This window comes from Benincasa hispida, chromosome 1 (genome assembly GCF_027475165.1).
Source record: "Benincasa hispida cultivar pf3 chromosome 1, pf3_genome.v1.1, whole genome shotgun sequence".
NCBI classification, from domain to species: Eukaryota; Viridiplantae; Streptophyta; class Magnoliopsida; order Cucurbitales; family Cucurbitaceae; genus Benincasa; species Benincasa hispida.
This window is the reverse complement of record NC_143478.1, coordinates 93,068,005-93,140,093: the sequence shown is the minus strand read 5'-3', so window position 1 is coordinate 93,140,093 and position 72,089 is coordinate 93,068,005. Positions and strand designations below refer to the sequence as shown.

At 32.0% G+C, this 72,089-nt stretch overlaps 2 protein-coding genes and 1 long non-coding RNA gene across 3 annotated transcripts; 2 read left to right on the top strand and 1 right to left on the bottom strand.

Moving 5' to 3' along the window:
* Positions 1 to 11,406: 11,406 nt before the first annotated feature.
* Positions 11,407 to 13,108, top strand: LOC150038858 (uncharacterized). The gene is made up of 2 exons (XR_016529218.1): positions 11,407 to 11,774; positions 12,621 to 13,108. It is a non-coding gene; the product is annotated as an uncharacterized LOC150038858 (long non-coding RNA).
* A 25,848-nt stretch (positions 13,109 to 38,956) lies between these two features.
* On the top strand, positions 38,957 to 42,460 carry LOC120083995 (plastidic ATP/ADP-transporter-like). The gene is made up of 5 exons (XM_039039903.2): positions 38,957 to 40,180; positions 40,745 to 40,999; positions 41,199 to 41,342; positions 41,428 to 41,775; positions 41,870 to 42,460. Exons 1-5 carry the CDS (start codon positions 39,410 to 39,412, stop codon positions 42,233 to 42,235), a joined length of 1,884 nt encoding a protein of 627 aa, XP_038895831.2. The 5' UTR covers positions 38,957 to 39,409; the 3' UTR covers positions 42,236 to 42,460.
* Positions 42,461 to 43,433: 973 nt separating this feature from the next.
* LOC120072678 (trichohyalin) lies at positions 43,434 to 47,146 on the bottom strand. Its single transcript, XM_039025225.2, has 7 exons — positions 46,849 to 47,146; positions 46,152 to 46,267; positions 45,949 to 46,067; positions 45,706 to 45,868; positions 45,378 to 45,604; positions 44,926 to 45,247; positions 43,434 to 44,818 (listed from the first exon to the last, which is right to left on the bottom strand). Exons 1-7 carry the CDS (start codon positions 47,005 to 47,007, stop codon positions 43,759 to 43,761), a joined length of 2,166 nt encoding a protein of 721 aa, XP_038881153.2. The 5' UTR covers positions 47,008 to 47,146; the 3' UTR covers positions 43,434 to 43,758.
* Positions 47,147 to 72,089: the final 24,943 nt, after the last annotated feature.

The window sequence follows — 72,089 nt, the reverse complement described above, 5'->3', positions numbered from 1 at the left end:
TCATCACATAGACAAGAATTAGAGGCTTATGTGTTGGCCCTATAGACACCTCTACACATACATTGCATGTGTTCTAGATTAGAAGCTGTAGCATTCGCACTGAGAGGTGGTTTACTATTGTATGAGTGTTGCATGATCACATTAGTTTGTATTAACTAGGGTTGCCCTTGTAGTCACTCTCAAGTATTGCAATGAATTCATCTCCACATTTTATCTATTTTCCCATATATTTATTCCATGTCAAGGTTTGTCGCATCTCTACCTTTCATGCATATTCTCAATACCAGAATTTAGCATTTTGACTAATTTACATGTACCTCTTTATTAGTCTTAACTTTAGTCAATTCCCTCTTTAGATCTAAAATAACTGGCATGAGTCTAGCATTATCAACAATCAATGATTCAATTCTAGTCTTTTGAAATTCCAACGACTTATTGTTTTTATGTCATTATTTATAAAGATCATGATAGGCTGATGCTACAGATGAATCAGGGATTTCATTTTCATCACCAAAATTTGAAAAATCATATTCTTGGAGTTTTTCTTTTGTGTTATCAGAGGAAATGCAACTAACAAAAACTCTGACATCTCCATCAGATTCGCAATCCTCATCAGACAGGATCAATATATACCCTTCGTTTTGTCGCTTTAAGAAGGTCGTACATTCAGCTTGGAAGTGGCTAAAACCTTCACACTTTCACATCGAACAGATTTTCTTTAGCAAAGAATCCTCTTTTATCAACATCCTTCTTTGTCCTCTGAACCTTCTGAGAACCGAACCCTGAATCACCTCATGACTTGGTATTCCAATGAGGGAAAGAGCTTGGTCTTCTATCCAATTTTTTTAACACACGAGAGAATCTTTTGGATAGGAGAGAAATTGTGTCAATAAGATTTTCATCTGATTCTTACCTTGTTCTTTATCTTCTACAGCAAATTGCAAGGCAATGTTATGACTTTTTTTTATCAGACTTGTCATCTAGAGACATTTCAAATGTGAGAAGAGAACCAAAAAGATCATTAACTCTCATAGAAGAAATATCTTGAGCTTTTTCAACCGCAATCACTTTCGTGTCACACTTCTTAGGAAGAGACTTGAGAATCTTTCTCACAAGTTTCTTCTATGAGATTTTCTCTCAAAGAGCAAAGGATTCGTTTGCAAGATCAAGAAAACTCACATTGAACTCAGCTATGGTTTCATCTTCTTGCATCTTAAGATTTTCAAACTTTGTGGCTAATAGCTGAAGTCTTGACATTTTAACTTTTGATATCCCTTCATGAGCAACAACAAGAACATTCCAGGATTCCTTTGTAGAGACACAGATGTTTATTAGCCTGAAGATATTTTTGTGAACACCATTGAAAATGGCATTTAATGCTCTAGAGTTACCTAGAAAGGCTTCATCCCCAACCTCAGACCACTCTATTTCTGGTTTGAGTTTCTTCTCATCTGTTGCATTAGTGATTTCAAGAGTGAGTCCAACCAACAAGGATAGACTTCCAATAACTATTTTCAACAAACTTAAAAAAGGTTGTCATCCTTGTCTTCTAATACGCATAGTTTGTTCGATCCAAGACTGATGGACGTGAGGTAGAGCCACCTTCTTTGATTTCTTCCATACAGATACACCAGGATCTAGAGATGTTCAATTTCCCCATGGGGATGGGGCCCCATGGGGTCCTGTCCCGAATGGGGCAGGGATTCCCTGATTAGGTGGGGAATGGGATTCCCCAGCCCCGCCCCGTTCCCCGTCCCCGCCCTGATTTGCTTTTACATATTTATTTAGTATAGTTATCTAATGTTATGTTATTATTATTATTATATAAATATTACATTTAAATTTCAAATTTGATTATTTATTAGGAAAGATAATGAATATGTTTAAATTGAATGTTTAAATTTGAATTATACATGTGAATAATTTGATTTACATTTATTTCTTTCTACTAAAAAAATTAATTAGCTTTTTTAGACCAAAATTTGAGTAATTTATCTTTAAATTCAAATTGTCATATAAAACTAACTATAATAAACAATTTAGTGATAAATTTAATTATTTAATTAAAATTTGCTCACATTAGTAATTTAGACTAATTGACATTTTACAAGACAAAAAAAGTAACATGAAAAAATTCCCCGCGGGGAATCCCTGCCCCGATCCTCGTGGAGAATTTCACGGGGATAGGGAATGAAATGAGGAGCGGGGACGGGGATGGGAAATGGCATCCCCGGCCCCGCCCCGCCCATGGACATCTCTACCAGGATCACAACACCAAAGATAATAGTGACCTGCTCTGGTACCAATTGAAAATAATATAGAAGTGTCTACTCCACAATAAAGGGTGTTACGAACTATATCACGACAATTCATAAACAATTAACAAATACAAATATGAAAAAGAAAATAATACCATAGATTTTAAACCTAGTTCAGTGATTAACACCTACATCTGTGGGGTAGTGTGCCCATGGAAAGATAACTTCACCAATATAAATGTTAAGCAATTACTTGAAAACTCTAATACAATGACCTCTATAAAGCTCAACTACTCAACCATATAACTAGGCTCTCCCTAGATGAAAAACTCTCCCTCTCAGATACTTAGACTTCCCTTAAGTAATAATATTAATGACAAACGTCTCAGGCTCCCTCTAAGACAGAGACTCCCTCTCAACAAAACTTAAGATCCTTTTATGTCAACTCCCTCTCACTTGCAGCTTATCTTTTCCCTTCAAGTAAAGATCACTTCACTTGATTAGCTTAGGCTCTCCCTAAGCTTGAGAATCCCTTCTCAAGAAAACTATTGATGAAACACATAAACGGCTTAGAGTAGATCTCCAACCTCACAGCAACATAATCTTCATGGCTCAAGAAGATTGACAGAGAACATACTTGTAATAAGAGTTTCATAAGACAAACGACACTTAAAATCTTTTGTTAGAATGACCAACACTCAAACAAAGACTAAGCGTCTTTATATACACACAATGGATGCAAATAAGACCACCACTAACTTCCAAAAAGAACTTGCGCACGGAAAAGAAAAATATCTACAAAAATACTGTAGATAGAATATTCCACATAAGGAAAGTATTTTACAAAGACAACATTTCCATAAGACAACCTTAAACTAATAAGATCAAATGTAGAGACAATCTTAATGACATTAGCTGAGCTTAAATAAATATTGTCAATACACAAAATGTAACAAAATTGAAATTTTGTTGCAATAAACTTTGCGTGCTAGTAAAATCTACTTTTTATGCAATGTATTTATTCAACTAAATTTATGGAAAATGTAATTTTGATCCATGAAGTTTTTGTTTAATAACATTTAATGTTTTTTTTTATTGAATCCAAAAAGAAAAATTTGGAACAATGAATTCAATAAAAACATAATTGTATTTCATATTTTCTATAGATTTGTTTGGTAACAATTTTTTTTAACATTTTTTTTTTATGTTTTTGATAATATATTTATAAATCATAAAATTAGTTGTAGTTAACTACTAAATGTTAGGTTGAATATAGGAAAATTGTAATGGGTAACAATTTAAGAATAGTATTTTATAACCATGTTTTTTACCTTTGAGATTTTGCAAATATGTCACCCAACTAGAACACCTACCAAAATTGACCAAAATCCGCAACTAACTTGTAGCGACACTCTAAACGGCGGCAGAATAGCGACAGCGATGGTCGGTCATGCGACAAAGCAAGGAGAGGCTGAATGGGATGCAATGACTGTGGGCGAAGGCAGTGACGTCTAAAGACAGATCAACCATCAAATCTACGTGTGGATGATTATGAGACAACGACTTGCGATATGCGGCATGATCTGTGGAGCTGCTGCCTTTGTCATATCACTGCTCGTCCATCGATTGCTAGCGATGTCGCTCACTGATCGCCGGTTGTCATTGCTAGTAAGCTTCCTTTGTGAGTTTCTATCTCTCCTCTCTATGCGACAACCCCTCCTCTTTTCAACTTAAGGTGATACATCATTTAATTACAAAATTCCCACAAGCCTTTATTTACTTAAATTCCCTTGAATTTAAAATACTTAAATAACTAATCATTTTTAACTGTATATGAATGGTATATTAAGTGTATCAAGTATCTATCAGTAGTGTATAAAGTGTGTATTAGTAATATATAAAGTGTATCAAGTGTATATTGGTAGTGTGTGCATAGAGCATATCAAGTGTATTATTGCTATATCAGTAAAAGGTAAAATGTGACTTGGGCTAGTTTATTTCCATTTTTGCAAAAGTAATGGTCTATGGGCCTAATTTTTTAAGTTTAGTTTGTCAAATCTGCCCGAAGTCCATTAAATATATATTATTATTAATTCATTTATGAACATGTCATATGTTTAAATTTTTTTTAATTATTGTTCCGCAATATCATATATGTAATTTATAATACATTATATAATACATATTTTAATTTTAAAAATTAATTGATTTTATAATCTGAAATACTATACTCCTATTTATTTATATATTTTCTTTAACGTAATTCTACATTTTAAATTTCAAAATTTCAAAATCTGGATATATTGAAAATAGAAAAATGTTTTTCTTCCAGAATTTATTCTATTCAGAATACAAAATCTGGAAAATAATTTTTTAAAAACAAAAATCAAATTACCTTCTAAAATATATTTATTGAACTCAGTAAATTTGAAAACATTAAAAAAAAGAAAAATAGAATTGCCAACCAAAGAGATCTATCAAGTTTCCAAGTTTTCGAATTTAATATTTTAATTTATGAGGTTTGAAATAATGGTTTATTTGGTCTTTGTTGTCATTTTTATGTTAATTAGCAAATAGAAAGTTGAACATGGCAAACTATTTTTGTTAAAAATATATAATTTTTCTTTTTTTTCTTTTTTTTTTTTTTTTTTTTTAAGTTCTTTGGTCTCCTTTTCCCTACACTGCCACTCACCTTTCTCCCTGGATATCTAAACAAAAAAAGCTCCACATTTCGGGAAAAGGAGGAGGGCAAAGTGGAGTGTCAGAAAAATCAAAAAGGATAAAAAGAAGAGAGAAATAACAAAAAATATATATATATAACGTGTAAAAAATTATCACATCGAACCAAAGTGAACTTGACTTAGTGATATTAGCATGACTTCTGTTCTAAAGGTTGAAGTTTCAATCTCTTATCCTATAATTATTGTACTAAAGAAAAGTGTCACGTCAACTTTTGTTAGCTACGAAAAATTAAAAGACGTAGTCTAAATACACTCTTTCTAAACCTTAAAAGTTAAAATGTTGAGTTTAAAAATGTAGACACTAATTAATACTTTATTTAAAAAAACCAATCCTATATGTATATAGAAAAGAAAAATAGATCACATGAAGAAGGCATTTTTGTTTTTAGAAAGGGCGGCGGCTGTTTGACTTAAAGGGTCCAAAACGAGCCGTATTTGACAACCTAACGTTCAAGTTTGATTGAAATTTCAATTCTCAAAACCCCACGAAACTTCAACCACTTTTAATTTGACCAACCGACATTGGAATCTCATTTTCACAGAATCTTTAATTCCAAAAAATTCCCACCACCATACCACCAAATCACATCCGTATTTTTTTTCAAAATAATTATAAAAAACAATAAAGCTGTTTATTTAATAATAAAGTATTAGAAAGAAATGATAATTAGATGAACCTTGATTATTAATATACCTTACCATCTACACTACTACACATATATTAGTGATCATAAGGTATGTGATTTAGGGATGTACATAATTCGAGTTGAGTCGGGTTAGAAGATTTTTGTGAACCAACCCAAAAATTCTGGTTGGTTAATAATGAACTTCTTTTTTGAAGGGTCAACTCAACCCAACCCAACCTAACCCAAAATTTTCGGGTTGGGTCAGGTTGGGTCACCGGTTCTTTTTTTTTTTAATTTGACTATTTTTTCCGTTACTTATATATATTCGGGTCGGGTCGAGTAGTCCGGGTTGGTCGGGTTACGGGTTTTTTGAACACCCCTAATGTGATTCGAATTTTTCCACCCCTATAAATACTTTTTAAAAGAAATTTTATCTTATTTATCTTTTTTTCTTTAAATTTATTTTTATGGATGCTATATATTTTAAAATAATTACAATTATTATAAATTTTTAATTTTTATTTATATTAATATTATACAAATTCAAAGTTATTAATTAACAGCCAAGATGAGGATAACATAACCAATATAAAGTTTGTATTATTGACTTTGAAAAAAAAGAAAAAGAAAAAAAAAAAGAAATCATTTCAATAATGCCAAAGATGGAGCCAAAGTTTTTCACAGGAAGAAATATAAATTTTAGGGTAAATTGAAAAACCATCTCTCTACCTTTAAAGTATGGTGGTAGTTGCGATTATACCTTTAAATTTTTCATTATAAAAATCGAGCCCTGAAATTATATAAGTGTTAAAATTGGATCCTCAAGCTAACATAATTGTAAAAAAAAAAAAAAAATGTAACAATTGTATAAGTTTAAGAGTTCAATTTTTATTATTTGAAAGTCGAATTCTTCAATTATTGTAAGTTTGAGGTCCAATTTTAATACATGTAAAAGTTTAAGGGTCCAATTTTACAATTAAGAGTTACAGTGTGTAATTACCGTCACCACCATATTTTAGGGATAATTTTTATTGTTTGCTCTAAATTTAACATTTGAACTCATGTAATTTATATTCCATTCATTGTAGAAATTTATATGACAAAATAAAAATGTTAAATGTTAAATTTTTTATTCTATTTTATACCCACGGACCCGTAAGCCCTCAAAGTAAGGCGAAAAGGAAGAGATGCTCTGAATTTTTTTCGAGATTGATGTCCTAAATGTCTTTTCAAACTGTTTTTTCATATAAATTAAAGGAGAAAATTAATCAATTTAAAAAGAAAAAGAGGCAATTATTCCTCATCCTTCCTCTGTTACTTGGTAAGGTATGATATTTTCAATCATCTACTTTTAAAATGGTAATTAATGTCTTAATTTTTAAGTTAAATTTGAGTCGATAGAATTAAAAAGGTTAAAATTATGTAATTTTAGGAATTGAAAATGAAGATAATCGTGATGAAAAAGTGTCAAAGTTGGTTAGTGAATAATGAGGAAAGGGAAAAAAAAAAAAAAAAAAAAAAAAAAAAAGTAGTTGGAGATTGAGAGATTGAGCAATGGGATTGCGTTCAAATGTGGTGAGCGAGTGGGGTCGCTTTAGCTTGCAAGCACGAGAAACAAGTTTCCCAAAAGCAATTTCTCTTCCAAATTTTATTTGTTTTCTTCCCAAAATTCATGACTTTTAATATAACAAAAAATAAATAATAAACAAATTATAATTATAAATAATAGAAAAAACTCTTTTTTTTGGGGGGGTGGTGGGGGGATTTGTCTTGCACAGTTTCCGTGCCTTTGATTTCTTTCTTACACGGATGAATTATATTATCTCAAAATTTGTTTCCCTTTCCAATGAAAATTATTATTTATCTTATCTTTAAAATTTATTATTGTAATATGTAGTATCTTATTTTATTAAATAAAATATGGACATTGATATTTGTGTTCTTTTTTCTTTTGGTATAGAAATTAGAATGTCTCGAGATGAATAGTGTTCTAGAAAGACTAGAATAATGTGATAAATTATTATTACTTTAAAATTTATACATGTTATAGGTAGTTTTGGACTTAAAAGGTGGCAAATTTGAGATTGAACCAATCTAAAGGCCACCCAATTAAAAAATAGATGAAATTTGAGCTTGAATTGTTGGGTTTTGACAAGAATATTAGAAGTGTAGTTGTCCCATATTTGAAAGTTTAAGAAAGTGATGAGCTTCAAATATTATAAAAGGAATCTATGTCTTTGGTTTCAAATCATCCAAATTTGAAACACTTTAAGCTTGGTATACTAGCTAAGTTGTGCAAGTGGTATAATACTTTGAGAGAGATCTTGTAACTGGGCTAGGGAAGATGTTTCTGTGTAATTGTAATAATTGTTATAGTTCATAGTTTTTTTTATCCTATTTGGTGTTTTTCCACATTAATTTATGTGTTCTTTGTTTTATTGATTTCTTTTAATTTCTCCATTATTTTTCTACTTATTCTTGTAATAGGACTGAAAGGTTTTTCCTGACATGAACTACACTCCCTAATCCAACCAAACCTACAAGAAAGAGGCCTAAATATTTGGCCTTGGCCTCAACCTCAACCAAAGTTGAGGTTAAGGCCAGTCTTAGGCTAAATGGAGTATGTCATACCATTTGCCCAAAGATAGCTTTGGGAGGGGAAGGTTTGGGCCAAAGGCCCTCGAGGCCATCCCGATGGTAGTTGGAGCATGCAATATAGATTCTCATAGTCTAAAGAATCTCAGAATTTAATTCGACTCTCTAACCTAGATTCGAGAAGAAACAAGAATCTTAATTAAGTTGATCTCTAGTAAATACATCATTATAGGTCCATTGGAGGTAAGTCTATTCTAAACAAAGAAAAGAAAACTTATAGCTAACTACATTTTGAATCTCTTTAACTTAAGCATCAGAGTGTTTGATAAGTACCACATTAGTGTATAGTTTCTCTCTTGATTTGCAGATCATCTATTCCCCCAAAAATTACAAATCTTCTTGTTGAAGCATGTGCATATTGATTGTGTTACTTTAAATTTTGTCTATGGTAACTATGGTTGGTTGAATACCTTAATTCTAGGGCTTTTGTTGTAGTTATGGATCATTGTTGAATTAATTGCTTAAATTTGATTAGTGTCAATTACATCTTTGGTATTTTTGTTCTTATTGTTGTTGAGCTCTTGATCATCGTTTAATTGATTTAGATTTATTGCCTTGCTTAAGAGATAGAACTTTCAACTAGATCTTCCATTCAAATCTATTATTTGATTATGCACAAGAGTTATAGAAGAACAATAGAGATTGTGATGAAGAGTTTTAGTGTCATGCTTAGTTGGCTAATTACAAAGAAATTTAAATTAGTAATTGAGTGTGAGAAAAGGTGTTGAGCTCGAGAGAGGAGACATAGACATTAGACTTCTGGATCTAGATAATTGGTGCTAATCAGTTTAAGGGTTAATCAATTGAGTTTATGAGTCCATTAACGAAGTAAATACTCTAGAATGTCTCTTTGATTTAATTTCTCCCTATTTGATTGATTTACTCGTTTTTCTCATTTTAGTATTAGTTCCAAAATCATCACGTGTGGTTCTCTTAATAAAATTGGCTAAATTTTCACGATAGTTAAAAGAGTTAACTACTCGATTTTTAGAGGGCAATATTCAGTCTCAAACTGTTTCATATATTATAATTTAATATGTGTGCTAGCACATGGAAAAAACAAACACTATTACCGAATTATTCTAAGATATTTGTAAAAATATTCCTACAAATCAAACATGGTTATCTAAAGATCTTCGATATCTGTAATTCTAAGCATCTATCATTTTGGGTATATGAAGATTCTTATTATCTTAATTTCTAAAAAAAACAACTATTGGTAATAGTTTAGATCATATTTGGTAACCGTTTAATTAGTTTTTGGTTTTAGTGTTTTGAAAATTAAGCACATTTCCTCTCAATTTTTTATAATGGTTTGCATATTTTTTAAGTAAAAGAGTAGAAATCTTAGCCAAATTCCAAAAGAAAAGAAAAAAAAAATTCTTTTAGTTTTCAAACTTGGCTTTATTTTTAAAAATATTAGTAAAAAGTAAATAATAAACCAAGAAGTTTAAAAGTAAAACGGGTGTTTACAAGCTTAATTTCTAAAAACTAAAAAAAAAAATGTTACTAAACGAAGCATTAGAGATCTATTAGATATTTCCAAGTGCAAGGTCTGTTGGGGAAATGATATATAAACTGATACACTAGTAAATTAATTACACATCAACTAAATATAGTACACAAACTGTATATAATAATAAAGTTCAAACTAAGTAAGCCAAATAATATAACAAGGCTTATGATTGATATAACTAAGTACCTCAAGATATTGTGGAGACATCAATAGTTAGCCAAGATACGCTTCTGATAAACGCAGTCTTGAAGACAATTATTTGTTGGGTCTTATGTCCTAAAACTCGTGGTTAGTAAACAATAGAATTTATTCTGAAAATTCAATAAAGTTGTTATTGAATATATTGTTTTTTTAGAGATCCAATAAACCTAAGTCTCTTGACTATTATATGAGTACTTGCACTTTATGTGGAGACATACAAGTTGATCAGATTCGAGTAAATAGTCAAAATGATCTATACTATATGAATAAGGTTGGGTGTCTTATTCTGGTAACATTATTGGATGCAGTCTACTATATAGTTGTTACAAAGAGTTGTAAAGTGCTACATACGAAGTGATCCTAATTCGTGCATGTTGGGACATGAGGAGTGGGGGTGTCTTATGCAAAAGAGTTTTGTGCAAGATTGGACCACGAAACCAGTCACTCTTACTTTATAACATTGTTTATTGTTTAAGATTGACTATTTAACGATGACTTAGGTAACTTGACCTTAATCTTGAGCTAACTATGAACTCCTGTTTGTTCGAAATTATCCATTGATCTGCAAACAGTGAGAGTAGACCAACTGCCTTTACTCAATAAACTTGCCATTTTGGGGATAAGATCATATGAATAGATGGGGACATAAGGTAAAAGATGGAATCCACTCCTACCCGATTAGGGTTAGTAGATAGGTTGTTCCCTTCAAGTGTTGATTCTGGAGCTTGAACAAAATGCCTCATCCTCTCATTGGCTCGAGAGGGATTCGATTTGTTGATTGGATCACAAATCAATTGTTCATTAGGGAATCAGTGGGACTTATGGAACAAGAGGTAATTTCGGGGGTAAAACAGAGATTCGACCCAACCGTTATTATGAGCAACCTATGAAGGCTTAACTTACTAATCATGGTTATATCGAGTGGATATAATATATCTACAGTGAGGAGAGTTCAACTATGGGTTTTAATAGAATCACTTATTAGTTAACAAATGGGGGTTAGATTGGTCTAATGAGTTTAATCGATTAATCTCAGATATCGATTAATCTCAGATCGTTGGAGCACATGATCAGTAGGTCCGCGAAGTCCCCCTACTAGCTCGTAAATGGATTAGCTCTAGAATAGCATGATAAATTAATTTGAAGTGTTCTTCGAATTAAATGAATATGGATAAATAATATTTAAATATGATTTAAATATTTGAAGATGGAATTATGTAAAAAATTAATTAATATTTGACATTAAATTAATTAGAATTATTTAAATAATTATTTATTAATTTTATTTAGAAAATTAATTTATGAAATTAATTTTTTAAAATTAATAATATTTTCAATTTTATTAAATAGAAATCAATTTTGATAAAATTGAAAAAGAAGAAAGAAAACACAAAATGGAAATCAAACATTTTCCATTGTCTTCTTCCAAGTAGCTCACCAACAACCCACTTCAAGCTTCATTAAACTCCAAGCATGAGTTACATCTTATGCAGCAAATCTCTTTGCATGAAAGTCTGCAATATATTGAAGAGATTAGAGTGTTTTGAAGTGAAGGCAACTGATCAATTTTTCTGAAAAATTCATGAGAGAAGAAGTTGTTCTTCTGCTGGGTTACTGCTGTGAGTATTCTACAAATTCCCTTAATTCAAGCTTATTTTGAGTCTCACTACTTAATCTAGAGCATCAAGAGGATAATAGGGAAGATCTTGGGGTGGTCTACGACAAGATTCAGAGGAGATTTGCAACTGAATTCGAGCTTAGAGGAAGTTCTTCAAAAGTATGTCATGAAACTCATTTATTTCTGTTGAAGCATGTTTTCTTTTCTGCAAAAATTAATGAATTAGAGTACTTATGGATGATGGTTTCTTTCGCTGTGTATTGGTACCTTCCAACATTATTCATTTTGCATAGGCTGCAAAGTGACTACAACGGTCGTCTTGGCAAGTTATAATAACTAACTCAGGGAGAATTGCAACCTCGAACTACTCAGATATGACAAAATTCTTGGATACTTGCTTTCAACTAAACTCAAGATGAAAAGAAAGAAAGAAAGAAGAGAATTGGTCAATTTGGAACGAGATGCTACAAATGAAGAAACAAGTTGCTATTATAAGCCAAGAACTTAGGGTGTATTTAGAATACATATTCAAGTGTTTAATTTAAAAAATAAGTTATTCTAGAAGAAATTGGAGTGTTTGACGATACTACTTTTAATAGATTTTCAAGTGTATTTTAATGAGTTTTATTAAAAGTATTTAAATAAAAATGAGTTTTTTGAAAAACATTTTTTTTCTCAAGTAAATCTAAATGGACTCTCAGTAACTCTAAAAAATACAAATAAAATCAAATAAATACAAAAATCGAAACATTTGTCAAATTTAATGCAATTGAGTTGTTACTAGACCAAAATCAAAATAACCAATCAATTGAAGAAATTACAAATTTAACTTTCATACATGTTTGTAGAAAATAACAAGGTATTTAAGTGAGTTTTATTAGGTTTTTGGTGAATTTAAAAGCCTAATGGCATTCTTGTAATTATAAGCAGTGGCAATTTTGTAATTATCCCTTTCTTTTCCATTTAAGGCCAAAACCGTGTGTTTTTTGTTTTGCTGAAAAATAGGGACAACCGTTGAAGCCAAAATTGTGACCCTTGGAAGAAGACTGAAGCAGCCACTTGGGAGAGAGGGAAAAGCTGAAGAACTTCACGGTGTGGCCATGGGTTATCTCCATCCGGCGAGGTCGACAAGCAGCGGTTCGGTCTGGGAAGTTCGCGGCATGGGCGTGGTTTTTCGTCAACACCAGTTCTTGCGTGGAGGAGCAGCGGCAGATTCTTGCACAGGCGGCGATTCGGTTTCGCCGTGGAGGTTGCTTCCGGCAGCAGTGAGAGAGACGCGCGGGTCTGTGCGTGGTTCACTGGTCAGAGGCATGTAGCACACTATTTTAGGCTGTTTTGCAGCGCATTGTTCTCAGTTTTCAGAGGCGACGGTGTGTGCGGATCTCTCGGTATCAATGGATCTTAGAATTATAGATTGGTGAATTTGTTGATTATCTGTAATTTGTAAATTCCTTTATTGCTCATTAATAAAATAATTCAAGTTGGTTCTCAAAGTAGATGTAGACCAAACTGGTCGAACCACTATATATCTTGGTATTCTTTAATGTTTTTGATTTATTTATGCTGATTGTTTGCGTTCTATTTGGTCATCTAAGTTAGGTTCAAAAACTCTCACAAGTGGTATCAAAGCTCTAGTTGATCCAAGAAGGGTGTGTGGTAGTGTGTGCTGGCATATTGTTTGTTCAGGATATTTTGTTGGAATTAATTTGACAGATGGCTTCGATGTCTACACGGTTCGAAGTTGTTAAATTTTATGAGAAAGGTGATTTCGGGTTATGGGGGAAAAAGATTAGGGCTATTCTGGCACAACAAAAAGTAGCCAAAATCTTAGACGAAAATAACCTTTCACCAATAATTACAGAAGCTGAAAAAAGGTTATGGATGAGATGGCCTATTCAACGATAATTCTATATCTGTCAGATGGAGTGTTTAGGCTAGTAGATGAGGCTACTACTACAGCGGAGTTATGGAAGAAATTGGAAAGTATTTATTTGACTACCTTGCCAAATAAATTATATCTAAAAGAGAAATTCTTTGGATATAAGATGGACTCAAGTAAAGGCTTGGAAGAGAACCCAGATGAATTCTAGAAGCTTATAGTTGATCCCAATAACATCGATGTGAAGATGCCGGATGAAAATCAAGCAATTATTCTTCTGAATTCTTTGTCAGAATCGTATCGAGAAGTTAAGGCAGCTATTAAATATGGACGGGATTCACTGTCCATGGATATAGTGTTGGATGCCTTGAGAACGAGAAATCTCGAGATTAAAAAGGAAATGGAGAGTTACTCATGGCAAGAGGCAGAAGTGAGAAAAATAACGGAAAAGGAAAAGAGTCGAGATCCAAGTCGAAATCAAAGGGAAAAGCCAAAAAGTGTTTCCTATGTCATAAAGAAAAAAAAATCTGAGAATGGACACTTTAGAAAAAATTGCTCTTTGAATAAGAGCAAGAAAGCATCAAGTAGTAAGCATGCAGGGGATTCTAGTGCGGCAAATGTTACTGATGGGTATGATTCAGTAGAGGTTTTGATGGTGTCCAGCAGGGACATTCAGAATGCTTGGATCATGGATTTAGGGTGCACGTTTCACATGACTCTTAATCGAGATTTATTGATTGACTTTCAGGAAAATGATAGGAGAACAGTTTTGCTTGGTGATAATGGTGCTTGTGATGTAAAAGGAATCGGGTCAGTTCTCATTGCAACACATGATGATATGATCATAATTCTTACAAATATAAGGTATGTTCCAGAACTCAAACGAAATCTAGTTTTTCTGGGCGAATTAGATAGAGTAGGTTATTCCTATAAATCTGAGAATAGAGTTCTGAAGGTTATCAAGGGTTCTTTGGTTAAACTGAAGGGGACCTTGAGGAATGGTCTTTATGTGTTGGAGGGTACTGCAGTTTCAAGTAATGCTGCTGTTGCATCTGGAGAAGAAACATATAAGTCTATGTTATGGTATAACAGAACATATAAGTCTATGTTATGGTATAACAGAACATATAAGTCTATGTTATGGTATAACAGAACATATAAGTCTATGTTATGGTATAACAGACTAGCTCATGTGAGTGAAAGAGGTCTTCAAACTCTTTCAGAACAAGGTTTGCTTGGAGAAGTTAAAGACATTGAACTCCCATTTTGTAAACATTGCATAATGGGAAAGTCTACGAGAGTGAAGTTTGGGAAAAGGAAAGCATTCTACCAAAGGAATTTTGGATTATATTCATTAAGATTTGTGGGGTTCTACAAAGGTACCTTCTATGTGAGGTTCAAGATACTTTATGTCAATCATTGATGACTTTTCAAGAAAGGTGTGGATGTATCCACTAAAACAGAAAGATGAAGCTTTTGGGAAATTTCTTGAATGGAAAAAGCAGGTTGAGAACCAGACAGGCAGAAAGGTAAAGTATCTGAGGACAGACAATGGTTTGGAATTTGTGAATCACAAATTTGATAAATTTTGCAAATCTGAGGGAATTACGAGCCATTTCACTGTTACGTGCACTCCACAACAGAATGGTTTAGCTGAGAGGTTCAACAAAACAATTATGGAGCGTACAAGATATCTCTTGACAAATGCTTCATTACCCTTGAAATTTTAAGGGGAAGCTGCCCAAACAGCCTGTTATCTTATTAATAGGAGTCCATCTTCCGCTTTAGACCTAAAGACTCCTCAGGAGATATGGACAGGAAAAGCTCCAAGCTTGGATCATCTCAGAGTGTTTGGATATTCAGCTTATGCTTATGTTAAGGAAGGAAAGCTGAATAAGAGGGCACTGAAATGTATGTTTATTGGCTATCCTCAGAGTGTTAAAGGATATAAAGTTTGGTGCTTGGAAGAGGGCAGAAATAAATGCATTATCAGCAGAGTTGTGACCTTTAATGAAACAGAGATGCCATTTCATGTCAAAGAGTAGCAGAAACAGCAGACAGTTGATCAGGTTGAGGCAGAGGTTAGAATTGATTCTAAAGCATGACCATCAGTTAGTTCAGGTGATTCCAATGATTAGTCATCCAGTTCTGATGGTAGACAACCTCAACTATAAAGGACTTTGATTGATGAGGGAGCTTTTGGTGAAGAAAGTTCAAGTAGCAGTGACTTACAGAACTATCAGCTTACTCGTGACAGGCCTCAACGGGTGAGGCAGGCTCCTACGAGGTATGATTATGCTGATTTAGTTGCTTATGCTCTTACTTGTGCAGTTGACAGTATTGAAGCAGAGCCTCTTACTTTTGAGGAGACTATTGTATCTAATTTGAAGAAACAATGGAAGGATGCTATGGAGGCAGAGTTGTTCTCGTTGCAGAAGAATCAGACATGGTCACTGGTTCCAAAGCCTCCTAATCATAAAGACATTCAATCAAAGTGGATTTATAAAAACAAGCTAGGTACAGGTGGTGACAACAAGCCTAGGTATAAGGCTAGACTAGTAACCAAGGGCTACACTCAAAAGAAGGGAGTTGACTTTCATGAGATTTTCTCTCCAATGGTGAGGCATTCGTCCATTCGGTTAATTTTATCTATTGTTGTTCACTTTGATATGTTTGTTGAACAGATGGACGTCACCACAGCTTTCCTTCATGGAGAATTGGAGGAAGTGATCTACATGGCTCAACCTAAGGGTTATGAGGTAAAAGGAAAGGAAGACATGGGTTGTCGTCTTCACAGGTCCATCTATGGACTGAAGCAATTGCCGAGACAATGGTATATCAGGTTTGACACCTTTATTCTTAAGCAGAGGTTTCGTAGGACCTCATATGATGCCTGCGTGTACTGGAAACTATCTCAGAAAGGTACATATACTTATCTACTTCTGTATGTAGATGATATGATTCTGGTGTCTAAGGATTATTATGAAATATGTGATCTCAAGAAACAATTGAGTAGTGAATTTGAGATGAAAGATTTAGGTAAACTGAAAAGGATCCTAGGCATGGATGTGAAAAGAGATAGGGAGAAAGGTTTGTTAACCATTTCGCAGTAGAGTTATGTGCATAAACTGCTTGAGAAGTATAATATGTTTGGTTGTAAGCATTTCATTTTAGGCTTTCTTCGTCTCAGTGTCTTGTTACTGAACAAGAAAGGTAAGAGATGGCTAATATTCCCTATTGTAATGTTGTTGGAAGTATTATGTATTTGATGATTTGTACTAGGCCTGACTTGGGATATGCTATGAGTATGATAAGTATGTTTATGTCAAATCCTGGAAAGGAGTATTGGAATGCAATTAAATAGGTGTTTCGATATTTGAAAGGTAGTGCCAGTGTATCATTGTGTTTTAGCAGGGATTGGGATAAATCAGCACTGTTGGAAGGCTTCACAGATGTAGATTATGCTGCAGACCTTGACAAAAGAATGTCTCTATCAGGTCACATTTTTCGTTTGTTTGGTAATGTGGTTAGTTTTAAGGTTACTCTACAGTCAATTGTTGCCTTGTCTACTAGTGAGTCAGAGTATATTTCAGTGGGTGAAGCTGTGAAAGAGGCTGTGTGGTTGAAAAGGATAGTTGGTGAGTTGTTGTCGCAGGAGTTCATTCTTATCGTCCGTTGTGATAGCCAAGAGTGTTATTCATCTTGTGAAGAATCCATTTCATCACGAACGGTCTAAGCATATCGAAATCAAATTTCATTTTATCAGAGAAGTTGTGGCCCAGAAAGATGTTGAACTGGTCAAGGTTCATACAGTCGAGAATTTTTGGAGAATCAGCTTGACACTTAAATATTCTTGTTATGAGGGAGATTTATAGAAAATAACAAGATATTTAAGTGGGTTTTATTGGGTTTTTGGTGAATTTAAAAGCCCAATGACATTCTTGTAATTATGAGTAGTGACAATTTTGTAATTATCCCTTTCTTCTCCACTTAGGGCCAAAATCGTATGTTTTTTGTTTTGCTGAAAACTGAAGCCGAAATTGTGACCCTTGGAAGAAGACTGAAGCAGCCGCCTGGGAGAGAGGGAAAAGCCGAAGAACTTCGCGGCGTGGGCGTGGGTTTTCTCCGTCCGTCGAGGTTGACAGGCGGCGGTTTGGTCTGGGAAGTTCGCGGCGTGGGCGTGGTTTTCTGTCAGCGCCGGTTCTTGCATGGAGCAGCAGCGACCGATTTTCTGTGTGGAAAGAGCGCGGCCGGTTCTTGTGCAGGCGGCGATTTGGTTTCACCGTGGAGGCTGCTTCTGGCAGCGGTAAGAGAGACGCGCGGGTCTGCGCGTGGTTCGCCGGTCAAAGGCGGGTAGCACACTGTTTTGGGCTGTTTTGCAGCGGGTTATTCTCAGTTTTCAGAAGCGACGGTGTGTGGGGATCTCTCGGTATCAGTGGATCTTAGAATTACAGATTGGTGAATTCATTGATTATCTGTAATTTGTAAATTCCTTTATTGATCATTAATAAAATAATTCTCAAAGTAGATGTAGACCAAACTGGTCGAACCACTATATATCTTGGTGTTCTTTACTGCTTTCGATTTATTTTTGCTAGTTGTTTGCGTTCTGTTTGGCCATCTAAGTTAGGTTCAAAAACTATGTTAAATTTATAAATATGTACATGATACATCATCTTAATTTGATGGTTTCATTCTAATTTGAAGTTTCTAACGATGAATTTAATCTATACAACTAAATCATTTTTATGTTTCAAATATTTACAGAAGTTTCATTTTCTTTTACTATAAATATCCAATAGGCACATGAATAAAAGATTAGATCCCATTTAGTAACAATTTAGTTTTTGAAAATTGATTATAAAATTTCTTTCTTTTGTTTTCTATTTCATATCAATATTTTAAAAAATTGAGTCAATTTTCGAAAATTAAAAAAAAATCATGTTTTTAAAATTTGCTAAGTTTTTTATTTATTTATTTTTTTTTATTACATGTTAGAACAACTCTGTCTAGCTCTCTTGTTTTTCCTTACCTCTTTCAATTTTTCGTCCATAAATAAATTTCACACTCTTACCCACAAAAATCTTTATTTCCATGCGAACAATCTTTTATCATGGACAATAATTTCAATTATTTCCGAAACATATAATTCATAAAATAAACAGAAAAAAACAACTTTGGATCTAATTTTTATTATTTAAAAATAACTCCAAAAACAGTTCGAGAATGATGAAAGAGATAAGATCTTAAAAAATAGATTTTTTTTAATACGTCATCCAATAAAAATAGAATATAAAATATTAAAATACATAATGTCTATCCACTGACCAGTGATCATTACATTATTTTTATCTCTTTAAGTAGCTATCGGAAAGTGAAGAAATATTAAAATTTAATTCATCAATAAAAAAAAAGGTGAAATGATTAAAATAATGGACGGAAGGGAATGGAAAGGGGAGCCACTTGTCTTGACTTTCAATGTGACTGTATGCTGACGTGTACTCATTAAGCTTAATTAATTAATCGATTAAAGAAAAATAAAGTTTTGCTGTCTGTGCAAAACCACGGCCGGGTACAACGTAAGCACTCTGTGGACCCCACTGCTGACCTGGATCCAAATCGTGGAATTAGTCGTCCTACTCCGACCCAATAGCGGGGTGGGTGGCCCTTTTTTATTTCTTTTATTTCTATTTTATTATTATCATTATTTTTTCTAAATTATTATTATTATAAAGATGATAATAATTCCACAGACAATTTTTTGATTTAAGAAAAAAATTATGCATGTTATAAAATAGAGAGAGGGGAAGAAGCAACCTAAGAACACGAGAAATATAATGGAGAAAGAAAAAAAGAGAGAACATATGTATTATATCTATTGTGATATATCTTCGAATGATCTATACAACCTGTATTTATAGGATTGTAAGAACCGTGGTTAAAAAAATGTTACATAAAGAGGGGACAAGATAATTATGAGGATTAATTGGAGAGGTTAATGGATAAATTTTAACCTATGGAGGTTAGCATGGACATTTACATAATTATCATATTTATAATACTCTCTCTTAGATATCTATAGTATATAAAATATATGTCTCGTTAAAACTTTATTAAGAAAAACTCAATGGGATAAAAACCTAGTGAAGAAAAAAGAATACATCATTGATATATTTTAATAACTACCTCATTAAAAACCTTGTTAAGAAAACTCAGTGAGACAAAATCATAGTAAGGGGAAAAGAGTGCAACATATTTACTTCCCCTCGTGAAAACATCACTTGATACTCTTGGTTGTCACATACAAGTGTTGTGTATGTTTAACTTTTCAAATGTTGTTGTAGGTAACACCTTCGTCAATAAGTCTCTTAAGTCGTCTTTTAAAAAAATTCGTTGAATGGTGATGTTGGTACTTTATGCTTTATCATCTTCATATAAGAACACTATTGACTATCCTCGTACATCATTAAGATTTTAACATGATTTAAAGTAGTTGTTATGATCTGCTTCGTAAGTTGCTATGATATAAAAAAAAAAAAAATTCTTTATGTACTAAGTAACCTATTAAAAATAGTTCTTAAACAAGTTAGGTAAACCTGTTAAGATCTAGTTTTAACAAGTTAGGTAAGTAACTTGCATCTTCATAATCAACTAGATCACAATTAGATTTATGAAAATAAAGTAAATCCATATAAACTAATTTTCAATAAAAACATAACATATGTTTAACTCTACTCCAATATCTTTCTTTGGAGGAATATTATATTTATGCTACAATAGCTAGCGTATAAACTAGTAAAAATATAAGTGTACTTATTTCTCAAAATTATTTAGGACCTAAAATTCTTTATGATCTTTCTGATATTAGATGATATAATTTTTCTCACAATAAGTGAATGAACCACCATGGTAATGTAACTAGTCCATATAAGATTTTTTATGTATAAATTGATGTAATTTCATTTACTTTATGTTTTATTTGCAAGTCAAGGAAAAAACTTATCATCTCAATTTATTTATTAAGAAACTCTATTGGCTTTGAAATCTCTTCAGGAGTTTTTGCTCAAATCATTAAAATATATGTATATGTGTGTGTGTATATATATATATATTATATAATGTATAGTAAATATCATCATCAAATATGGACAAATAGGGTTTTTCTTTATAAAAGCATATGGACAAATAGGGTTATTTTTATACCCTCACATCATCAAATATTTGATAAGATGATTACTTTACATTCACCAAGAATGTTTTATAAAAATCTCTATGATATATATATATATCATTCTCAAATATTTTACTTATATGATTTTGATACCTTTAATCCTTTAAGGATATATTATTAAGAGATTCATATAAATATACGATAATTACATCCATAAGATGCATGTTAAGCTTTTCACGTACAGTTAGATAAATTAAATATTTCATGATATTGTATTTATCATAGGATAATGTCTTCTCATAACCAATACTAGTTCTTTGCGAGAATTATTGTGGAACTTGTCTTCCTTTATATATTGCGACCCCATTTTGTTTGTTTTTCTTCAAATACTCACTTGTATCTCACATATTTGATATTCTCTAATGCCTGAACTACTAATTTTCACGATTTGGAAAATGAATTTTTTTGTATTGGATTGTTTCTTTCCATATAAGTCAATCCTTTCTATGTTGTGACATTTTTTTTAATATATTTGAGTATATCATACTCATTTTCATAAATAATATCATGAGCAACATTGTATGCAAAAATGTTTCCAAGATTCACTACTACAAAAACAATGTTTTTTGATGTTTTTTAAATGTCAAGAATCACTTTTCTTGACGTTCTAAAAAACATCAAAGAAACTAATATCAAGAATGTCGATTTCTTGACGTTTTTAGTGACACTTGACATTTAAAAAAGTCAAGAAACACTGACACTTAACATGTTTGAAATGTAAAAAATATGAACGTTCTTGACAAGGAAAAAATGTCAAGAATATCTATAATCTTGACAAGGAAAAAATGTCAAGAAATTTCCTTGTGATGTTTTTTTAAAAAAACTATAATGTTGATTTTTTTTACCTATAATTGCTTCTGTATTTTGATCCAACAACCACATTTGGTAAATATATAACATACATTCACCAATCAAATAAACAATACACGCATTTTCAATCTTATATATCAACCAAAATTTCCACCAATCTCTTTTTATAAAAACTTAACTTCTTTAACATTGTCAATATTACAACCTCATAAAGTATTTCGAAGTTAAAAGAATAAGAAAACCCCATATGAATAATTCCAACAATATAATCAACCCCATATGAACAATTTCAAAAGTATAACAACTATCAACCCTCATATGAGCACATTTCCTATTGTACAATCAACAACCCCATCCCCTCTAAGAACAATTAAAAAAAATTATACCTATCAATCCTGTATGAAGTAATCCTAACCAAATCTAGCTCACTATGCTCTTGCCTCCATAAGAATAACATAGTCCACCTTGAACTCGTCGCTTTGAGCTCCTACATCAATGAAATAATATATAAAAAACTACAACATATAGATTGAAACTTTACAACTCCATGAAGGATTTTGTAAGTTAATTAGAAGAATATGGACATACCCATATGGGCACTTCTAAAATAATATAAGGAACATAATTCTTACAGTCAACCAAATATGAATAGTTTAAAAATATACATTTCCAAACCTTCTATCAAAACTATCCATCTACCCACATAACAACTACCATATGTACCGATCCAAAATTACCTTTGACATTGTATTATGGTACCTAATTTTAGATCATACGTACCTCTTGAAGGAAAAGCAATTAGACATAATAAAATAAAGCCCAATAGCTCAAACGTCTATAAATTACTTTTTACAAAGCTAGAACTTTTCTCATAGCAGCACCTTGACGTCAATAAAGAATCACTTCATATAAAATATCCTACAAATGATACAAACACAAAGTTTCAAACAAATATCCACAATTTTACTCAACACATCAAGATCAATGTAAAATATCCTATAAAAGGGAAAGTACAAATGACTTCAAATAAAGCAAGAAAGATGCATTCAAACTAAAGTGGCATTTAAATCAAGGAGGTAAATCAACTTTTGAAATGGTAATCAAGCCACATTTAAATGTGTGACTTTCTAGACAAAATGTATGCAACATACCAATAGCAACGTCAATAACTTTGAAAGTTATAATATAACATATAGATCAAGAATATACATGAGAGATTAATCCCTAACTTTGAAAGTTCAAGCCTCAAACCAAGAAAATCAAGCCTTAACTTTGAAAGTTCATGCCTCAAACGAAGAAAATCAAGAATTAAACCTAATCTAAACTAAATCCACTTACCTCAATGAAGAATCTCTCGAAGATTGATGGAATAAAATCAAGGCCTAACTTTGAAAGTCCATGCCTCAAATCAAGAAAATAAAAAATTAAACCTAATCTAAACTAAATCTACTTACCTCAATGAAGAATCTCTTCAAGATTGATGGAATGACAAAGATGCATCAAAAGGAAGTGGAAAATCAAGAAGAATTGCAGAAATTTTGCGAGGAGAAGAAAGAAAAACGAGCAGTTCGGTTGAAAATTTTCTTTTAAATCTATCTTATAGCATTGCAATGCTATTGAGAGCGTCGCAACGCTGTTTGCGAGGCGCGCTAATTTTTCGTCAAAACTCGTAGCGTTGCAACGCTATTGAGAGCGTTGCAACACTATTTGCATGAGGCGCACACGTTTTTCATTTTTTCGTCAAAATTCGTAGCGTTACAACGCTACTTTTTAGTGTTGCAATGCTGCCTTGTATATTCTAGTATTCTTGACGTTTTAAAAATGTCAAGAAACCATTAATTAAACTTGGCATTTTTAAAACATCAAGTACAATATTTTTCGAAAACCTCCGCTTTTTTACAACAATTCTTGACTTTTTTTCTTTAAAATCACCTATTTTTTAACATTTTTTTTTCATAAAATATCAAGTATTTAAAATTGCAAACGTCAAGAAAGGTGGTTTTTCTTGTAGTGATTATTTAACTATAGTTCTATCTTTTTCTTGTCATGATATATAATTTATCGAAATCTCTTTATTATCCTTATTTGCTTCAAGATTCTTATGAGTGCTCATATTTAGGATTTCTTTGAGAATATTCATATTCTCAATTGAGTCATTGATTAACTACTTCTTGTCCGAGGATCTTTATCTTTGGAACTCATCTGTCTATCACGCTTCAGACGTGTTGCAGACTCATTATTGTTGACAACTTGTTGCATCAGATATAACTTGGTCACTTTCTTGCAATTGTAAATGTTATGTAAATGCATCTAGCATTGATTTACAATATTTTATAAATTAATTATCTTTTAAACTTCTGGTTCAAAGTGGTATGATGATGAAAATGAGACAATGCTTATGTATTTTATTCAATTTATTTTTCCAACTTTTCCTTAATTCTTCTCCTAATGTTGAAATTTTTTTCACATTAATAACAATTAAATTGTGTAGTAAATAATCCATCCATTAGAGGGTTCAAAGTAATTAATTGATGTAAAATCAATTTCAACATAGCTTTTAATTGCTCTTGCATCTTAATTGTTGTTGTGGAACAATAACAACATTTACTACCTATCTTAATAAAATATATTTGGCTTCTAGTGATAAGCTCATTAATCATTGGTCGAGCATACACAATAACATGATCTTACAGAGATCTAAAAGTTTTGCTATTTGAACATAAGTTACAGGATGTTCAACCCTTATCCCAATCAATTACCAAATGTTTGGGATGCAAACTCGCTGGCATTATCAAAATAAAATAAGTATATATGTGACCATCAACTGGATACACAAAAAAAAAAAAAAAAAAAAAAAAAAATCATAAAACCATAAATATGTTCAAAAGTAGGAGATGTTCAATTTCAATTTTAGCTAGTGAGAGTTTGATAATTAATCTCTTGAGAACACGACACCATGCTAATTTATTAGATGGAAAATTTTTCTAGTTCTTCAATGGATGCCAATGTATATTTTCAATAACTATTTTCACTATTGACCCAAAATGACTCGTCATGTCAAAGAAAAACATATTTGGATCAATGAATTTCAGGTTCATCGTTGCTTATATTTTAACTACACAAATATGTGTCAATATAATTTAAAAGGAAAATCATTACTTTTCTATATGCACTTCCTATAGAAAACAATAAATATAGTATATAAATACCATATATTATTCTTATTATCAATCTTTCTAGATGATATCTATTACAACGTATACCTTCTAAATTTATTAAACTTCTATTTGATTTACAAGAGAATAAAGTATATCAGTTGTCAATTTTGCTCATCTGGCAAAATATTATTTTCTTTTCCAAAATCTTTAATCAAGTCTACAGGATTTAATATCATATTTGATTTTTCGCTTCAAGCATTTGAATTTTGGAAAACATAAGTATAATATGCAGAGATGTACTTTATGCAAAACATAAATATTATTTATTCTTAGTCTCGGAGATTTAAAAGAAATTCAAATATCTCATATACAAGTAGGTCAAAAACAATAATCATCTCTTTAAGAGATTCTAAGAAACTTGTAACATTCAAATAATATCATATTTAGGGGTTAAAAAGATAAGTTATAATCTCTCCAAGAGATTCAAATAAATTCTCAAAGTTTTTTTTTTCCGTACAATGTTTTTTTCTTTTTCTATTAATAAGAATTTTAATTTTTCAAAAAGACTCCTATTATACAACAAGACAAGATTATTGTTTCTTTTGCATCACATCTGAAAAATGAATTTTTCCTTCAAAACATAATATATGTGTTTGGTTCTAATAGAATAATTATCTCTTCCTCTATTAACATGATTTCGATCTCAATGATTAAATATTGGAGCATTCAGGGAATGATAATATATTATTTAACTGAAATTCATTATTTCTCATAGAAATGTTTGCTCATATGTTTTATTCAACCTCAAAAGATATTAGATAATCACAATGTTTCAAACTTTCTTTCTCAAACTGCTAATACAAGACAACTACAGGTGCATGGCAAAAACAATGAACATTAATTGATTTATGCAGCTTCAGGTGTATAGATCAAAATTAGCTTTAGGAAGAGTAATGAGTTATTATGCATAACTTTCAAACTCTACCATAAACTTTGTGACAACTTTCAAACACACACACAATTTAAATATTCAACAATCAAATAAATTTCAATTCAGTTTAAATATTTGTTGGGAATGCGACCAAAGTCCCACATTGGTTAGATAAGAGGAGGATCATGGATATATAAGTAAGAATGACTATCTCCATAGGTATGAGGCCTTTTGGAGTGAAACCAAAAGCAAAGCCATGAGGGTTTATGCCCAAAGTGGGTCAGCTTATTTAATAGATTAATGAATCTAAGTGCATTTTTAATCTTATTAAAACATATTCGCTTTAAGAAATAGTCTTTAATATCTTTGCAAATAAAACATATAAAGTGTGTGAATTTTGAGAGAGTGGGGTTTGGAGTCCAACAAGGAATTAGCCAACAAATGATGTAAACCCAAATTCAGATGGATATTTAACTTTCTCAATGTTCTAGTGAACCAACTCCAACCTCTACAAACATTTCAATTATAGAAACTCGTGATGATAATGTGTTATAAAATAGAGAAAGGAGAAGAACGAACATAAGAACACAAGAAAAAGACAATGGAGGAAGAAAGAAAGAGAGAACATATGTATTATGTATATTGTGACATATCTCCAAATAATCTCTATAACCTCTATTTATAGGATGGTGAGAATGATAGTAATAAAGATAAAATATATAGAGAGGACAAGATAACTATAGAATTTAATTAGAGAGATTAATGGATGAGTTTTAAACTATTGAAATTATACGTAGACATCAATATAATTATCATATCTATAATAATGCACTTCTACGTTTGATTGATTTTTGAAAATTGTGATTCACGGTAAACGACTTCTAATTCCATTTTTCAAGGAGTCTAACATATTAAGGGTTATTATTATTTTTTTATTTTAAATAAAAACAACGGCCTATTATCTCTCTCTAAAGGATAAAATCTATTTCGAATTAAAAAAAAAAAACAACGCGGCTAGAAAAAGTGGATTATAACTTTTAAGTATTTTTTATACTGTATGATATTTTTAGATGTTAAATTGAAAATTTATATATCTATCAAACATTTTTAAGAGGTTTATTAGAATTAAAACTGAAGATTTAGATATTTATTAATTTTATATATATATATATATATGACATGATGTGAGAGGGACATCTACCCGGTCCTAACCTTTTCATGCAGCGGGGGATCCAAAAAGGAAGGAAAATTTTAAAAAATAAATGTAAAGAGTGAGGCTCTTTTAGTACAAAATTGGGGTGGAGAGTTTTGAACCAAACTTTTTGTTCTTCGACATATATAGATGTCAATTGAGCTAAATTCTTATTGGCTATTAAATGTATATATTTAATATAAAATTTATATCTAAAAAAATGTATGAATAATTATTTAGACTATATTCCCTTCTTTTGGTCTGCGAGCGGACAAAGACGTGAAATATAATTCATCATGAAAGATGTTTAATCGTATTTTAGAAGATAAAATTACTTATTAAGTCATCATACTTGGTTGTTATGCTATTGCATCACTAAATACACTTAAAGCATGCCTTGTCAGCCCTTGATTTGGGATAGTTTTTATATGATTTTAGTGGATTTGATGTTATTTGCTAGTAATTTTAGGGTTATATTTGGGATAGAGATTCAATGTCAAAATGGGTAAAAAAGAACCTACATAAGTCCAAGGAAGTGAAATCCGACCTAAGCATCGAAAGGAGGAAAGAAAAGTGAAAAAAAATACCAAAGTTTGCCAAAAATAGGGTAGCACCGCGACACATTTTTCAGAAGCGAAGTATTACAATGAGCAGTGTAGTACTGGGACACTAGGTGAAAAGTGTTGCGATGCTAGGCAAAGCGTTACGCGACACTGTGATTGAGGATACGAGCGCCACGAGACTATTTTAAAGTGCCATGACACGAGTGCTACAGAAAAGGGAAACATGTCATTTTTGGAAAGTTTCTTCTATATATTCTCCTAAGGTTTTAGTTGCTGAGGGGATTCCACCACATCACAAAATTCTGAGTCTTGAAGAGAGTTTTTAGTCAAGAGAAAGTGAGAAAAATTAGAGGTTCGTTTCGAGGCCATTCGTGCTCCCAAGTTTCGAATCGATGTGAGATTGTCGGGCTTCAACATAAAAAATTACTTCGAGAGTAGTTTTTCTTCATATCCTTTACTTATTCTCTACTATTTATGATAATACAATATATGAGAATGCGGTTGTATGATCGATGTGTGGCTAAACGTTCTAGTTCTAGGATATTGATGAACTTAATTATATATACATGCTGATGCAATAGTATTTTCTATAGATATTTTCCCTTGAATGCTTTCTAATATTATTATGCTTTATCACATCACAAACGTATATTAGATTGAATATTAATTAGAAAAGATTGCATGTTTAACCAGATCTATTGTATTGAATCATTGCTAAACCTTTCATGCAAATAGTTAGGTTGTTATCAAAAGTTGATCATGACTATCCTTTATGCCATGCTTCTTAATTCGGTTTCAAATAATTAGTTATCAATATGTTTGCATGAGAATAGATTGCCATTAAGAGGTAATAGTTTTGAAAATAGTTTATAGATTTAAACATATCATTGACATAATAATTCATAGGATCATTTTGCATTACTTAATGAAATAATTAAGGAATTCAATACCCTGGAACATCTTTGTCTCTTGAGTTTCAACTTTATCTTTATTTGCTTTGTTTCAGTTAAAAACTCAAAATCATCATCACAAAATCAATCCTTAAATAAAATCAACACAATTCTTAAATAGCTAAGCATAATGCGCCAACTCGATTCTCTGAGGATGATACTCGATCTCTTGATCGTTTTATTTTACTATAACTTGACCATGTGTGCTTGGATGCATCACATCAACAAATTATTAGGATAATTTCCGTATGTATTCCAAAAAGAAAATGTTCTCTATGGCTATTATTTTTTAATTTTAGTCATTTGAATTTTATGAGAAATTGAGCATACCAATAAAGAAATGCAAAATACATTATTTTGGATTTGTCTTTTTAATAAATACACCTAAATTAATGTAATAAAAAGGAGAAAAAATCAATTTATACCCAAAACTTTGGGAGTTGCATTTATTTAATCTATGAACTAATAATTATATCAATTTAAACCTTAAAATTTTGTAAGTGTATCAATTTACATTCTCAACCTCGTGTGAAACTTATAATTGTATCACTTAAACCAATAAAATTTTCATAAATGAATTAACTTTATATTCTTTAGACAATTTTTTCTTTAAAAATTATCAATGTATTTATTTTAATACTATTAGAAAAAGCACATTTCTTGATGTTTGCAATTTTACCTACTTGACATTTTTATGAAAAGATGTCAAGTAATAGGTAATTTTAAAGAAAAGCGTCAACAAAATGACAAAAAAAACGGAGGTTGGTAGAAATTTCTGGACTTTTCGCTATCAAGTAACTTGACAATTTTAAAACGTCAAGAAATTTCCTAATTTATTTGACACTTAATGAGCGTCAAGATAGAGTTTTTTAGGGTTTCATTATTATATATAGAAAATAAAGGAAAAATTGGGAAAGTGCTTTACCCCAGATACGCGTGCGTCCATCCAAGGTTCACACAGCTTCTCACATGGTCGCACCTCCAATCAACTGTGCCTCCAACGGTCGTGCCTCTGATCAACCATGCCTCTGTCGGTCTCTCACGTAGGTCATATCACACGTCTCTCATGCCAGTCACTCACGCCATCACATGGCTCTCTCTCTCTTTTTAGCTATCACTCCATTCAAACGTCGCACATCCAGACTCACCCTAGTTCCGTCATGTCGGTCATCAACCTCTGGCACTACCACTCATTAACCTCTTCCATACCTTTTATGCCGTCCCAAGTCACATGTCGATCTCTCATTTTGGTTATCTAGTGTCTTTTTTAGTGTTTTGGTGATGTACTTTTAATAAATCTTGATTAATCAATTTAACTAAATCTTCTAGTCAACGCCTTTCTATTCCGATCCATATTGGAGTTTCCTCCGATGAGCTTGTTTAGACCGCAGTGAGTTTTTGGATTTAGATCATTAGTGTGATTTTAGTTTGGATAGGCATGTAGGGTTGTTGTTGAGATTTGGATCTTATATTTGATTTACATTTATTGGAGTTTTGAATTGATTATGATGTATTTGCTGAATGTTTGTGATTATGTGTGAGTTTTTTTTTTTTTGCTTTGTCTTTAATAGGGTTTGAATTTGTTTTTACTCATGTAAAAAAGTTTTATCATTGTACCTCTTCAATGAAATAGTTTTTGCTTCTAGCAATAAAATATCGTTAAATTGTTACATATTAGTTGAGCTATCCATGGCCTACCAACTCTTTTGTGATATGTTCACAAACATGAGTTGATGAAAATTGTGGTACAAGGGGATTGTTAAACGAGAAACAAACATATTTGATGGACACTATTTTTTACTCTTTATCAAAGTTATTAATAAATATTTTTTATTCATTAAGATTAAATTTTCTCTCTAAAATTTCTCTCATGAGTGTATATCATAATTTGATGTATTTTTTTGTAATTGAAACTTTAAAGTGACAAAAAAGGTCGTAAAGGCCATTTTCAACGGTAACAAAGGTGCTTCGCTTCTTACTTTTTTATATTTTAGAAGCATCTATTGTATGCTAATTAGTTGAGCTATGATGGTATTATTTTCATATTTATGAGGTCACTTCATCACTATACATGGTTAAGCTCCGCAAGGCTGAAGGAGATACATTAGTTATTCGAATTGTGGAAATGTCTAAGTTTACTTTTTTATATTGCTAATTTATTTGCTATTTAATTGAATTGTGCTTTGTTGTTGTTGTAATTCATTATTTAATACTTCTGTTTTGTGTTTTTGATGCTTCAGGCCACGAAGTTGTATTGTTTGTCCATAAGGTTCCCGTATGTAGTGAATGCATTTATTTCCTAGAACACTGAATATGCGTGGTATGCTTATGCATAGATTTTTGGAGTTTCTTTCGATTCAATGACATGGATATAGATTTTTAACTATCGAACTATTGTTCCTTCAATTGTTCTTCAATACTCTGTCATATCTACTAGAAACTGACCGAAAACTGACAATTAGATTCAATAGTGGTTATCATTTAGTTGTAATAACACTAAGCTCTTGATCTTACAAGGGAGAATTGATTATGTCATTTTTGGGTTGATGTTGGATAATTTTGTTATTGACATTAGCAATGGTAATAGCTCAAAAAGGAAAATTCAACCATTTTGTTTCTCCAAGTTTCTTCCTTACTACATATTCTTCCAATTTCTTGGTTATTTGGTGTGATATTGGATTATTTGATACCGATTTTTTTTTATTTGTGCATTTCCCTAATTATTAGTGTATTATTAACTTTTAATATTAATGGCCTGTAAGTTAAGTTTAGTAGTTTGTTGATTAGTTTAGTTTAATGTGTTAGCTCGTTAGTTTTCAAAAGTTAATTTAGTTTAATCATGCTCTAAACTCTCTTTTATGTTTGTTGCTTTCATTAATTACCACTGGTGTAGTCAAGAATTGATTCTTTTTTCTTTCCATTTTCCGGTGATTAGGAGCAATAGTGTGGTTTTGGTTGAAGCATTTGAACATGTAAGGATGTTGAAGTGGCGGTGAATTTGTTAGTATTTTATTTAATTCTTGCTAGTTTGGAATTGTTAATTTTCATGGAATTGTTCATATGGGATTGTCCATTTTCTTGTAACTTAGAAATAATGCATTGTTTGATCTTCAATCATGTTTCATGTTTTATGTTTCCTTTTTTTCTCGTATGTAAAGATATTTGTGAAGCGTTGAAACTTGACTCAAGGTGAGAGTTTGTTTGGATGTAAGTAATATATTCTCCTTGATATTTTGTTGTTTGGAATAGGGGTTTAATCCATATTCTCCTTGAACTTGACATAGTGAGCTTGAATGTGAACTCCCCACCCAAAAAAAAAAATGAAGTTTGATTTGGTGCTTGTTGTGTGATTAAAGTATGCTTTTTAAGCATTTCTTTTGTGTTCAAAGGATGTTTGGAGCTTATTTGTGTGATTGAAGTTTGATTTGGAGTTTAGTGTGATTAAAATATACTTTTAAACTTTTGTTCATTTGGAGTTTTTGATAGATTTTGAGTAATTTAAAGTAGTGTATCAAGACTTCTTCTTAATGCTTATGATTTCACTTCAAATCGTACAGATTGGGTACTGAAGCTTGGTTTGGGAGTTGTAAGATGATTTGAGGATCACTAGATTTCCCTTGTTGTTTGGATGAATGGTTGGAAGGCATTGGATACTGTTGGATTGGTGATTCACTTTGTCAAATCCATGACCAACTTGATAGGGTAATCAAAGACCATCAAGTCTTCGATACTAGTTTTAATATATTTTTTTTCTGGGGTAGTGTTTAAACATTACTCTTTGAAATCATCATTCATCAAATTTCATATGGTGGAGAAGAACTTGATTTTCTTTGTTGTTGAATTTGGGTTGTATGTTCTAAAACTCGTAATTTATAAACAGTAAACATATATATAAAGTTTATTCAAACAAATGTTGTTGAATGAAAATGAATTGATAACTCTAAATCTAATAAACTACGAACCCTTGACTATTGTAATGAATACTTGGACTTTATGTGGAGACATAAACTGGATCAAGTTCAAATAAAATAGCCTAAATAGTCTCTAATACTTGGATTAGGTTGAGTACCTATTTCTGGAGATACTATTGAATATGGCCCGCTTTATGATTGTTACAAATGTTGTAAAGTGTTATAAATGATGTGATCAGTTCGTTCATGTAGAGACATGTGAGCGGGGGTGTTCTATACGATGAGATTGTGTAAGACTAATCAAGAAATAATCATTGTTACATATTAACACCGTTCACTGTTAACACTGATTAATTTCACTTATTGATGACCTAGATAACTTGATCTGAATCCTAAGCTGTCTATGAACTCCTGTTTATTCGGGATTGTATCTTGATCTACATAGGTAAGGGTAAGCTCAACAGCGGTGCTCAATATGCCTCCCATTTCAGGGATAAAACTGGATATATAGCTAGAGACATAGAATTTGCAAGATAGAATTTACTCCTACTCATTTTAGGGATAGTAGAAAGGTTGTTCCCTTAAGAGCTGATCCCGAATCTTGAACAAGGGGCCCCATTCTCTCGTTGGCCTCAAAAGGAATGGATTTAGTGATTAAGATCCTAAATCAATTGTTCATTAGAGGGACATTGGTACTTAAGAAGAAAAGATATAACTTAGGGATATTTCGGTATTTAACCTAGCTGAGGTTACGAAAAACTTGTGAATGATCAACTTATTGATGATAGTTATATCAAATGAGCACATAATATATCTATAGTGAGGGGAGTGCAACTATAAGCTATAGTGGGCAGTCTTGTTAGTTAACAAATATTGATTAACTAGGTTAAAGAGTTTGATCGGTTAGTCTCGGATTGTTGGATCCCATGATTTGTAGGTCCATTGGGTCTCCTTGCTAGCTCACTACAGACAAAATTGAAGAACTAAGTGAAGTGAGAATTTGAAATGTTCAAATTCGGTCTTTAGGGAAAATTGCATTTTATATAAAATATAATTTATAATTAGTTAATTATTTTTGGAGAGTTTGTTTTAAATAAAATATTAGCATGAAAGTGTTTAAAAATTGATTAATGTGATTAATCAAAAGCTAGGTGTCAAAGACAATTTAATATGTGATATTAAATTTAATTAATTGATTAATTAAAATTATTTTAATTAAATAACTTCTAAACTATGAAAATAGTTTCATATTTTTGTCAAAAATTGTTTTATTATAAAATTTATTTTAATAAAAAAATTAGTTAGTGGAAAAATCCAATTGTTGGATTTTTCCCCTAAGTGGTTTTTGAAGTGGCTCTTTCAAAGTTTGACACCTAAAAATTTCATGCTATGGAGTTTGAGGTGAAGGACATGCAAGATTGGATTTTGCATGTATCTTGTCTTTAAATAGGTTTTGATTTTAAAAAATTAAAACTTAATGCTTCCTTGAATATCCAATATATTATCCCACACATTCTCTTTACTCTCCAATTTAATTAGTGAAATTCCCTAACTTTCACTAATGATTTAGTCCCACAACCGTGTTTTTCAACTGGAGAATAGCGAAGATTTACCGTTGGTGGTGTCGATCGAGTATGGAGAGGAAGATTGCTGTGGATTCTGCAAAGGTTATATTTTCTAACATTTTTTGCATACTTATACTTAGTTTTAATGTAATTAGAATGTTATCGATCTTTGCTTCCACTGTGCATGCTGTCTTTATATTCCAATAGTGAGAATTTAGTTTTCTTTGTTGTTGGATTCATAAGGCTGTAAGTTATATACTGACAATATTGAAGAAGTGAAATTTTGCTAGAGATATTGGAAAATTTGTATGATTGTTTATTTGGTTTTATGAACGTGTGTATATATATATATATCATATGCGATTGTTTGATCAAAACATAGGAACAATTTATAGGTAAACATCTATTATTAAAATTTAAAAAAAAAACCACAAACAAACTTGACAAGTTAAATGTGTCAAGAAGTTTTGCACTTGACAATTCATTCTTGTCAAGAACACCCTTTTCGCATATCAAGTCAAGTATATCTTGACATTTTTAACATATCAAATAAAAAATATCTTGATGTTTTTTCTTGGTCAAGAACATCCATATTCTTGACATTTCAAACATGTCAAGTGTAACTATTCTTGACATTTTGTTCCTTGTCGAGAACATCTTGGCACTGAATTCCTTGACCTTTTTTAAAATGTAAAAAAAAAGTGACACTTGACATTTGAAAAATGTCAAGAAACACTGTCTTTGTAGTAGTATAATTATACATTTTATTGAATCGACATTTGAAGAAGTTTAGACACATGTGAGAATTAATGCATGGATAATCTTCAAACGTAAAACAACTTCAAGATCAATGATAATTCAGAAATTTAGAGTTGCAACATTCGACCACCACAAAAGAAACAAAAGGCTTCAACAAAAACTATTAATAAATGTTCAACCCTAAAATTGAACAAAACAACAATATATATATGACTAGCTTTGGAAAGATATTCAAGGTAGGAATAAATCATCTCCCTAGGAAAAAAAATATAGCAGGCCACGAAATCTACGTAAAAATCTTGACAGATAAGAAAAAAATATTCTACAGAATTTTCTGTCTATCACATTACACTACATAAACATATTCTAATTTAACATGTAATAAATAAGTCAATCATAATGTAATAGTAAAAAGTCAAACATGATGAACAAGTTGCACAAATAGCAAGGTTAACTGCCCATTTCTGGTCGGTATGGAGGTCTTAAAAGGGCAAAGTATAATGGTAGAGTTGGAATAGATTGTGTAAGCCAACGATGAAGGGGATGTTTGAATTTTTGGGACATGAAGGCTTTTTTGAAGTTTTGTTGACAAAAATAAGTGAGGATGGATTTGTGTACGTATAAAGTTGATTATGTAAACTATTAATAAAGATAAGGTCAAATGCAACCTATACTATCAACAAGTAATATAAAATTATAAAAAAAAAATATTCAAAGACAAGGACAAACTAATATTCTTGTTTCTGATTTTTGCCATAATTTATTATGTGTTATTCTCTCTTCTCTCTCTCTCTCTCTTTTTTTTTTTTTTTTTTAATTATTCCTCTTAATCTATTGTAGTTGCTCTCTTGCTCTATTCGATCTCAAAACTTTCACACCATTAACTTGTTTCAGACCCATAACTTTCGAGATTAACATCCTTTAAAATTCTTACTTCATCGAGTAGAATAGATGACCCGTTAGCCCATAGAGTTCTCGTCACCTTCTCTTCAATGAGATGTTTCTAAACTTCGACACACACCCTTTATTTCATAGGATGTGGAGGTGATTACAAGCCTCCATATATCTTAAGAAAAATGATAGTTGGATTTGACACTTGAAAAATAATGGGAAATTATAGAGTTAAAAGGGGCTACCAAACCTTCAAGTTTTTAAATAATGCATCAACAACTCTTTTAGTGATAATAGGTGCAAGGAATGGAAAGTGAATATTCCTTTCAAAATTCAGCCTTTTGTAAATAAAAAGTTTCTATACTTCCATGCCCATACAATGGAAGTTCGTTCCATAGCCTTGTGCAAAAGGACAAAGGAAGCAACATTTGGTTGCAACTTGCAAGAGAGCAAGGAAATTTTGGAGCCCTAAAAGGGTTTATTCTAACTTACTAGCTGATACTAGATCCTATATTATAAATTTAAGATTACCGGTTACACAATCAATAAAGATTTTCATTGGACATAGACTATATTGGAATGTCTTAAATTTATTTGTTGGCATTTCGAATAATCAAGTACGAGATCGGGGTCCAAGGGTGACGTGCCCTTGTCCTCGAAAAATTCGTATTTATCATATTTATTTATTTGTAGTTATTTACGATTATGACCCTAGAGTTTAGAGTAATGTGTTATATAAACTCTCTAACCTTTGAGGCGCTGTTTTAGTGTATTCAGAAGACATTATTTCTAATAATATTGTTCTCCCTCTACCTCGTGGACGTAGCTAACACATTATTAGTGACACACGTATATTGTGTTGATACTTTTTTACGTTTTTGTATTTTTTAATTGTTGATGACGTAACAGATTATTTAGAAATAGTTATAACGATTAAGTGTAAACAAATTCTTATATTGGTTATATATAATGGAGAGATCTATAGTATATAAATCAGGAGAATTATTTCTATTTGTATAAAAATCTTTTGGGTGAAATGAAAAATAAAACTATGACAGTTTATGTCTAAAATAGACAATATCAAACTATCCCATCATTCCTTCAAGCTTCATGAATACAATTTTTTTTACCAATACAACCAACAAAAAGAAATGGCTAGATTATACCAAATATCCCTAAGCTTTGTACTAATTTGTATCAAAATTAAATATCTTTAGATTTTCAAAAGTTTCACAAATACTCTTAAAATTTCACAAAAAGTTTCAAAATGCCCTTAAACTTTAGTGTTTTGTTTAAAAAATAACCCTGAATTTTCAAATGTTTCAAAAATGTCCTAAACATTAAAAAAAATCTCAAAACACAAACTTGTAATACTCATAAAAAAAAATATCCTTAAACTTTCAAAAGTTGTATTAATATTCTTAACCTGATAAAAAAAATTTAAAAATATTTCTATCGTTTGTATAGTGATCAATTTGTTTGATTTTTTTTTTTTTAAATTTGAAAAAAATCAATTTTAAAATAAATTACATTGATATCCTCTTATTTAATCTCATTTTTCTCCCATTTATCTAATCCTTACATCAATTTTCACAATAAAATATAAACCAAAACTTCAAATTCGAAGGAAATATTTGAAAGTTCAAATATATTTTAAAAACAAATCGCCAATGATTTTCATTCAAAATTAATGATAATAATATTTTTGAAGTTTCTTTTTAAAAATATAAGGATATTTTCTAAACATTAGAAAGTTTTACTATGTTTTTTTTTTTTAAATTTTTATTTAGCCAAAAAAATCAACAAAAAGATCAAGAAAAGAACGTAGAAATAAATGAGATGCACTTATTTTTTTGTTGTGGACAAACAACATTCCATCGTTTTCGAGCCATCTAATTGGGCAAAAAAAGGGAAAAAGGGCAAAAAAGGAGCGTGGCACTTTAATGACCAACTGGCAAAACCTAAAAAATATCTTAACATGAAGGGTATTTTGGATATTTCACAACCGTTGAAATTCAATTTCGTCTCATGATCCTTCCTCCTTCCCCTTTTTACATAGGCTAATTTGCTTTGTGAAACGTGACTTTGTCTTTATTATTTTATTTATTGTTAAAAACATTATATTAATTTTTATAAATTTCAAATCCCTTTCCACAAACTAAAGAGAAGTTTTAAATAGCAATTCAAGAAAAAAAAAAAACACCTTTTAAGAGGGAAGTTTTATATAAATTAAAAAAATTATTTTAAATAACAAAATTACTGAAAATATTTATAAATAAAAGTAAAATATCACAGTCTAACTGTGATAGATTACGATAAACCATGATAAACTATATAGATAAATAGTAAAATTTTACTATATTTGTAAATATTTTGATTCATTATCTTATATCAGAAAATAACCCTAAATTAAAATTTAAAAAAGAAAAGAAAATTATATATATATATAAAGAAATATTTACTCAAGAAATCCCCGTGGAAATTGAAAATTATTATTTTAATACTTTAATGAAAACCACGTATGTAAAGTTAATTAATTTTTCAAAAATTCATATAAATAAGGTTAAATTATAAATTAGTCCTCTCTCTCAAATAGAAAAAAGATGCTATGGATTGAGTCAACTTTAGCCTATGAAGGAATGAAGGTAACAAGGAAATCACTTAATTTCCCCCCAAAAAAGTTTAGAATTAAATGAGCTTTGTATAATCTTTAATTAAATTTTATTGGTAACACTCTAAAGTTTTTCCCATAGCTAAACGATGCCAATGTTCCAATATAAAAATTTAGATGTGACAACTTAATTTGATAATTTATTTTCTAAAGAAAAAATATAATTTAACTGTAAGTGTGTCGAACGAACGTAATTTAGCAAATTAAGACATGTGTCATTTCTCGATATTCTATGTTGAACGAAATAAGAATAGCCATGCAATAGTGGTTTGAACGAACAATATACCATAATTAGAATCAACTTTAGACTTCAAATTTGATATATATTATTTCAACATGTACAAGTGGAATTCGATTTTTTAGAGAAAGTATCAATTTACACTATCTATTACATTTCATCTGAAAAAATCTTGTGTGAAACTTGTAATTATATTAATTAGATCCCTAAAGTTTTATAGATAAATCAATTTAGATTTTTAGTCAGAATTTCCTTTGAGAATGTCAATGAATTTACTCTAATCGATGTCCATTTTATAAAAATGACATTTGAAGAAATCTACATAGTTTGAAAATTAATACTTGGAATGATTTTAAAGGGTAAAGGTAAATGAACGGTCTAAATTGATTGTCTTAAAAAAATTTAGGAATTTAATTGATTTAAATTAGAAGTTTTGTACCGAAATCTAAAGAAAAGGGTAAATTGATATGGTCACAAAGTTTACGGATGTAAATGTGGAGAAGAATATATGGTTAACCAATGGAGGAATTTAACATGTGATGTAAACACAGCACATGCTAACGGTTAAACTTTGGTCATAATTTCAACTCTCAAGACCCGAACACAAAGGCAAATTTCTCCAAATTCATAGACTGAGTTTTACAATTTAGCCTTTAAAATGATGATAACGAGATAAAAATTTCTTCTTCTTTTTGTTTTCCCCACAAAATCTCACCAGGTTCTTCGGCTGTAAATTAACCCACTTGTAAGAAAATCTTCCTTTTTAATATTATTATTCCTTCCGTTTTCTTTTTTGGCTGTTTGTTTGTTGTCTGAAACAAAATTTTGAGGGTTTTTGATTTCTGTTCTTCGTATATAAAGAAAGATATTTGTATGTTCAGCCATCCTCTGGAGAAGGAAATTTCATTTCCTTGCTATCTTCTTATCGTCCTTCTTCTCTTCTCTTCTCTATCTTTTATCTCCTTCCTTATCTGTGTCTCTCTTATGCTCTCTTTTTGAAAGCCCAATCAATTGGTGGTTTTTTCAGGAGGGATCAAAGAGAGACATGGAGGCTGTTTTGCAGAGCAAAGGGCTTCTTTCTCTTCCCCCAAATCCCAAAACCAGGAGTTTATTACCTTCTCAAGGCCTTAGACAAAGGATTTTATCTACAAACCCTCGGAATCTTTCTGGGTTTTCTCTTTCCTCAAATGGGTTTCAAAAATTTCAGGGATTTGTATCAAAAAACCCTTCGTTTTGTCCCAAAGAGCGAGTTTCTTTAATCTGCAGGGCTGAAGCTGCGGCAGCACCGGGTGCGGATTCCGATGGTCAGCCGGCGTTTAGTGAAATTGAGAGTCCAAAATTTTTGGGGATTGAGGTTGAAACCCTCAAAAAGATTATCCCTCTTGGGCTTATGTTCTTTTGCATCCTTTTCAATTACACAATTCTTAGGGATACGAAGGATGTTTTGGTTGTGACTGCTAAAGGTAGCAGTGCTGAGATTATTCCATTTTTGAAGACTTGGGTTAATTTACCCATGGCTGTTGGTTTCATGTTGTTGTATACAAAGTTGGCTAATGCCTTGCCTAGACAGGCTCTGTTCTACACTGTTATCGTTCCATTCATTGCCTTTTTTGGGGCTTTTGGGTTTCTTTTATATCCTCTTAGCAATTATATCCATCCTCAAGCTTTTGCTGATAAGCTTCTCAACGCGCTTGGCCCGCGGTTCCTTGGCCCTCTGGCTATTATGAGGATTTGGAGCTTTTGTTTGTTTTATGTGATGGCTGAGCTGTGGGGAAGTGTGGTGGTTTCCGTTTTGTTCTGGGGATTTGCCAATCAGGTAACGTTTTAAAAGTTTGACCATTTGATTCTGATTCTTTAGTCTTGATTTTGTGATTTATGATGTGGTGTTGGTATTGTTGACTGCTGCTGATGATTTCTGATCTCGTTCGAGTGTGCATTGGATGTTAAATATCATTGAATGACGATTCTTGTTTGTTTGTTTGTTTGTTTGTTTTTTTTTTTTTTTTTTTTTTTTTTTTTTTTTTTTTTTTTTTCTGAATGCTAGTTTTTGCTCTGTTGGTTTCATGACTTCTAATGCTTTGTTTTGTGAAATATGTTTTGAGTGTACGATGAGGTTGAGGATCTCTGAAATGGAATGGAATGGAAAAGAATTAATTCTGTTGCATTTGTGTTTTGTGAAACATATTGGTTTCCTCCCCCTGAAGTTGCATATACTAATCATTGGATTGATCTGAGTCTGCTGGTATTCATTTAGTTCTTGGGCTTATGTTCTGGTAATGCATGGTGGTCAGGTTTAACTGAATCTATCTGTGGCCAGAATAGCCATGAACAATGTTTAACTCGTTAATTTTCTCTTTTTTGATTGCCATTTTTTCTGCAGATTACCACTGTTGAGGAAGCCAAAAAGTTCTATCCTCTATTCGGACTTGGTGCAAATATTGCCCTCATTTTCTCAGGCAGAACGGTGAAATATTTCTCAAATTTGAGGAAACACTTAGGCCCAGGAGTCGATGGTTGGGCAATATCTCTGAAAGCAATGATGAGTATCGTGGTTGGTATGGGGCTTGCTATCTGTTTCCTGTATTGGTGGGTGAATAAATTTGCTTCTCTTCCGACTCGCAGCAAGAAGAAGAAGGTAACATCTTTAGAAACTAATGGTATATTTTTCGTTGTAAGAATGGCATTGCTATTAACCTTGTGTTTCCCGTACGGGTGCTCGCACAAGTCTTACTTTGGCTAACGATCCTCTTGTCAACTCATAAATGTAAAGGCATACTATTATCTTTTTTTGAAAAATGATTCTGAATATTTATGATTCTTGCGTTTATTTACAGGAGAAGGTTAACATGGGGACAATGGAGAGCTTGAAATTCTTGGCGTCTTCAAGATACATCCGGGATCTTGCCACACTGGTGGTTGCTTATGGCATCAGTATCAATCTCGTTGAGGTTACGTGGAAATCAAAGCTCAAAGCGCAGGTTTGTTGCATTTGACATTGGAATGTCTGTCTAGCAATCAGATTGTTGCTCTAGAAATAATAAATACCCTTATCCAATTGTGCAGTTTCCAAGCCCGAATGAATACTCTTCTTTCATGGGTGATTTCTCAACCGCTACTGGAATAGTAACGTTCGTAATGATGTTGCTAAGTCAATTTATATTCAACAAATACGGATGGGGGGTTGCAGCCAACATTACGCCCACAGTGCTCCTCGTCACTGGAGTTGCATTCTTTTCGTTGATTTTGTTTGGAGGCCCGTTAGCACCTATGCTTACACAGTTCGGCTTAACTCCTCTTCTTGCTGCTGTTTATGTGGGTGCTATGCAAAACATCTTCAGCAAGAGTGCCAAATACAGTTTGTTTGATCCTTGCAAAGAAATGGCTTACATTCCTTTGGATGAGGATACCAAGGTATGATGATTTCGCAACTTGTTCTTACTCATCACTAAATTGTTTTAAGAATTCATTTTTCGATGGCTCTGTGTGACAAATGCTCGTGTTTCAGGTTAAAGGGAAGGCTGCCATTGACGTTGTCTGCAACCCGTTGGGGAAGTCTGGAGGCGCCCTCATTCAACAATTCATGATCTTGACATTCGGATCTCTTGCAAACTCGACTCCATACCTTGGAGGTGTCCTGTTGGTTATCGTCCTGGCATGGTTGGGAGCAGCCAGATCCTTAGACAGCCAATTCACGGCACTGCGTCAGGAAGAAGAGCTCGAGAAGGAGTTGGAAAGATCAGCTGTGAAGATCCCAGTCGTGTCACAGAATGACGGTGACAATGGCTCCCTAGCAGGCCGCTCGTCGTTGAACCCAACAACAGGTGATTCTGCAAGCAGTTCATCTGAAACCTCAGCACCCACCAACGCTTAGATTTGTTCTTTCAATCGCTAATTCAAACAAACAGGGAGAAACTGGTTTGTTTGGTTTAGAATTTTGTGTTAGTTTTATAGAAATAAAAGTAGCCAAAGACAGTATGTGAGCTGACTTTTTCCAGAATATCTTTTTTCTTTCTCAATGTAATTCAATGGCTCTTGTACCGTATTTGTAATCGCATTTTATATATAATGGTGGTGAACACCCCAATTTTATTTGTAATTCTATTTACCTCAGGTTGAATTTTTTATTCTTTTCAAAATTGCCCCAAGTTATTTCTTTTGTTTTGCTTTTATTGCATGAATTGGAATTCTTCGGAATGTCTGCATTTTATTTAACGTCATCTAAATTGTTTATTTAATTTTTAATCATCTCTTGTTTATAGAAAAGCTGTCTGAATTTTACTTGCGGTTTCTGATTTTTCAGACTTGGCTGCTTTTTTTTTTTCCAACCTAAAATACTTTTAAACTATGTATTTTGCAGTTAAAATACCCTTTTTTTACATTTAAAAGTTTTAAAAATACCCAACTTTCAGAAAATATTAACCTTACCCATTAATGTAACATATATATACACTCAGTATATTAACACAAACTATTAAATACTCATTTAAAAAATATCTTCAAACTTTAAAAAAAATTACATTAATACTTGTAGTCTTACAAAAAAAAAAAAAAAAAAGTTTTAAAATGCTCTTGATTAGTATATTGATCCATTTGTTTGATTTTTTTTTTTTTTTTGAGTTTAAAAGTAATCAATTTTAAAATAAATTATATATACATATATAAAATATTCCTCATAAAGTTTCTTTCATTTTTCTCATATTGTCCAATTCCTACATCAATTTTCTCACAACAAAATATAAATCAAAACTTCACATTAAAGCATATAATCTCGTAAAATCTCGTAAGATTCCAAAATCAAAATTTCCCTTAAAACTTATCAAAACAATATATAACCAAATACTAAAAAGACATATTTGACTATTTTAAGATTTTTTAAGTTCAAGGGTGTTCTTGAAACAAAACACTAAAGGTTTCTATCCAAAACTAACGGTAAGGGTATTTTCGAACCATTTTTGAAAGTTTAAAAGTATTTTTGAAATTTTTGAAAGTTTAGGAATATTTTTTACGAAAAGTACAAAGTTTTAAGTGAATTCGTCAAATAATGTGATTATAGAGACATAACACAAGGAAAAACATAACTATAATTTAAAAGTTATGCTGTTTAAATGTTATTAAAAAAAATAATCAATTTAGGAGTATTTATATCACAACAAAAAGCCTTATATTACAAACATATCCAAGAAAAAAATGCACTAAATCTTTTGCATGGAGCGCCTAGATGCAGTGATCTATTGTTTCTCATCATCAAGTAACCAACACCCAGAAAAAATAAAAAAGGAAAAAACAAAGAACTATATGGACAAGCAAGACAGACAGTTAAAACACAGCAGGCATAATTGAAACAGGCAAGTTTCATATCCTTACTGAAACAGGCATAATTGAAACAGGCAAGTTTCATATCCTTACTGCCTTCTTGAGTGTCTTGATAGAAGATTTGATAAAGCTGTTTTTCGAAGCATGATCTTCGACATCGGCATCGTCATCCCCTCTTACCATTGGTTTCTTTCCCATACAGTCTACTCCCTTCTTCATCCCCAAGATCAGAGATGGTGAAGATGGGATTCTCCTGAAGATCCTTCCACTGTCTGACCTTGTGAACCTTATTTCCTTCCCACTAAGCTCATTCTTTTCACTTTCTTCAATGCTCACTTCTTTTTCTGTTTTGCTGCCTTCAGTTCCAACAATCCTGCCTTTCTCTTCAACAGTCTGTTCTATATCATGCGTCTCTTCTTTGTTTTGCTCTTCTGTAGTCGTCGTGATGACCTTGACCTCCTTTTGTGGGGAACTTACATTCGGTTTTGTGCTTATTTCATGAGTCTTGCTTGTCCTGTTTTCATCTTCATTTTGGGGATCTGTATCTTGGTTTTCATCCAACAGCATTTGAAGCCACTTCTCGATGTTTCCTTTGCCCCGTTGTTTTCTACTCTCTTCATCTTCTTTTTCGACATCTGACTCTTGCATGAAAGGGAATAGCATGTCGTGTCTCTTTGCTTCTCCTATTTCTAAATTTTCAAACCTTTGAGTAATTAAGCTTCCTTCCTCCAGTGGAACAATTGCTTTGTTCTCATTTTCACCAGGCTTCTCCATGGCCACTTCACTTTCCTTTTGTTTCTGCTCTCCATTTTGGGACAAACCACATTCAGAAGCTCTTTGTTCTTCCTCTAGAAACAGTCTCAGCTCTTTGTGTGTAGGTGTCTTTGGCTTGATTCCTTGCAAAAATAAAGTTGGAGCTTTGTATTCTGTTTCTTCCAATAACATATTGTCCATTCTTGATCTTTTTCGAGCCTGATCGCATTCAGGCCTCAACTGTTTCTCCAGCTCATCTCTCTGTCTATACTTCTGGTAGAGATCCTTCTCAGCAGCATTACAAATTTCCTTCTGCGCTTCAAGCCTGGCCATTAGCGCATTACTCGCTGCTTGGTTTAGCCTCAACTGCTCCTTGTAAATAACACTCCTACAAGAAAACAATCACATTGCCAAGTTTAGTCTATTTGGACAATAATCCCCGCTTTGCACGACGTTGATTTTTGCAATAAGGGCAGTCAAGTTTTGTAATCTTACTGGTGCATGGTATCCCGGATCATCTTCTCCAGCATTGTCTTATGAGACGATTGCGCCTCCGCTAATCGCCTACACTTCTCTGCCCTTCGTTTATGTTTAATTAGTTTCAGTTCCAACTCCTGAATTGTGAGCTTCTCTTCTTCATTATTTAGCTTCATATCATTCACTTCATCATCCACTCTCTGTATTTCAGCCTTCAGCTTTGCTCTTTCATCTCTTTGTCTTAGAGAATCTCTGGCCATGACAATGGCTTGGTATGGGTTCTTTACGAAGTCCGGGTTTTCATTCTCTTTGAGAAGTTCAGGTTTCACTTTTCGTGCAGCTAACATTGGAACATAGAATTTTAAAGTGATCAAATTGACTGATTCAAAATTTGAACTGTTAGAATGAAATCAAAATTTAACTTTCCAAGAGGAAGAGAGGAAGAATGAGAAGGGTTTTATAGAACTAACCAACTATAGGGATACTTGGTCTTGGTTGCCTATTGTAGTCCAATGATCTCAAAGGTGATGAAGAATCATAAAATTCTCTTCGAGATAAAACGATGGCAGCAGGAGCAAAGCCAAGTCGCTCTTTGGCTTCCACGAAATGTTGGGGAAAAGAATGAGATTCAACTGTCTGAGAAGTATTCAGCTCTTCGTTTTCGCCTTCAAAGAACAAAAATGAAAATGCTCTGCGCCTGTCATCATTACATCATGAAAATACACACATGTTAAAAATCACCACCTTATCATTCATAAACTCAAATGAACATCAATCCAGCAAGTAATGCAAACCTACCTGAAATCTGAGTTGGACGAAGCAAAGATGGATAAAAACTGGTTTACAGAAATACCTAATTGAAAATCCCACCAAGGAACTAAGAACTCTAACTTGTGATGCTTCCTCTTGCAGGCTTGCCATTGAAGTATTCGTAAATTGCTTGGAACAGTCAGTCCCCCTCCTGTATTTCAGCAAAAAACAATGAGAAAGAGAGAAAGGTAAAGAAAAATTAACAAATTTAGAACAAAACTAGATGCATACTTGAGCAAGGAAACCAATGATCAATATCCCAAGCAAGTGGCGAAGCAGAATCAGCATGATAATAAAGAACATTGCCGTAATGGTCAACTCGAATTACCGCAGGATCAAACCCAGCATTCCTGATATAGAAGTAACCAGTTGATTTCAAATAGGCAGATACAAAAGCTTTTAGAAAGTTTCGAAATGGAAATTCAGCTATTTACCCGAGATGATTGAGTTGCTTCCATAAGAGGCTCCCAAAAAGCTTAGGCTTCGCAGTAGGCTTTGCCTTCGGATTTATTATTGGAAACAATTGGTCTAGTTCCTTTGCTGTTGCGGTCTGAAACATTATGCAAAGACAATCAATAGACTGCAAATTTAAATTTAAATCTTGATCAATGCTTAAGGTAATTTGGAATTTTGACAAAGAGAGTAAAATTTGTTTGAAATTATGATAGATCACATCATTTTCACTATATCCAAGCCGATTTTAGCCATTCCAGCACGATTTATGACAAGAATGAAATTCAGAATGAGAAGTTTCGGTTTCTGCAAACATTGCTAAATTTCTCGTAGATTCGAAATAGTTTGAGATCGATTACGAAATTCCATTTCCTTGCTGAATTCATCTCATATCAAAACATTCCCTCCAGAAATAGAAATTTTGAAGAGAAATTGTCCAGAAATCCACAAAAATTGCCAATTAAAAAGGAACTAAGAACTAATCATATAAAATTTCCCCCCAAATAATAAAAAGAGCTCAATCCCTAAAATGTTTAATTGAACAATTCAGTCCGAGCTCAATCCCTAAAATGTTTAATCGAACAATTCAATCAGGACAACACTAAAATGTCAATTCAGTCAATTCTTCCTCAATTTCGCGTCAAATTAAGCAAAGAAAGCAAAAAGATTCGTTTGTACCTCTCGTTTCTTCAGACTATAAGGCGTGAAAGTGAAAGGAGGACCATGAGTGTACAATCCAGCTTGTCGATCGCGGCAGAGCTTCGCATAAGCTTGCGGGTGGCCGACAGCCTCATCGATCGCCATATCTTCTTCACTAAACAAGCAATTGTCGGCCATTATCTTCAATCTTCTTCTTCTTCTTCGACTCGGTGAACAAAAAACCTCAAAATTTCACCTCAGATGAGGAAACTGACAAGAGGAGCGTAAGAGATATGAAGATACTGTTTTTTCTTTTAGATATCAAAAAGAATCCAACGGTCGAATTTGGATTTAATATCGGTTTTTAAAAAAATTAAAGACGGTTTTCAAATTCCATTGCCACGTCGACGAAACGGTGCGTATCGGGATAATGGCAACGGTTATTATTTTGGATGGCCCATAATAATCAATTGAATTGGGTTTTGTATTTGGGCCCATTTGATGACGGTTGTCATTTTGAAAGGACAAACTCAAATTGAATCATTAGGAGGAGCCTAGTTTAATTTGAATCTTAAATCATCCTATCTTTTATTTTACACCTTATAATTTAGTGAAGTAGAAAACATGAAGGAAAAAGAAATATATATTCATTTTTACTCCAATTTTGTTCGTAAACTTTCAATTTAATCAGATAAGTGTTGCAATCAAATGTGAAAAAATATTGCAATTTTTACCTTCTGATAAATTTTTCATTTGAAAATTCATTTTAAAAATGGTATTTTCATATGCTTTAAATGAATTATAAAATATATGTTATGTTACAAACTTGATATCTTATCATAGAAAAGCAGCATTTCAGCTTTTTTTTTTTCTTTTTTTTTTTTTTGATTTTGGCAAAGTTATTCCATGGTTTATTTTTGCATTAATCAAATTTAAATTTGTAAAAATTGATATTATTGATATCTTTTAGACAAAAAATGCGGGATTATATGGATTTCAACATTGATCTTAAGAGAAGAAGTATAAAATCAATTACCCATGAATTATACTAATATTGGCCAACTTCATGAATTTGGTCAAACTTGATGCAATGCGATAAATTTAGGAGTAAAAATTGAATTTTCAATCAACATTTTTAGTGGGTATATATATTTTTTAGTTTGAATATTTATTTGAGACATTCATTATAAATTTTGGAAAAAATACTTTTTTGGTCTCTAGGCTTTGGATCTAGTTTCTATTTAGTTCTCAGGTTTTCAAATATTAGACATTTAATCCTTAAGTTTTGAGTTTAGTTTTAATTTAGTCTATAGGTTTCAAAATGCTACAATTTTACCTTTAACATTTGAATTTTGCTTCAATTGGTTCTTATGTCTCGAGGTTTACACTTTTACCCTCAATTTTTCATTAAATATTCACTTTTCGTCTTTTTGTGTTAATTTATGTTAATAAATTAAAAATCGTTGAAAGAATTATATTTAATTAAGTTTCATTATTTTTATCCTTTTTAAAATTAAATTTAAAATTTTACTTCTAATTATTTTTAATGAATTAATAGAAATTGAAGTTAATGATTGAAAGTAAGTATTTAATGAAAAACTAGGGTTAAAAATGTAAAATCTTGAAATTCATAGACCAAATTGAAACAAAATTCAAATCTCAGGGGTAAGATTAAAACATTTTGAAACAAAACTCAAAATTTAAGTATTAAATGTGTAACATTTTAAAACTTAAGAATCAAATAAAAACTAAAACTAAGATTTAGGGATCAAAAATATATTATTCCCTAAATATTCTGTATTGTTCTTGAGCGCATGAATGATAAAAGATTAATGGGGCAATTCTTTATGGTAATGTTTCTTAAAGATTTATTCTAATAACAATTTCTTTTTCCCGTTGAGCTTGAGATTGGTTAGATATCTAATTGATTAAAATATTACAAGCACTCTCAAACTTTTTCTTTAAAAAGGTCTCTATACTTTAAAAAATGGTAACATTATCCTAAACTTTCATAAATGCTTCAAAATTATCCTTAAAATAGATTTTTTTTTTAGAATTCAAACAAAAATCGATACTAAAATACGTGTGGTAATTATCTAAGACAATGTAATAGTCTAATTTTCTTTCTAGGTCACCATCACATCATTTAATATCTTAGGTTTCGCTCTAAATTTCAAAGAAATTTTTATCCAAAGACATATTATTGTTACTTTCGAAAGTATATGTATATTTAAGGCTGATAATAGGACAAGGTTGGAGATGCATTCCTCATTCCTATCCCCATAGGGATTTATAATCTCCGTCCTTGTCCCATTTCTTGTTTTGGGAAGTTGGGGTCAGGGAATCCCCATTCAAGGATTGGCTTTTGCGAGTAAAAATTCTCCATTTATATTTTGATCTTTGATTTTTTTTTATTTAAAATCAGTTAAGATTTGGTATTTATATTTAGATTTTAAATATTTTATATAACAAATTAGTATTATTATTATTTTATTTATTAATTAAAACTATTTTAGAACTTTTTTTTATTGTAAATTCAATAAAAAGTTGAAGATAATTATATTATGAAATGAACTAAAAAAAGTAAAAAAGAAAAATTAAAAGAATAAAACATTAGCTTTTTTATATATCATTTTGTATCCCCAGTTTGACCTTACTCTAGTCAAGGGAATTCTTTGTCACAATCGGAGTGGGGACCCGACCTTGTGGAGATTTTACCAATCCTATGTATATTTTTGAAAAAAAAAAGTTTAGGGACATTTTTTTTAATAATTTAACCTATATAATTCTTTTAAGCTAAGTTTGGGAGACTTTTTGACATAATTTAACATAAGAAACTTTCTTATGGCCAAAAGCACTTTTTTTTTTTCTCAAAATCATTGGAAAATGTAAAACTGTTTTTGGAAAAATATTTAAAAAGAATTAGAATGCTTGACCAAGATGCACATGAAAGTGACTTACAATGATTTATGATTAAACTTTTTTTTTTGGGGTGAAAAAACATACATATATATAAAATTCTGTAGTTAAAATGTAATTATCGTAGAACTTTTTGAAGCAAAATACAGTAAATCTGAAAATTTTAAGAAACCAATCAAACTAAATATTGAAATGTGTTGAATATGTTGTTGACACTTCGAACGATCAAGTACAAAGATCTCTTTCACTAGTAGATCCAAGAAGCGGTCAGGGGCACGTGTTCCTCAACTCGAGATAATATATATATTATACACACACTTTTATTCCTTCTACATAAAATATTATGTATAAAGTTTGTCACTCATCACGAAAAAGGATGTTTGTCTCGTTGCCTCTCTTACTCAACTCAATTCACAATTTAGTCATGCCCCTTAGTTGATCACATGTTCAAAACTCCGTTCATCTAATATATATTTTTTTCTTTTTCATATTCGTTTGTATTTTTTACTTGTAATTTGTAAATTTGGATATTCCAAAATTTGAATTTTGTAAATACAAATAAAAATTTCACCTAATTAATTAACAAAATTTCTAACTTTCAAAATAAATAATTAAAATAAAATAAAGAAGATTTTAATTTCTGTAGTAAATTTAAATTCATTGATAAAAAAAGATTAAAAATACTATTTTGACATAAACATTCTACACTTTAAAATGTTTAAGTTTAACTTTTGTATTTTTGAGAAATCTTCAAATTAGAACCCTTTATTAACTTTAAATTACTATTTTTTTTATATAGAACATATAAACTAATATCGGATAAAGATTATATGTAGAGATTTGAAATTATATTAATTAAAATATATTATATTGTAAAAAAAAAAATTGTTCTTGTGTGTGTGAGTGAGTAATTTTATAAGTTCATGGCAACTTATGTTTTTTTTTTTATAATCAATTTCATATAAAAGAATTGTAAATTTTAGGGAAGTTTTACTATATGAACTTCAAGTTGTATTTTTGTATGTACATTTTCTTAGTTTGTTCAATTATAAAAAACTTAAAAACTAATAAAATTAGGGACTTTTTAAATATAAAAAGATATTTAAAAATATTTATACTTTATAGCAACAGAAAAGTCCAAAAAATATAAAATACTTTTGAAACTTTTTTGTTATAAAGTGTAAATATTTTTTTGGATTTTTTCTATTTATAAAAATTTCTCATAAAGTTATATACATATAAATTAGTGTTCTCAACATCTATATTAAACAAATATCTATAATGCACAATAATTTGTTGTAGTTTAGTAATTTATATTACTTTAATTTGAGTATTACTTGCAAGGTATCTCCCTAACCTAAAATCCTAGATTCGTCATTGGTCTCGTTGACCCTAGGGTTAGAGAAGTGTACTATATAAACTCTTTAAACCCTAGAGGCACGTTTATTATGTATTATGTTACATTCTCTCTAATAAAATTGTTTTTCTTCTATCCTGTGGACGTAGTTAATACACTATTAGTGAATTACATAAATATGTGTGTCAATTCTTTATTATTTTTTTTGTCCATTTCGTAACACTAAAAAGTGCATAAACCTTACTTTAGTGAGAAGATAGTTGAGATTTTCTTTTTAAATAAATAATAATTAGTTTTTTTTTTCTTAAAACAACTATAGAGCTAAAGCATGTTGTTCATAAAAATGGGTTTTCAGAACATACCTTTGAAGAACTCTTCAAGTAAATCGTCTGTTCAACTGCTGTCTTCACTTGATATCAACGTGAACCACCTCAAAGCCTTCCCTACTATGCTCTTGGAGTTTTAGGCAGAGTTGTGAGACTCAAGAATATCTTGAAGAGGTAAAGAAACAGGGAAAGCTCAAGCAGCAAATTTAAGAAGACACTTTCTTGTTATCCGCGATTTTTCTCTCCGAATTCTATATTCCTCTCTTCTCCAACAACTCCAATCTTCTTTATATATTAAGATGAACATGCAAAGAGATGGAGTGCACGGCTTGCAGCTCATGCTTGGAGCATCAAAGTAGAGAAGATCATGGTTTGTGTGTGAGCATAAAAATGATGCTAATGGGGAAAACTCTTTTTCCATTATGTACAAACATGCAAAACGTTTTTCCATTTTGTTTTTTAAAATACAAAATGACTTTTAAATCATTTTATTTAAAAAATTAATTTTCTTAAATTAATTTAATATCAAATATTAAATTATTTTTGCACAATAATCATCTTTATATATTTAAATATTATTTAAATATTTATTTTCTTGTTCCGTTTAATTTGAACGTTTCAAATTAATTTCTCAAGCTACCCTAAAGCATACCCATTTACGAGCTATTAGGGGGATCTCGTAGACCTACAGATCATGGGCGCCAACGATCCGAGATTAATCGGCTAAACTCATTAGACTGATCTAACTCCCATTCGTTAACTAATGAGTGATTCCATTAAAGCCCATAACTGAACTCCCCTCACTGTAGATATATTATGTCCACTCGATATAACCATGATTAGTAAGTTAACCCTTCACAGGTTGCTCGTAATAACAGCTGGGTCGAATCTCTGTTTTGTCCCCGAAATTACCTCATGTTCCTTAAGTTCCACTGATCCCCTAATGAACAATTGATTTGAGATCCAATCAACAAAACGAATCCCTTTCAGGCCAATGAGAGGGTGAGACCTCTTGTTCAAGACCCAGAATCAACATTTGAAGAGAACAACCTCTCTACTAACCCTAATCGGGTATCCCTCTTGCACCCTATGTTCCTAACTATTTATCCGGTCTTATCCCTAAAATGGTAAGCTTATTGAGCAGAGGCAATTGGTCTACTCTCACCGTTTGCAGATCAAAGGATAATCTCGAACAAACTTGAGTTCATAGTTAGCTCAAGATTAAGGTTAAGTTACCTAGGTCATCGCTTTGAAATCGTCAATCTTAAATAGTAAACAACGTTATAAAGTAAGAGTGACAAGTTTCGTGGTCCGATCTTACACAAAACTCATTTGCATAGGACACCCCCACTCCTTATGTCTCAATATGCACGAATTAGGATCACTTCGTATGTAGCACTTTACAACACTTTGTAACAACTACAGAGTAAAGCTACATCCAATAGTGTTACCAGAATAAGATACCCGACCTTATTCATATACTATAGATCATTTTGACTATTTATCGAACCTGATCCACTTGTATGATTTCACATAAAGTTCAAGTACTCATATAATAGTTAAGGAACTTAGGTTTATTGGATTTCTAAAAAACAATATATTCAACAACTTTATTGAATTCTCAGATTAAGTTCTAATGTTTACAAATCACGAATTTTAGGACATAAAGCCCAACAATAGTGAATATCACATATTTTGTCAACAAGAGCGTAGCTCAACTTACATAGTGCTTGTATTATCGATCTCGAAATCTGAGGTTCGATTCCCCCACCTCACACTTTAATTACACTATCTTTAAAACTAAAAAAAAAAAATCACATATTTTAATAGTTTTTCATTACGGACATTTTTCCCAACAATTTCTCTTGAATATAAAATACATATATGACATAAACGATAAAATCTATTTTCGAAGTCAAGTGTAATTAAACACACGTATTTATTGGGGTATAAATAAATTATAATTTATGGAGGTGGACGGAACCTTCGACCAGAAAGATCATTCTATACTCTTAAAATAGGATAGCCAAAATCCTAAACACCACAACCTTTTAAGTAAGGTTATTTTTTTCCAAACCATACGCCACCATTTTTTCTTTCGAGGGATTGGAGCGTATGACAAAATTTAAAATTTTAAAAATGATAAAATTAGCCAATAATAAGATTTATGATAATTCATGACATGCATATGACCACAAATTTCTAAATCCCTTATTTGCCCTTGTTTGATTTGTAGTAGTTATTTTGCTCTCATCTGGTTCGTAGTAGTTGTTATTGATGAAACTAATACATGATAAGTGTAGAATCATAAACAAGGTCGAGTTTGGTAATTGCTGATTTTCCTCAAGAACAACTGCTCTCTCGATTTTCTTCATGTAGTTAATGTAATATACATATTTTATTATTAATTTAGATTTTGTTTAATCACTTTTCGAATTAATCTCACTTTAATTAAATATCCAGATTTTTCTATCAAATTTATATGTTAAATTTTCATATATTATCAAATTTCAAATTTATTCTTATCTTTGAATTGTTTTTCATTATTTTATACATATTGAAGTTTGTTCAAATCTTTGAATTGTTTTTCATAATTTTATGCATATTCTTAATAAATTAGATAGATATTTCTCATATCAAGGTTTAAATTGTTTTATATTATTTTAATGATTTGGAAAAAAAATATCCATCACTACCGTAAAAAAATAACTATCAATTTTGTTACTTAATAAAGTGTTTATCAATTTATGTTTTGTTGTAGTTTTTTTCACAAGCTATTATTTTTTCTGTGACTCTACAATGGATTCGACTTCTCTTTTCCTCTTTCCATTGATCTATTGATTTTCCTCTTTTCCTCTTCATTTGTTCTTGTATGAAAATTCAATCTTCTTTTGTTTCATTATTATAATCAACTTTCTTTATTTTTTGGCCAAAGAAGATGAAATTTTGTTCATCGGAGAAAATCAGAGTTAGATACTACAATAAATTGAAACTTTCGTGATTGTGGAGAATGTCGGAGAATTGGAGTTAGAATTTTTGTGTGATGGTTGACTATTTTCTAATGTTCCTATGGATCTTGCAAATACACTATATTTGAATAATAATTCAACAAAAACAAAATATTCTCTTCCACCTTCTGAGCACATTATTATCAATTTTGAGTTTATCTAACTCTTTTTCAATTGGTTTAACTTTTTGTTACCAAATTTAGTTTTATCTATTTTTTTTCATTAGTTTAAACATGTTGTTATCAGTTTCAAGATGTAATATAGAGTTAAACGTATTTCCAGTTTGTCCTCGATGGGCTTTGAAAATTAACTAATATATATTTATAGATACAATGCAATTGTAACACGATGGTATCAGATTAACTAATCTATATTTATACATACAGTGTAATTGTAGTATGAAGTCATGCGATTTTAACCTTCATTTTTTGTGTTTACTGCTTTAAATTAGAGATTCTCATTTTTCTCCAACAATATCTATTTGAACTTATCTTTTGTTATCAGATTTTGTTATATTTATTTTTTTTATTATTATTTGTTTATGCATTTTGTTATTATATTATTTTTTTTTGTATATTATTACTATTTATATAGTTTATACTTTTTAAAATGTAGTCTAATGATATAATATATCATTGATATATAAAACATATTTATATACCTATTTATTATTTTAATAAATTTGTTTTATATTGTTTCATTTTTTTATAAAAAAACCTAACCCTTATTTCCAAAGTTTTAAATATTTATAATTTTGTGAAAAAAAAATCTAAGCACTTTTCTCCCTATATGTTTAAAAATATATATTTTTTAAAAAACCTTAATTCTACTTTACCTAAAAAACCTTAATTCTACTTTACCTCCCTCTTATCCCATCATTTTCTTTCTTTCTTTGCTATTTTTCATTTGCAACAAACTTGTAGCCATAACATCTCCATAACCCGTCCTTTAAAATTTATGCTAGCACACTCTCTTCACGATAGTCGCATCTTGGGACACCTCTTTTAGAACATTCCATTCTTTCTTCTCACACCATCACCCTGTCTGCTACATTTTGGTTTGCATGACTGTCAAATCTTCTTTTGCTCATCATCGACGGGTTCTCTAAGCAACCGCATGCCACTATCGGTGACCATCGAACCACAGACACACCATCCTGGTTGTCCATTGAAGGAGCATGCGCCAATTGTTTTTCGATGAGGACCATATTGGCAAGTTTTTAGATTTTAGAACTGTTTCTAAGATTTTGACCATGCTATTTGTTTTTTAGTTTTTGGTTGAGATTATAATTTTTTTTCCTTCTAGAAGTTTAGATAGGGTGTATTTACAGTTTTCGAGTTGTTTTTGAAACATGGTCTATTTGTGCTCAATTTGTTAGCTTTGGGTAGTTTGGTCATTTACCAATTTATATTTTTTATTATTTAAATTCATTTTGCTATTTTTATAATTTAGAAACATTTTTATCATTTTTTCAAATAAAACTTTAAAATGGGCTATTTCTCCATTTTCCTTTACTTCATATCCTCCAACTTGGACAGGGCCTATTTATCAGTTCAACCCAAAATTGTTATTGACCCAATCATGTGTATTGGATATGGTAGAGAAGACAGCCTAGTCTAAAAAAAATTATTCAATTAGGTCAACCCAACATAACAATTCAATAATTTATTTGTTCATAATAACCACTCAATACAAATTTGAGGTACTTTCTTTCTTATATAGCTAACCATGAAAAACTACTAGTTATATTTGTGGCTATCTCACCATACAATATCTTCTCTCAATCATCTTTTTCTTAACTAGAAAAGATAAATTTATGGTATTTAATTTTTATTTTCTATTAGTAATTATTGTTATCAAATATAGGAAAATAAGTCAACTCGAAAATGAGAGGAATATTATAGAATTCACACTGATTCAAGTTCGAGGTTAAATGATGTGAAAATTCAATGGAAAATATTTGAATGAAAATATGTAGTTTCTCGAAAATAAATATTTTTTATGGTAAAGGAGAAAAAACTTTCCTTGCACTTCTCTTAAGCTAACATAACTAATTGCTAAAAAAGAAAAAAAAACTCGAAATATTGATGAAAATTTGAAATTTTGAGAAATTAGGAAATATCAAATTTCCCCACTACCAAAGTTTCTAGCTCATTGAAAATTTTAAGATTTGGATCGAAATTTCGAAATTTTCACGCTCCTAAAATATAATTACGTGAATAGTAAAAAAGCGATAACCCCAAAATGAGTTTAAGGCGTCGTATAAAACAATTATTTTAATTTTTTTAGAAAGATTTTTTTTCTCAAAATAGGTTTTGAAGAATTGTAATCGACTATTTATAATGTTATTTTGAACCCACTTTGGAAGGGAAAATATTTTATATTAAAAAACAAAAAAATTGGATATGGTAGTATTAATTAAAGTTTCATTTGGAAATTTAGCAAAAAATCGAAAATCATAAGAATCGTAGCAATATGCCTTTGTTGCACGTGAGACCTTTTTCTTTTGATCCTAAAATGCTCTTAGCAGATACTTTAGTTCCAATATAATTAAAGCTTTCAAGTCAGAAATTTGGAATCTGTCCATGCAAATCTTCAGCTCAAATTACTTGCCCAATTTTTTTTAATCTTAAAAATGATATCACTTTTCAAATCTCATATTATCTTTTCATTTCAAATACCTTTATCTTACAATTTTCCAATATTTTTTTATCTGGTTTTTTTTATATTTATCTTGTTATCTTCGAGTTTTGGTTTTTCACTTTACGTTTTTAATAAAGAATAATGTTTTTCCCCCTCGAGCTATGCTATATTTATATCTTTGTTATAATTCAGATTGACATTTTTAATCAATCGTGATTATTTTTTAGTCATAATGTATGTATTATCTTTATTATAATTTATGTAGATCTCATTTATTCGTATTGGTTAATGATAGATACAAATAAAAGTTATAATGGTATCACATTTACAAATAATTTTAGATTAAGTTAGATTTGTTATTATTTCGTGTAAATTGTCATATATGAATTATCCCCTAAAATATAATTGAGGGTTTATTTGGTATGTGATAAAAGTAGAGAGTTGAGTTGAGTTGAGTTGAGTTAGTAATTATTATCTGGAGAGTTAAATTATCTGGGGAATTTAATTGTCTGTATTTGTTTCCAGAGTTGAGTTGATAATTATTGTTTGTGTTTATTGTGTAGAGTTGAGTTGAGTTGGAGGATCTGATGCAGTTTTTTTGTGAATGAGATTAGTTCTATTTTTTGTTTGTTTGTTTTTTTATTTCATTCTTTTATTTTTTAATTTTATGCTTTGCTATTGTTGATTAATTTTCAAATATACACGTATTTTCTCAAAACATTTATGACATAAACTGGACAATCTCAATTCTTTTTCTCAATTTATAAAACATAATATATTATTTTTCATATATTCTTTTAAAAAACTGTAATAATTTTAATTCTCTTCAATCGATAAAATATACCAACAAAATATATTTCATATTGTTGCTCAATTAATTGGTATATTGTATATTGTATGTATGTATATATATTGAAGGTAATTATCCCAATTACTAATTGGTATATTGTATGTATATATATTGAATCTTGCTAACTTAACTTTATTATTTCACATATCATATAGATTATTTTTAGTTAATATGGATAGTATATTTGGGGGATCCAAACGGCAAAGATGAGGGAAGAGAGAAAGAAATGAAAATAGAATCCAAAGGTTTGGTGATAAAAAAAAAAAAAAAAAATCAGATTTAGATCCAAATGGCAAAGATGAGGGAAGAGAGAAAGAAATGAAAATATATTGATTTTTAGGGTTAGTTTTGAGGGGATAAAAAAGGGAATTTTGAGTGGGTAAAAAATGGGTTTTAATAACACATAGGTTTTCTTTATGTGCTTAATAAACATGGGTAATAAATATTTACCAACCCAATAACTTATACCCATTTATTAAACACCTCCTGAGTGAATGAAAAAAAGATAACCCCAAAACGAGTTGAAGGCGTTGTTTGAACAATTATTTTAATTTTTTCTAAAATATTTTGTTCTCAAAATAGTTTTTGAAGAATTGTAAGGAAGGAAAAACAATTTTGTATATCTATATATATTTTAAAGAAGGTTACTGGGAATAACATATACTAAATTGAAAATCATCTAAGTCCCACTTATTATATATATTGTTTTTTATTTCATCTTTTCAAAAATCAAACTTAAACCATATACCCCCTATGATTTCTTTGTTTGGGATTATCACATTTTAAGATCAATCACAAAACTTTTAGCCAAATTTACGTTAGATTTTTTAAAAAAATATTAAAAGAGTAAAGCAATCAGCTTCTAACACTATAAAAGAAGCTTATAATTTTAGTTTCAAATTGTCCAAATTATAAACATTTCAAGCTGGAATGTGCCAACTCTAATTATTTTTATTTCGATTATTACTTATATTTGTATTATTTAAGGCTCGTTTGATAATCGTTTCAATTTTGATTTTTTATTTTTGAAAAATAAGCTATTACCTCTCAATTTCTTATAGTGATGTACTAACTATTTTTTAGTTTTCAAATTTTAGATTGGTTTTTAAAAATATTAGTAAAAAGTAGATAACAAAATAAGAAATTTAGAGATGGTAGGAATATTTATAGGAAAATTTGTATGGATGACCCAAAAATTGGGCCAAAAATGTCAAATGACCCCTTTTTTTTTTTAAATGCCGAATGACCATTTGCTAACGTCAAATTCGAGTGAAATTACTAGAATATACTCGTGTGCATACGGAAAAGTATTCGCTCTCTCTCTCGCTTTCACTGATGATCCATTTGTGAACATCCATGGAATAATGAGTCGTCTTCTTCTCCCTCTCGTTGGTCTCACACTCCCCGGTCTCGCTCTCGCCGGTCTTCCTCTTGTTGGTATCTTTATTCCTTTCCTCATTCACAAAATCAATCTTCTCTCGCTCACTCTTGCTATTGTTCACAAGAGTTAGCTGTGTCGGAACTGCTTGTGTGAATTCGCCGTGCTGGAGAAGAAGAAGAAAATACATAGAAGAAAGAGATCGGAGAAGTAGAGATGACAGGCAGAGAGGGAGAAAGGAAGAGAAAAAAAAAAAAGTAAAGAAAAGAAAGAAAAGGAAAGGAGCTAGAGAAGAAAGAAAAAAAGGAAAAAATCAAGAGAGCAAGGACAATATTGTAAATTCACAAGATCATCACATCAGCAAAGGGTCATTTGACACTTTTTCTCAAAATCTGGGTCATTTTCCATTTTAGACATTTAATGGGTTTTTTGTGCAATTTTTCTATATTTATAGGCTTAATTTTCAAAACTTAAAAACAAAAAACTAAATGGTTACCAAATCAGACTTTAATTTGAGAGTGAGGAAAAGGACATGAGTGGTACAAAAACTTTGAGAGTGCTTTTGTAATTGAGATCGAGGAGATAATTCTATGTAATTGTAACAATTTTTCACATAATAGATTTTTTTTGGTAGGTTTTGATTTTTCTCTAATAGTATTTTTCACGTAAATTCTTGTATTTTGTAGTTTTGTTATTTTCTTCTAATTTTTTAAATATATATTTTTTGTTATTGCGGTATTTAGTAGAAGGTATTTTTATAACAATTTAATTAAAAAACATTTTTGGAAAATAATCTTTCTAAACATTAGGTATGATTTCAAAATTATTCACAAAGCAAATATACTTAATTTCATATGAAAAAGATGGGTTATTGATTTGATTTTCCAGCTTTGAAAAGTGAGTTAGACATGCATGTGAATGGTCTTTGAGAGAATTCAATCCATATGAATTCATGAACTGAAAATGCATTAAATGCAGTATGGTCATATATTTATGAATTGGTCTAAAAGGGAAAGAGATGAATCCCCTTATAAGCAGGGAAAAAAAAAAGCTTTTATATTTTATATTATATTTTTTGGGTTTCAATCATGCATAGGAAAAAAAATCAAAGTTTCTTTCACTTCGAGCTAATACAACGATTAACGTATCAATAACCTCTTTAATTGGTTGAAGGTCCAAAACTTCAACATGTATTTTGATGTTTGATCATCTTAGATAAGTTTTCAATTTAAAATACGTATTACCAACTTAAAACTAACTTAATTGATTAAGATATATATATCTTTAGTCAAGAGGTCAAAAATTGAGATCCACACTTCTCTGTTATTAATAGAACATATCTAATCCCGTCAAAAGTGTAAAAGACACTATTAAGATCATGTGTTCGTATCTGAACGAGCCAATTCAAACTATCATGCAAGCAACACGGTTAGCCATACTAATATTTCCTCCATCTATCTATTGATACATTAAAAACCATTCTCTGTTTGGACACATGATAAGACGCCTCAAAACCCAGAACTCGCACATGCTCATAATATGACTGTTCATTTACAACTAAGCCCAGGTCTCCTTCAGAATTGACCTCAATTCCTTTAGGAACGAACTCAATTTTCGCCACAGCAGCAGAAGCTTCCTTCTTTTTAATTATTGTTGCATGCTTTTTCTTAGGACACTCAATTTCTCAATGTAATTTTTCTTTATAGTAATTACAGATATCATTAGGCTTAGGACCATTGGACTTAGAAAACCTATGGATCGGATTCAAGTTTTTCCTATCTGAATTTTTTGTGTTGGGATTAAGGCCCTAAATCTCTTACATATTCTTGTAGTTTGTAAACTTGTATAAACAAATTGTTATTTATAAAATAATGTTTATTTAGGACACCAATCCCAACAATTTCCCACTTATCCTAAAGCTAGTGGAATGGAGTGTACAATATAAATGGAGTACACAATACAATAAACTAAGGCATACACTCTAGCCAGTAACATCTCTCACTTGCCCTAAACAATGTGCCGTATATCCCGTAGACCTAGACTTTCTAGATGATCGTTGAACACTTTACTCATGAGAGCCTTCGTAAACAGATCAACAACGTTGTGTCCTACAGCTATCTACATGACTATCATGTCAACTCGTTGCACAAATTTTTGGAGCAAGTGATTTCTCTCAATGTGTTTGCCTCGTTTATGACTCCTAAGTTCTTTTGAATTTTCCACAACACCACTATTATCATAATAAAGTGTGATGGATAAAGACATATTTGGAATGAATTCCAAATCAGTAAGGAACTTCTTCAGCCAAACAACTTCCTTAGCAACTTCACAAGCAACTTTCTTAGCAGCTTCATAAGCAACTACATATTCAGCTTCCATTGTGGAGTTCGCGATGCATCTTTGCCTGATATTTCGCCAGACTATAGCTCCTCTGTTTGAAGTGAACACTAATCTTGATGTGAATTTCCTAGAATCCCTATAGCCTGAAAATCAAAGTCCGTGTATCCTGTCAGAATCAAATTTTTAGCTCAATACACAAGCATATATTCCCCTATTCTCCGTAGATACTTAAGGATTGTTTTGATTGCTTTCTAGTTATCTAATCCTGAATTGGATTGATATCTACTTACAATCCCTACTACATAGTAAATGTCGGTCTAGTACATAACATTGCATACATAAAGTTGCCAACAACCAATGCATAGGGAACTCGTTTCATTTCCTTAACCTCTCTTAAAACACCGTTCCTTAGACAAGACAATCCATGCCTGAAAGGTAATAAACCCATCTTGGAATTGTGCATCGAATATCTAACAAGCATCTTGTCAATATACAATGCCTGAGACAAGACCAGTGTTTTGTTCTTACGATCCTTGATGATCTGGATCACTGTAAATGAGTGGCTAGCTATTTCTTTACATTTGTCAGTAAATCTACATCATTCGCAATGAGTAGGATATCATCTATGTACAATACAAGGAAAACTACTGAGTTGTTGATGATTTTCTTGTAAACACAGGGTTCATCGATATTCTGATCAAAGCCATAAAATTTAATTGCAGTATCAAATCTTATATTTCAAGACCGAGATGCTTGTTTCAATCAATAAATGAACCAATTAAGCTTGAAATCTTTTGCTCTTGACCTTGCTCAACGAATCTCTTTTGTTGATTCATGTAGATGGTCTCTTCAAGATCACCATTCAAAAAGGCAGTCTTAATGTCCATTTTCCATATCACATAGTCATAATATGTGGTAATGGAAAAGAGAATTCGAATAAGCTTTGGCATGACATAAGTGAGAAAGTTTCTTCATAGTCTAGTCCCTCAACCTGAGTATAACCCTTTGTAACTAGTCTAGCTTTAAAGGTATGCACCTTTCCATCTACACCCTTTTTTTTTTCTTGTAGATTCATTTGCAATCTATAGGTTTTATCCCATTAGATTGATCTACAAGCTCCCAGATAGAATTGAAATACATAGTGTTGGGTTTTGGCAAGATATTAGAAGTAAAATTATCCCACATAAAAAAAAGATTTAGGAAAGTCATGGGCTTGTCCTATATTGAAAAGATTTAGGAAAGTCATTGGCCCCAAGCCTATAAAAGGAATCCGTGTCTTTGGTTTTCAGTCATCCCAGTTAGAAATACTTTAAGTTTAGTGTGGTAACTCTAATTAATTTTTTTTTTTGTATTCTCTAGTTGGAGAGTGGGAAAGAGGTGTGAGTAGTTAAAAGTTTTGAAAGAATGCTCTTGTAATTGAGATCGGGGAAAGAATTGTTCTATGTGATTGTAGCAATTTTTCACATAGTGAATTTCTTTCTGGTGGGTCGTGGTTTTTCTCCGAGTTGGGAGTTTTCCACATAAATTCTTGTGTTTCCAATTTTATTGCTTTCTTTTAATTTCTCTGTTATTTTTCTGCTTATTCCTACAGTAAAAATGGGAGGTTTTTCTCAACAAGTGGTATCAGAGCGTTAGGTTCGTAGTTTCTTGAATGTCTGAGTATGTTATATAGTTACAGCTTTGTCTAAGCTTCCACATTAGAATGTGCTTCCACATTTTATTGCTTTCTTTTAAATTCTTGAAACGACTGTGATGTTTTGTGAATAGTGTGAAGCAGATGCGTGTCAAGCTTTATGAATCCAATAAAGTTTGGTGCGGAAAAATTTAATGGAAGGATCAACTTCAGCTTGTGGCAAGTGCAAGTCAAGAATGTGTTGATGCAATATGGATTACACAAGTACATGTTAAGTGGTGATGGTGTTCCAGTGCAGTTCCAGAGTGATTCTACCAGAGGTTTAAAAAGAAGAGTCTTCGAGCAGAAGATAGGCTACTGAGCATACGGACAGTTTAGGCAAATGAAAAATAGAGCAAGTTCGTCAAAGAGCTCTAGATCGGATGCTGACGGTGTCTTCATCGTTAGGGGAGATAGTGACTTTCTTTGAAGAAGACAGAATTCATCCTCATGGTATATCCATTTTACCCTGATAGAGGATCTGATGTTAGCGGTTTCACAAGTTTACACATGAGCATTGACTTGGCAGATATGCAAGGTGTGTGTTGGAAGTTATGTCGATGATTGAAGAACTTCCAAGTGAGCCAAGTAGGTGGAAGTTGCACTATAAATATCAGCAAGGTTTATCGACATGTGACGGAAAAAAAAATCTTGGGAGGTGATATTCCAAGTGGTCCACTCTTTATGGTGGAGTGAGTTATAGTTCTCTAAGTTGAGAATTATGATTGTCAGTAAAGACAATGGATGTTGTAGAAACTGTGAATTCTTCAAATATCTTGCCAAAATGGAACTTATTAGGTTTTGGCAAAATATTAGAAGTGCAATTGTCCTACATTAAAAATATTTAGGAAAGTCATGACCTTTTTCTACATTGAAAAGGTTTAGGAAAGTCATAGGCTCCAAGCGTATAAACGAATCAATGTCTTTGGTTTCCAGTCGTCCCAGTTAAAAACACTTTAAGCTTAGTGTGGTAACTCTAATTAAATTCCTTTTGTATTTTCTAGTTGGAGAGTGGAAAAAAGGTGTGAGTAATCAAAAGTTTTGAGAGAGTGCTCTTGTAATTGGGATCGGGGAGAGAATTATTCTGTGTGATTATAACAATTTTTCACATAGTGGATTCTTTTTTGGGGAGTCGTAGTTTTTCTCCGATTTGGGAGTTCTCCATATAAATTATTGTGTTTTCAGTTTTACTGCTTTCTTTTGATTTCTCTATTATTTTTCTGTTTATTCCTGCGGTAGAAATGAGAGGTTTTTCCCAACACATAGACTCCATTTCTTGATTCATGGCTTTAATCCATTCATCCTTGGCAACATCTTCCATTGATTGCTGTAAGACAATGGATCCTCAACCCTATCATCAGCTATGATATCTTAGGCTTTTGTTAAACCCATGTAGTGAACAAATGGGTTCATAACCCTACCACTACGTTGAGGAAATCTCAACTTTTGAGATGGATGTGCTTGATTAGATGAACCGACATCAATAACTTGTGTTGATGTACTAGCCTCTTCAACAATCCTTGTTGAAGTCTTAGGAGTTTCATTGGAAATTTTACTTAATCCTATTTTACTTCGTGGGTTGTGGTCCCTCATGTGGTATTCTTCCAAAAAGGTAGCATTTGTTGATATAAATACTTTATTCTCTTTAGGAACAAAGAAGTACCCACATCTCGTTTTCTTGGGGTAGCCTACACATAACATACTCTCAAACGAGGTTTCGACTTTTTGGGAGTTGTCATTAGCACATATGTCAGACATCCCAAATCTTAAAGTGGCGTAAACTATCTTTATGACCTCTCATAGCTCAAAACGTATTTTAGAAATACCTTTTGATGAAATTTTTTTCAAAATATAAACTACAGTCTCTACTGCATATCCCCAAAACGAGTTAGGAAGTTAAACATAGCTCATAATAGATCAAACCATGTCCAATAGGGTTCTATTTCTCCTTTTCGATACACCATTATATAGAGGTGTACCAAGGGCTGAGAGTTGGGATGTTATTCCGTGTTCTATCTATTCGTATTGATGTTTTAAATCTAGTGTATCTTGTGGTTTATAGTTTTGTTAACACAAATTATTTATCTAATAAAATTAGATGTATTTTATTTTATATTTAAACAAAATTAATTCAGTCAAATAAACTAAAATCTAAAGTTACATAATATCAATTGAACAGTATGTGGTTGACATATAGGTAGTTCAGGTTTAAGTAATAACCTAAAAAGTCTGCAGTAAATGGATGAAGGTTCAGTGCCTTATCCTGGTAACACTATGGATACGACCCACTTTGTAATTGTTACATGAGATGTAAGTGTTACAAACAATATAAACCATATTGTTCATGTAAAGACATGCGAGTTGGGGTATCCTGTGTAAAAGAGTTTATACATAGACCGAATAACGAATTAATTAGTTTCTCTTTATAACACCATTACTTAAAGAAACTAATATTTCAGTAGGACAACCATAAGAGACTTGACCTTAATCCTGAGTGAGTTATGAACTTCTGTTTATGATGACAGTCCTTTGATCTGTATGGGTAAGAGTGGCCATGATAACCGACTTAATAAGCCTACCATTTTACAAATTTGTCTGATTAAGTAGCTGGGAACACAACTACTCAAGATGAAATTCACTTTTTCCTATTTCTTGGAAAAGTAGATAAATTGCTCCCTTAATAGCGGGTTCCAGGTCTTGAACAATGAGGCTTCAACCTCTCACTAGTATGAGAGGTGTTAGTTTATAGTTGGATTATAAACTGTTTATTCATTGGAGGAATCAGTGGTACTTAAAGAGTTAAATTTAACTGTAGGGGTAAAACGATATTTTGACGTAGTTATAGTTATGAGTTTTTGTGAAAGGTCATTGCTCTGTTGATTGGTTATATCCATGGATATAGAAATATATCTACAATGCAAAAAGCACAGTTATCGGTCTTTAGTGGAATAATCAGTAGTTAATGAATATTGATTAATTGGATTAAAGGAGTTTAATCAATTAATCTAATATCATTGGAGCTTCTAATATGTAGATCTATAAGGTTCCCTTGTTCGCTCACTAAAGGATAGTAATGAGAAATGATTTATATTGTTCAAATCAAATGAGAGAACTTTATATTAATGATATATATATATAGGTTAATATAGATATGATCTATAATCCAAATTATGTAAGAGAGATATATTTGAATATGATTCAAATATTAGATTTATATGAATTGGATTCATAAAGAGATGTCTACATATAAATATGTGATATTTATATGTTAATTAACTCCATAATCAGATGAATCCCCAAAATGGTAGGCTTGTTGAGTCGATGATTTGGCCACTCTCACTCATACAAATCAAATGACCGCCTTCATAAGCAGAAGTTCACAACTCACTCAAGATTCAAGTCATGTTACCTATGGTCATCCTGGTGAAATGAAAATCTCTATTATTAACAACGTTATATAATAAGTAAACATTTCGTGGTTTGATCTTATACAAACTCCTTTGTATAGAATATCCCCGCTCACATGTCTCCACATGAATGAACATGATCAGATCATTTGTAGCACTTTACAACAATTGTAACATCTACAAAGCAGGCCATACTCGTAGTATCACCAGGATAAGGTATCCAACCTTATTAATCTACTACAGACCATTTAGGTTATCACTTATGTTGGGATTGGTATCCTAATTCTCCCAGAGTCTCGTTGTTTTGTAAAAATGCACATTGTTTAATGAATAAAATAATTGTTATTTAATTCTGGCATTTACTCATATCTAATAAACAAAGCTCCTTGGTTATCTTTGAACTTAAGCATGTATATGTGATATACAAGTAGATCATGCCTTAAGTGATAACCTAAATAGGTCTGTAGTGTAAGGATTAAGGTGGGATACCTGATCCTGGTGACACTACGGATACGGCCTGCTTTGTACAGGTTTGCAAGTATTGTAAACTACTACAGATGGTTGATCCTGACCATTCATGTGAAGACATGCGAGCGGGGATGTCCTACACAAAGAGTTTGTATAAGACCTAAACCACGAGATGACTAGACTATGTATATAACGTCGTTGATACTAGAGACTTACATCTCATCTAAACGACCATAGGTGACACGACCTCAATCCTGAGTGTTTTGGGAACTTCTGCCTTTGAGGGCGGTCCTTTGATTAGTATGGGTGAGAGTGGCCAGATTGCCAACTCAACATGCCTACCTTTTTGGGGACTTATCTGATCTGAGAGTTGGGAACTCAATCCACAATATGAAATTCACTCCTTTCCCGAAGTAGGGATAAGTAGAAAGATTGCTCTCTTAAGGGATGAATCCGGGGCTTGAACATAGTGGCCACAACTTCTCTTTGGAAGAGAAGACTTAGTCATAGTAGGACTATGACTTATGTTCATTAAAGGGATCGGTGGTACTTAAGGAGACAGATGTAACTACAAGAGCATAACGATTATTGGCCCAGCTGTACTTACGAGCGATCTGTGAAGGGTTGTCACACTGCTGATTGGTTAAGATGGACACATAATATATTTGAGGTAAGGAAAGTTCAGCTATCGATTTGTAGTGGAGTGCCTGACAGTTAACGGATGGTGGATCTCGTGACTAAAGAGTTTAGTAAATTATTCACGTACCGTTGGAGCTTCGAGCTACAGGTCCATGAGGTCCCCTTGGTAACTCAATGGATTCAGCTGAGGATCAGTTCTTGGTGTTGATTTGAAATGTTCAAATTGAAAAGAGATTTTTTTTATTATATATGATATAATCGGTTTGATGTATGAGATACATCTAGTAGAGGATTGATGTAAATGAGATTTACATTAAGTACCATGGAATAGAAAAAGAACTATAGTTTATATGTTTCATGAGATGAAATATTAAAACTATAGGTTAATAGTATGATAAGTTGGTTATCATTTATGTTTATAATAATATTAATTTATTAGATAATTACTTCTTTTTCTTTTAAATAGCCAAAGTAGTGGGTGGTTATTGGATCATGATAACCGTGAGTTTCAAAGGAAAATGGTTTTCCTATTTTCGAAAGGAGTTTTTACAAAAGATTGAATTTTTTTTTTAGTTTTCTCTCCGCGCAAAAGAAACTCACGAACTCGTCAAGTAAATTCGGATTTACTAAACGATGGTTGGGCGAGCTAAACGATCGTGCAGTGGTGAGCTAAATGATCGTGCAGTATTTACTAAACGATCGCATAGTTTTGCTAGACGATCGTTTGCCCAAAGTAAACGATCGTGTAGAGTTTGTAGGTGACAAATCGTGCTAAACGATGAGCTAAATAATCGCTTAGCTTTATCTAAACGATTGGCCATCGACTTATACGATAGGTATCCGTTTTCTCCCACTTGCCCAGTCGTGTACGCGATCGGTGTTTCCTCCGTTCGTCTGCCTCATACCAAGTCCGAACAGAGCCCACACTCTGGATTCTAACACCGATAATATAAAGGTAGCCTTGTTGGTGGTGCCATACTCAACTTGAATTCGTCGAGGTTTTCTGGAGGCCGTTCGTGGTGCTGTGAAGGCCGTTTGTATTGCGGAGGAGTTCGTGACCGAGGCGAATGTTGAGGATGAGCACAAAGTGTTCGTGCTATGTTTGTGCGGTGCGGTCGTGTAGATCGGGCGTTTGAGGCTATTGTTGTTCAAACATTCGTGCGCAACGAAGCATAGAGATACTACTGCCATTGTGCGTAGAGTTCGATCTCTTTATGCATTTGTATTATTCATGCTATAATTTCTGCATTTGAATTGTATAACCATTTATTTGAAGTCGACTGTAAATATATGTTCATTCATGATTGTAATTTGGAATAGTCTTGTTCTGCTGCTCATAGAAATCTCAGTTTCAATTTCCTTCAACTTAAACATGATCCACCTGTATGTCTCTACATACATGTTTAAGCTACAATATAACCTTGGATGTTAGTTTATAGGTTTGTGGTTAATGCAACTAATTTTGAAATAAACTATCACATATTTTATTACATAAATAAAATATTTGTACAATACAATTACAAACTATAGAACCTTACGAGATTTAGTGCATCAACCCCAACACATAAGCAACGAACAATGTGATATAGTAGTACATCGACACATTCAAAGTATGCAAAGGAAATAGTGGGTTTAGAGTGTGACAAAGCCAGGCAATACCAAGTAAATCCAATCGATTGTTATAATTTTATGTAAAGAACGGTGGATTAGATAGTATAGTCAGCCTTAACACTTGAGAATGTAGTGGGGAGGAATGAGGCCAAAGGACTCTGTGTAGGGTGGAGGAGTCGGGTCAAGGAATTCGGTGGAGGGTGGAAGAATGAAGTCATTGGACTCAATAGAGGGTGAAAGAATAGGGTCACTAGACATGGTGATTAGTGGAGGAATGAGGTTACGTGACTTAGTGGAAGGTGAAGCAATGGGGTCATTAGACTCGGTTGGGAATGAGGGGAGTGGACTCAATGTGTAATGCATCGGTGGGGAGTGGGCCAGTGGGTTCTGGCTCAGTGGACTCTATGCCCAATCCCTACATCATTAAAGAAGTACGTTAAGTCAAACATTACTGTTATACATTTACATTAGAACAAATTTAAGATAATACTACGTACCCGACCTAAGGATCACAGTAGGCTGGTGATTGTTTGGATGGTGGCCTGAAGGATACTCAAGTCAGACTGCACATCATCCAATTTATGTTCCACCATCGACACTCTCTGGTATTTATCATGGAGTGATCTACGAGTGCCCACACCCCTTATGGGCTTTAGATGGGGTGTATTGAGCCGATGCGTCACTCGCTCCTCAATGGGGGCACATGCTTATGAGACTCATTATCAGGAGGGTGAGTCTCACACTCGTTAGTAGAGGGCTTGAAAGACTGATGCTCGTGGAGTTCTGGTTCGTGAGACTGATGTTCTTGACTGACGTAGTCACTAGAGTGACTATGAGCATCCTCATCATGGTGTAATATGTGTGATGACGGACAGAAATGCAAGTTATTATAGGCCTTTTATTTAGAATTATGAGGGCTGTTAAGTAGAATATGCGATGATTGTACTAAGAATTTATGAAAAAATGAGCTTGCATCGATCAACAATGAGAATCTCGGCTAACCCACTATTATGCATTATTTTGCGCCCAATTGTCTATTTTTGTAGCTAACGAAGGAATCGATCACATGCGGTGAATCTCGCCATCACAGAGGCATCGCATACTCAATCGCATACGTTCAACGCAAGGATGTTGTGGCCATTAACCCCATGCGTCCATCGCATAGAGGTTGCGGCTACGAAATAATAACCATAATAGAGGGATGAACGCAAGGGTGGTGGAATGCGTTAGTACTTCAGAAACCAAGCATGAACGCATACCTTGGGAGTATCAAAAGGCGATGTTGACATTTCACCTACCACGCCATTAGTAGTAGAGATTCAGAGCAGGTCCATCATGCCGTTAGCTGCAGAATTTCAGAGGAGGATAATTAATACTATTGGCGATCGAGCTCTATAAATAGAAGCCTTAGAGCTCAACTTCAATTGATCTGAGCTTCTGCCTTCGAGCAGATCCTTGTGATCCAGACGAAAGCGTGAGGAGATATTCTTGAGAGTTATTCATTCCTCTTACCATTTTGAGTGACGATCGGAGCCTTGTCGGAGATAGATCTCGAGAGAGACTACTCCACCGCCCATCCATGGCACCACCGGCAGCCTTGACCCACATTTGATGGAAGCAAGACATTACCCATCTGGCCCTCTATATCTTTTCTATCTCTGTATTGTATTACATTGTGGCTTAAGAGATTAATACATTTTGTGATCAGTTTGTTTCTCTACTTCCTTCGATTCCATCTTCATTTACCTATTCTTATCATCCTTTACTTTCATTGCACGACTAAGTAAGATTGCTAGAGTATCGCATACTTAATCATGCGACATAGACATATGAAATATGTAGCAAACCACCAAGAGGTGTGCGTTGCACTAGTGTTGTGAGAAAATCCTATTTGCTTAGTGTAAGGCTATAGCAACGCTTGTTTATGAGCGGAATCAGCAGCAACTAACTGCCCGAGAGGGTAAGTAGTTGAACGCATTTAGCAAAGTAAATAGTATTCCTAGAGATAGGAATAATCTTATGTCAACCATTCTTTATGTGATTACCTTGTCTTATGAGCACATCATTCATCATTTAGGCATACTTGGGAGAGTAGTCTAAAAAACTAAATTTAGGCTCGAGACAGTCAGATTGGAACGTATAAGCAAGAATAAAAGCTTAGGAATAAGTTATGTTTTCTATTACACAGCATATGCACCCTATAGATAGGATATTAAAGTATGCGGTCACATCGCATGCGTCTAGAAGTAGAATACGGTGGTATACGGTCATCTCGTTTATGTGTGAGAACACGTGAGCAAGAATAGAGACTTAGACATAAATCCTCTCGACACTATCGCATATACATCGCATGCGTCTTCATCAAGTATGTATAGCATAATCGCATTGCTTGCATTGGCTGGGGCTACCCTTACGATCAAGCTTATCGATGCGGTGAAGTTATCCCCACCATTTTATCTATTTTCTCATGCATCTTATTACGCGTTAACAGTTTCCGTGTCTCTATCTCTCATAGTCATACTTCCATTGCTTAATCTGTTTAGTTAGAAGTAGGAGTAGTGCATAGCCCTTAACTTCAATATTCTTTCATTATTCGCCGCAACACATTACTTCATAACATTTAGCTACGAGTTCTTGAGTTCGACCTCAGATCACTCGAGAA

What these genes read in the sequence shown, in the direction of transcription:
- LOC120083995 (XM_039039903.2), top strand. Translation starts at nt 39,410, where the DNA reads ATGGAGGCTGTTTTGCAGAGCAAAGGGCTTCTTTCTCTTCCCCCAAAT. An exon ending in TCTGGGGATTTGCCAATCAG is followed by an intron (nt 40,181 to 40,744) that starts GTAACGTTTTAA and finishes TTTTTTCTGCAG; the next exon opens with ATTACCACTGTTGAGGAAGC. An exon ending in CTCGCAGCAAGAAGAAGAAG is followed by an intron (nt 41,000 to 41,198) that starts GTAACATCTTTA and finishes GTTTATTTACAG; the next exon opens with GAGAAGGTTAACATGGGGAC.
- LOC120072678 (XM_039025225.2), bottom strand. Translation starts at nt 47,007, where the DNA reads ATGGCCGACAATTGCTTGTTTAGTGAAGAAGATATGGCGATCGATGAG. An exon ending in TCGTCCAACTCAGATTTCAG is followed by an intron (nt 45,605 to 45,705) that starts GTAGGTTTGCAT and finishes TAATGATGACAG; the next exon opens with GCGCAGAGCATTTTCATTTT. An exon ending in ATCCGGGATACCATGCACCA is followed by an intron (nt 44,819 to 44,925) that starts GTAAGATTACAA and finishes GTTTTCTTGTAG; the next exon opens with GAGTGTTATTTACAAGGAGC.